At 34.8% G+C, this 72089-nt stretch overlaps 2 protein-coding genes and 1 long non-coding RNA gene across 3 annotated transcripts; 1 reads left to right on the top strand and 2 right to left on the bottom strand.

Annotated features, from left to right (window-relative positions):
• Nucleotides 1–18053: 18053 nt before the first annotated feature.
• Nucleotides 18054–21636, bottom strand: LOC145036497 (uncharacterized). The gene is made up of 2 exons (XR_013678450.1): nt 21155–21636; nt 18054–21088 (listed from the first exon to the last, which is right to left on the bottom strand). It is a non-coding gene; the product is annotated as an uncharacterized LOC145036497 (long non-coding RNA).
• A 21007-nt stretch (nt 21637–42643) lies between these two features.
• Nucleotides 42644–44225, top strand: FRU (FER-like regulator of iron uptake). Its single transcript, XM_078984949.1, has 4 exons — nt 42644–43195; nt 43396–43578; nt 43662–43835; nt 43926–44225. The coding sequence occupies exons 1-4, from the start codon at nt 42680–42682 to the stop codon at nt 44028–44030; spliced, it is 978 nt and encodes a 325-aa protein (XP_078841075.1). The 5' UTR covers nt 42644–42679; the 3' UTR covers nt 44031–44225.
• Nucleotides 44226–57781: 13556 nt separating this feature from the next.
• Nucleotides 57782–58909, bottom strand: LOC145036477 (aquaporin TIP1-1-like). The gene is made up of 2 exons (XM_078984938.1): nt 58450–58909; nt 57782–58324 (listed from the first exon to the last, which is right to left on the bottom strand). The coding sequence occupies exons 1-2, from the start codon at nt 58840–58842 to the stop codon at nt 57953–57955; spliced, it is 765 nt and encodes a 254-aa protein (XP_078841064.1). The 5' UTR covers nt 58843–58909; the 3' UTR covers nt 57782–57952.
• Between the last annotated feature and the right edge of the window lie 13180 nt (nt 58910–72089).

The following is a 72089-nucleotide window of genomic DNA, read 5'->3' as shown; positions in this document are numbered from 1 at the left end:
TAAAACCGAAAGAAACCGAACCGAATTTCATATATTATATGTATTCTGTGAGTTATATATGTATATATATGTAGTTCTTGGGTTATAAACACAAACTGAAGCATTGCCCCACTGGTTAACACGTTGGGCGATTATTTGAAACGGCACAAGTTCAAATCTTTCCAACGTCATTTTTCTCAATTTATTTTGGCAATGAGTTAACATCACCCCATTACTAAACTCAGCCAATATTCTCTTCTATATAAGCTCGTCACCCTTTTTCTTTTTATTATCTCTAACTTTGATTGAGTCCCACATCGCTTGGGATATCTAAATATCTCTTGACCTCTCCATTATATAGTTGATGGTTGAGGTGGGATTAAGAAATAAGTTTAAGATCTGGTTTGAATTATAAAACCGAAACCAAACTGTGAAATGAAGTTTAAAACCGATAAACCGAACCCATTGGTTTGGGTTTCAATTTTCAGAAACCGATCATTTTCAGTTTAGGTTCAGTTTTAGATCAAAACTGATCCAAACTGATCCATGTACAACCCTACTAAGAGTCTAAGACCCTTGTTAGCACAAGCCAAACACCGCTCTCTATGTCTTGCTAAGGGCTTAACAAGAGGAGAGATGAGAGAGAAAATGGTGAGGGTGAGTTATAATTGACTGTCTATTTTATTTATTTATTTACTTTTCAAAATAAAACATATTTAAAACCACGCACTACTACTCTTGCATTTTTTCAATATAAATATGCTAAACTTAGAGCATCTCAAATGGTAAACCTATATCATAGGTCAAAAATATTGTCACTTAATTATTTTATTTTTATTGACTTCTAATTAAATCGTTTCTCCAATAGTTAAACTTTTTTATGATTTTTTTTTAATTTAACTATTTTATCCTTATCGATTTAAAATGGTATATAAAATCCTCTGATTTAACTAATTGTTTTTTAAACATATAATATTTTAATATAAACATTTATTCACGGTTTACGTATTACTATAACTTATATTTATATATTATATATTTGTTTATCAGTAAATTTCAGATAAACAATAAATACTTAAAAATATATTAAAGGGGATAAAATGAAATATTATTAAAAAAAAAGTTGATTGTTCAAACTATTAAATTATATTGACCATTCAATATATATTGAGTGACCACTCAATATATATTGAATGATCAATAAAAATAAACAAAAAAATCATACATTCTAATGATGTTTAGTTATCTTGATCATTTAACCAAATAATAATAAACCATAAAAAAAAATTGCCATATGCTAAGAGCGTTACACTTTCTTCGGTCTAATCGATATAAAAATTCAAGTCCAAGTTGTGAAATTAGACCCTTGATGCAGCCAAGATGATGGACTACCTAATTTTGGTGCTCTCCACATTTTCCTATAGTGGCTTTATCTCAATTTGAAAATATGTGTGTGGCTTATTGTGTGCTTATTGTGGCTTATTGTGTGCTTCGTTTCTGTTTTATGTTTTAGTTGTTTGTATTTTGTCAGTTTGCTGATGATTTTATTGAATTTATTTATATGTATATATCTGTGCTATTAAAAAATTTAAAATAAAACGCAAACATAAAAACTTAACAATTTTAAATTTGTACAGAGCGCGTGGGTATGGTTGAGAAGGGGAGATATTGATTGCAAGTGGGGCTTGAATTCCCGTTGGATGTATTTAGCGTCCACAGTTTCGATAAGCCAATCGTCGTGGCACCACATCATCAGTTTCTAAAAACTAAAAAGCTAGTCGAACATATCTTTTTGAACTTAAATATAGAGTAAATTACATAAACAGCCCCCGTGATATAATAAAATAGATAACTTTAGTCCAAACTATTTTTTTCGTTACAAGGCTAGTTTTCGTGGTGTCATTTTCATGCGAATTTGGTCCATATGTTGTTAAATCCAATTGTCTGTTTGTGATCTTTACTTCTGCTCCGACAACTCTAGATTTAGCTATTTGCTGGTAAGTGCATCAATTTCGAGTAGGAAAACAATTGATCCAAGGAAACCAAAATAAAAAAAAATAAAAAAATCTCAATTATACAAATGTGATTTCTCATTAAATCCTAAACCCTCACAAAAATTCATTTTTTTACCTTTCTCATTTTAATTTTATGTTTACCGGGATGGTAGTTTTGATGTTTATCTTTTGCAAATGGAAATTTTCAAGTTCTTGTGATTTTACAAAACCTAACATTGCAATTCGAATGATTCAAAGGCTTTAAAGGATTTCAAGAATGAATTGGAATCTTCCATTTACGGATGGTGGCCTACGAATTTAATATCATGGGCCTTGTTCAGTTGTTGTAACTGGATATGAATCAAGTGTGTTGTAATTCTCGATAAGATAGAAACTTGAAGTGCAACTTCATTCTTCAATATCTTAACATATTTGCACAGAGGATGAAAATGAGGTAGAACCATGGTCACACCCATCAATTATTAATCATGAATTGAGTCAGTATATGAGGCTATATGTTAATGTATTGAAACAAAGGGTTCATTTATTGTCATTCATTTTATCCTTGAGAATCCATTGATTTAGGTTAACACTTCTTTCACCGACAATTGATTTGAGAGCAATCAATCAGAATACTCAACTGGAAACCCTCAACATCTGCTATAGTGATAGTGGTTGCGGAGTGGATGACAATGGTCATAGAAGTGGTGGATAGTGGTGGATGTACCATGATAAAAAACAATTTAAATGTAAAACCGTAAGAGTAATTTGAAAAGACTTAACTCCATATTCCTAATGATGTTAACCAAAAGGAAACCACATGGACCATCGTTCTAACTACAAGTAAACTTGGACAAAAACTACCTATTTTGTTCTACTATATAGTTTGTTTGTATAATTACACTAAAAAATATTTACTACATAATTAACTAACTAACTGTTAAAATCGAAAAAATATAATCACACATATAAAATTCTAACAAACATGGCTAGTAGAAGTTCAATAAATGGAAAATAGCGACTAAAATCAAAATAAAGATCTACTGTAAACTATAGTGTAACCAAAGAGTTTTTAGTCTAGTGGTACTAAAGAGTTGGAAATATGCCTCTCATTTAAGGGGTTATAACATTACACGTTTAGTTATCGTGTTTTGTAATGAATAATATTATGAAATATTATATAAAATTTGAAAATTGAGTTCTAACAGATAGTTTTTACTAGAAATAAAGTAAATTGTGTTTAGAATCACTCAGAAAATATTAGAAGTCTTACGAGATTCCAATCAAATGTCAAATATTGAAAGTTCACGAAAATATAAAATTTGAAATAAGTAAAAGTTTATTATTGAAAGTTTTAAAGAATTTTGTTAGAAACATTTAGGTAAAAACCTAATCAAAATTCGAGTTATAACGAAAAAATTATGACCAAACGAAGATCTGCGACAAAACCGACAAACAATATTTAGCGTAAAAAATGAGTTTTTGAAAAACTACTTTTTAGCCTTAGTGATCTAAATAAAAGTCGTAGTACTCGTTAAACCGAGAATTTTCATAAAAAGAACGTCCAAATCTGACTTCGTATGAGAAAGTTATGATTTTTCTAAGTTTCGGAATAGCAGTAGACAGCTAAAAACTCGAAATAAAGATCGAGTGATTTTTAGCCAACTCAACCTAAACGAGAATCGAAGGTTTCATCAATAGTATTACAACTGTAAAAATACAGACAAAAACGGTCATCGGATGAAGAAGTTATGAATTTTTAACGGATTTTTCTGTCCTGGTTTGTTAAAAATAATAATATCAATAATAAATTCGAAATTAGCCGATGGAGTCTAAACGAAAGTTGAAGAGTATAATATCATCTACGCGTGCATATAAAGAATGTCGAAAACGGAGCTTTTATGCGAAAGTTATGGATTTTTGAAGTTCGGGACACAAAATTCGAGAAAATCACTAAAACCGAGGAATTTCGCATGGCCAGGGTTCGGCCACGTCACCCTTGCATGCAGGTTCCCCGTGTCCGACCCGTGTTGCACCCTCCTTGCACCGAAGTCTCGGTCCAATAAAAATCCGACGTGTGCACCTGTCTCGGTCTCGGTCTCGCCGTGTGTCCCTTCCTCGCATCCGCCACCTACCTTCACTGCTGTCACGTGCTTCTCCCCCCTTCGGCCGAAGATCCGAGCCTCACCCTTATAAATAGTAAGGTGCAAGATCTCCCGGTTTTGGTTGGAACTTCTCACATTTTTCACTCATAAACCCTCTTTTAAGCTACTTAACATCCCCCGAAGCCCCAGGATCATAATCACCACCCGAAATATGTTTCGAAGTGCCTGAAGATATCGAGAAATTTATCTTTTTGGTTTGAAGCTCAACCCTCGCAAGGCCCGGTTTTCATCAAAGAAAGCTAATTATAGTAATGAAGTGCTGCCCAAATTACTATTTTAACCTCCAGTTAATTCACGGCAAGATCAATATATAGGAACAATTGTATGTTATATGTGCTATGTGATTTTCCATGTTATTATTTCATGCTATTATGGTAGCAAAGCTATACCTCTGACCAGGTGATCAGTGAAAAGACTTAGATTCTCGATGGTATTGGTATATAGCCTTTGGCCGTGTAGAGCATGTCTCGTAAAAGAATGACTTCTACCCCTATGGCATTGATAGAAGGTTAGATAAGGCCAAAAGCCTGAAATCTACCAAAATGTTTAATCAGAAAGTGCATGTCTTCTATGCCATTTGGGCTAAAGCTTTATTGATGTAATCAAGTATTGAAATTGTTATGTCTCATTGATTGTATATCTTTGAATCAAATCATTGATTGATATGGAAAGCTTGTCACATGATTCACATATGCCTTTATTGTTCCTTATTCCTGTTTGCTTCTGCCATATTAAAGTATATATATGGCAAAACGTTATATTGTATCTATTATTGAACTCACTAAGCGTCACCGCTTATCCCTCTCATTGTTTAACTGTTGCAGGTAATAAGGATCAAGTATAGTCATATACTGTTAGAAGAGTTAGAATAGTTTATATTATTACTTTTGTATTTAGTGATTGTGTATGTATAAAATTATAATATACTGGGTAGTTTTGTAATATATAAAAACTTAGTCGGTTTGTATCAAGTCTTTTATAATCAAATTATCAATGTAAAATATTATTTATGAATATGCATGTAGTATGTTTTGAAGTAATATGATGTAATTTTAAAATTTAATGAAAACGGTTCTCTCAATCATATGAAAGTGTGGGTCTTTCAGGGGTTGGAGGTTCAAGTTTCATTATGGATAATGAAGTAATTTAGGAACACAATTTAATGGATACGTGTTAGCAATTCAAAATATATATATATATATATATATATATATATATATATATATATATATATATATATATATATATATATATATATATATATATATAATGTAATTCCATAAATTGGTTATATCAAGGTTATTAAGATCGAGATCTTATAGGATCGTTCTCTACCTTGCAAGATCGTGATTGTAATATCGAATCGGGTCGTAAGATCCTACCAATAATATTTTAAAACAAAAAAAATACATATTCATCCGGTTAACCATCCAGTTAATAATAAATATCTTAAAACATAAAAAACACATTTCTAATATATCATTTAACGATAAACAATTTAAAAAGGGTATTCTACATAGTTATTCCAAAAAAAAATATTTGAATTTTTTTAAAAATATATATTAACAATCCTACGATCTTACGATCCGATCATATGAATCTACTGCGACCCTACCAAAAACGATCCAACTAAGACCGGGATCGATTTACCTAGGTGAGATCGTATGATCGTACGATCCTACGATCAGTATCATGATTTTAACAACAATCATTTGTATGGTTTGGGACAGTTTGTATGTTTAGTTTGTTACCTTTTTTTATCAATTATACTAGGTGTGAAACCCATGTATTACATTGGTTTAATTAAAAAAAAAAGAAATATAAAATTTTAACAGTTTGAAAATTTTGAATTTATAAGAAAGATGAGAAAAATTTGAATTATTAAAATTAATGAGACTTTAATGTATTAAATACATTACATATACAAACTTTTTCTAATAAATACTTTACATATATATTACCTTACACATTAAATGTGCAATTTTAATTTACTAAAATGAAAAATACAATAAAATGACAAGTGGAAAATAGAAAATTTAAAAAATCTAGAAAATGACATGTGTCCAAATGAATAAGAAGAGGACAAGTGGCAAAAAAACCTTCATTTATTAAGGAGGATATGGTAAGGTGCATATGGTTTGGGTTTGTTTCGACTTTGGTCCAACATGTTATCCTTATTTATTATATTTTATGGGAAATTTTATTTACTATATTTTATGGGGAATTGGGGTACTCTAACCATATAAATGAAGTCTTTAAAAATAACCACTTTGTCCGGATTACGTTCTAGAGTGATTTTCGGAATACACCAGAGTAGGATTCCGGACAAGCGTTCCAGAATAGTCTTTTTTTCTATAATATGTGTTGGTGTTATTATTTTTTCTTTTTTGTGTTTTTGTTTATGTATATTATTAGTTTTTATAAAATATATATTGCAAAATGAATACTGCATGGAATCTTAAAATCTACAAAAAAAAGTAATAAATACATAAACTTAAATATGTTTTACATAATAGTACAATGTTCAAATGGACTTTGTCCTTGTACCCGAAAAAAATTCCACCAATCGTTTACGATATGACATGGTCCATGTATTGCTTTCACCCTCAATCAAATACCATTTTCTTGTGATCAACATCTACAGGAACCAACACAAAAATACCCCATCGTCCCCTCTACTGGCAATCTGTTGTGGTACGTATGGAGCATTTTCACAAGTCATTTGACACTCTCAACAAGGATTGCATCAGTTGGTTTGGTACCCCAGTAGTTGATACCCAATAACACTTGATGGATGTGAGCTCGCATAACTATAAACAAAGACTTATCTTATGAGCAATAACCGCTCACCAAATAACTATCGTATATAGTCATTTTGAATGTCTTCAAATCAAAAACACCCAAAAACTAGTGAGCACGTTGTATATTGATAGGGATGTAAAGCTACACGATAGGTTTGAAAGCTGACGGTACAACTGCCCACTGAGCATCATCTCGTCTACGTTCTATCAACAATGAGATCCTCGTCATGATGTATTGCCAATCAAAAACTTTATAATAAAGTAAGTATTGTTATCAGAAGTGTAGTACATAATGATCACATAATTATATAACTTACATCACATTACAACCAGCTCGCATGAGTATCCACATATAAGTGTGTCCAAAACTCAATTGTCGGTATAACGGTGATAAAACGACAATAAAACAGAAACAAAACATCTCGTTCTTTATATAGAGTGTGTATGGTAGGTTCTGAAAGATTGTCTAACGATGATGGTTGTTGGCGTGCAACACCTTTCCTTTTCATTTGTATCCATATGGATGTATACCATATGGACATAGCTTTTCGGCATAAAGAACTGATGGGTTTTAGGTAAAACAAATAAACTAGAAAAACAATTCCTAAGTTCACATGCTACTTTGGATCTATGTTTTAACTATTGAACATATAACTTTGAATTGAAAAACAAGAACCCTCAGGAGAGAGGCTATTTTCGAAATTAACCAATTAGGGTTTAAGAGTTACACACCTTTCAATTGTTATAGCAAACAATTGGTAATCCTTTTGATCTTGATCTTCTTGGAAGCTGAGCACCACAAATGTAATGCCTCTAATGGAGTCACACCCAAAAGCTAGCAATAAGGAAACTTGAAGGAGAGAGGCTAGGGTATGAAAAAAATCAGCCCTAGGGTTTCTTCAAGGAAGGAGTAACCGATTTTAGGTGCCAAAAGGTGTTGGATTAGTGTCTAAGTCCATAACTGTTTTGGTATGTACTTGACCCGATTATGAGCATGGTCCTTTTGGGTTGCCTTCACTATAGCAATATGTAGGATGATTTAAGAAGAGAAAGGTTTAAATATGATTTATTAATATATTATGAGAATAATATATTAAAGGAGAAATCATATTGTTTAATTAATATTGGTCAAGAATTAATTAAGAATTAATTTTGTGGCTAAAAGAGATTAATTAAACTTAGGGGACTGAAGTTGTAATTATAAGATAATTATAATTGGGCTATGGATCACCTAATAATATATAGGTTGAACGAATTCCATGGGAAGCCCATTAGAAATCGTCCAAGGGATATGTTTAAGGAGTCCATGGGCTGCTTAGGGCCTAAGCAGTCAGATTAGGGTTTCCTAGTTGTAAACCCTAATAGCCTACATGTATAAAAGGGACCCTTAAGCCCCAAAAACGTGGAAAACACTTCCATTAGGGTTTCCAGCCGTTTTTGGTGCCTCTTTTTCTTCTACTCTTCATCCAAGTTGCATATGGTGTTTGTGACTCCATTAGAGGTACTACATTTGTGGTGCTTGCTTTCAAGAGCTAAGGAAATTCAAGGAACTAGTTGTTATTGCTATATAACAACAAAAGGTATGTATTCTAGCTTTATATATGAATTTCGAAAATTATAGTAGCATGCCAGAATTAATTTTGTGTTCATAAAGTTGTATAACTAATAGTGAAAACATAGATCCAATACTAGGGTTGCATGCACACATAGGATTGTTTGTATAAGACCCAACAGTGGTATCAGAGCCATTGGTTTTAGTTTTCAATTAGCTTTTATTCAAATTTATGAACTTGACATATTAGGGTTTATGGCTAATGAACCCTAAAGGCTAGGTAATTTTCGCAATTAGGGTTGCAAAACCCTAGATGGCGAATTTTGCTAGGGTTTCCCAAATCCTTTCCTTAGCCTCCAAGATTTTGAAATCTAGGGTTATCCAACCCTTGGATTTCGAAATTACCTCCTTCCCTAAGGTTAGATCCTAAATTTTAGGGATTTGGATAATCCCATATCTTGTAATTATCTTTTAATTGTTAAATATGGTAATTAAAGATCTTGAATTATCCCATCCCTTATTTTCGAGATTTAGAGAGGGATTCAAGGGATTAGGATATCTTAGATGTATAATTGTTAATTATCTTCATGATCTAGATAATCCCTTGTGATTTAATAATTTAAATTAATTGTTTAATTTATGGTAATTATTAAATCAAGAGTTTTAATATTTAAAATTTTAATTTAAATGTCTTAAATTCGAAAATTTTAAGTGTGATTAAAACCTAATTGTTTTGAAGAGTTTCAAAACTTGCCCTCAAGTTTTGGAATTTAAATTGTTGATTAAAAGTTAATTTTGAAAGTCTAAATTCCAAAACCCTGATTTTGAAAAGTTCAAATTAAACCCTTATGGTTTTATTAAATTAATTAAGTGTATAATTAAAAGAGATTTAATAAATCCATAATGATTTTGGTTAATTAAAAGTATAATTTAAACCACCTAGTATTTTAAAAGTGTAAAATACACCCTTATACTATATATAACATTAAAAGTTTAATATTATATATGTATAACTAAAAATTCAGTCTTACCGTTAGTAGGCCTCATTCACGAAGCTAGTCTATAAGGGGTGTTTAAGGAAATTGCCTATAAAATGGCGATTGAATGGGTATCCACTCTTACCCACCGCACTCTTGACTAGTGGAGGGTCGTTAGCCGAACGGGTAGGATAGGACAGAAACCTTCCATTATAAGTATAATGAAGTACAAAGTAACTAAATGCTTTTTCAAATTCCCAAATCATAGTTACTTTAGGCAAAATGTGAAATTGTATGCTAACCCATGGAATTACACTTCGTACCCTTGTCAAACGTTAGTGGAGCGTGTGTGGTTAACCGGCACACTAATTTGGGGATGACATTGGTGGCAAAGGGTGGCTCGATGCTTATCATAGATCAATGGAGCGTGTGTGGCTAACCGGCACATTGATTAGGTGATAGTAGCATTGGGTGCACCACGTGATTCATATGGTTATTCACACCTTGTTTGTGATCCTCGGCATCCCAGTCACGAATAGTAGGGCATAATCGAGATTAAACATGCCATTGAAGAGTTCAATGAGTCTCAAAAGATCTAGGAGTTTCAATTCATTTAAAACTTAAACTTCTTTTTCGTTTTTCATGGTGGAAATTGGTAAATCGTCATTTACCTACCTTCAAATATTCTGCAACTAGATTACGACATCCCTCTTCTAGGTTGTAGAGTATTGTGTTGGATCCTAGCTTGATGTTTCATTTGGGTGTTGCATCAATAATTCTAATCAACTTAACTTGAATTTTCTCCCGTTTTGTAGATGTCTGAATCTTACAATGGTCTTCCCAAATCCTTTGGAACAAGCTTTCCAAATGAAGATGACGTTCTGAGATACGATCAAGGAAATGAGAGTCATGCTTCACTTCCTCCACCTCCTCCAATTATTCTCCCTGACCCACAAGTTCAAAGGCTTGAAAAGTTCAAGCTCACTCAAGCCCTTTTGGCAAGTAAACACGAAGATGGGAAACCTGTGTGTGCGCACGTCTTAGAGATGAAGTCATACATTGATAGGTTAAACATGTTGGGTGTCGAGATTTCAAGTGAGTTGGCTGTTGATTGGGTTCTTCAGTCACTTCCTAAATCATATAGTGAGTTCGTTAGAGAGTACTATATGATGGACCACGACGTGACCCTAATTGATCTCACCTATTTGCTTCTAGCTGCTGAATCAGCAATGATTTGGCGTGCTGGTCAAGCAAATTTGTCTAGTGAATCAGACTCCCAAACTTTAATGGACACTGGAAACATTGGAAGTCTAGAAAGAACTAAGTTTGTGATTGTCCGATGTGCTGTGCCAAGGAGTCCATTTGCTTTTATTGCCAAGAGAAGGGGCATTGGAGACGAAGCTGCCCTAACTACCTGAAAGATCTAAGAGATGGGAGAGTCAATACGTATGGCTCTACTACAGGTAAAATCCATTATCTAACTCTTTTGAGTTCCTATTCTAGATTCTTAATACATGATGTGATAAGATTACATTTTGATGTTTTGTAGGATCGAAGAAAAGAGAGGAAGCTTGAGAAAAGAAGTGAGCTGAATCTAATCATGAAGAAATGAATTTCGATCGCATTACTTGAAGAATGGATTCTTGAGCTACTACTTGGAGTTAGAATAGATTGTTAAGAAATATGTAATAACATAGTTTTTTCAATTGAATTGCATTGTAAGGACAAAATTTTTTCCGCAATAAAATGAATTTTGATTTTATCTTATTTATTTATCCTTGCAATGGCATGTATGAAAAATTGATGTTTGAAGGTTTCTATTATTAGCAATAATGGATTTGATTCTTAATTATATTATTTGTGGAAATATCAAAAGTTTACCAAATAGGGAGAGTTTCTCATCACCCAAGTTTCAATTGGCAGAAACTTGGAATCATGCAATGTGTATTGTATGATGAATGAAAAACTTTCACGTTTGGGAAACTTAGATTAATTCTTTGACAAAGTGTCAATTGAAGGACTAGGAGATCAAGTACACTAGGTTGTGTGTTGATCAAGTCCACCACAAAAGTGACAAAGATATTCGTCATGATTTACTAAAGCTTAGTAAAACTTCAAGCGACTCGTCGAGTCTGTTCTTCAGGCGAATCGTCGAGTCTGTTCTTCAGGATGGTCTCAAGGACAATCTTCAAGCGACTCGTCGAGTCTGTTCTTCAGACTCGGCGAGTCCATGCCATGCACCAGCTAAAACTGGCTTTTGCGGTCAGATCCGTTCCATAAATACATAGATCTGGCCTTCCCAAGCTTATTTGTCACGTAAAGTCTCAGTCTTGGTTGCCATGCAATGCATACAAGGCTTATTTTGAAGAAACAACCTTTAATATGGCAAGTTTAACTTCTAACTCAAAAGGATGGACATAAAGCTTGTCATAAGGGGTCTCTTGGACCTGCTAAAGTCCAGATCTAGGTCCCATATCCCCATGGGACCTCTCATACTTCTTATTCAAGCCAATAAATGCAAGAAGAAACCCTAGATTTGGCACATCAACACAAAACACGAAGTTTGGCTCTGAAAATTACCTCAAGAAGACTCCCTTGATGAAATAGCAACAGATCTAAGCTCCCCAACACTTCAAGCTTGCTCCTCTCCCTCCTTTCCTTGCAAAATCCCACAAAATGATGAACAAATGGCCTTCAAACACACTCACAAGGGCTTACAGACGTATGGAGGCTCTTAGGGTTCAAGGTGGCCGCAAATGAGGGCCATAAGGTCCTTTAAATAGGGCTTAGGACCGGGAAATTAGGGTTTCATTAAACAGCGCGGACTCGCCGAGTCCATCCCTTGGACTCGCCGAGTCCGGACGCGAACCCCCGCTAAAAACCGCGACCCGACTCGGCGAGTTCGACCACAAACTCGCCGAGTCCCCTCACAGAATGTCAAAATATAAGAAATGAAGATACCTGGGGATCCGGGCTGTTACAGAAATGAGCTAGAGTTTATCATGGTGATGTCTGAGGACACTTCAGGGCGAGCGGACGATTAAGACGCTCGAGGACATGCTTCGGGCATGTGTATTAGATTTAGGAGGGATTTGGGACACGCAATTACTCTTGGATGAGTTTTCCTATACAACAACCATCATTCGAGCATTGGTATGCCACCCTTTGAGCTGTTGTATATGAGGAGGTGTCGGACCCCCATTTGCTTGGAAGAGGTGGTGCATGGACCCGAGAGTCCTTGTGAGCAGATTCAGAACATGTACAATACATGGAGTAGCGTTTATTCTACGAGGGATAGTGTAGAGTGAGGTGTGAGCATGGCACTTGTCTGAAGTGGCAAGGTTGACAAGTAGATTTTCTTGGGTAAGGAAAGAGAAAGGTAGGTAACTCCGGGAGGAGTGTTGGTTCACGGAAGTGAAGGCAGTAGTGAAAATGGATGATTAAGAGTAGGGTGGTTGAACACTGTGTCTGTGCCAGTGGTATGGAAGCACATCCGGGTTGGGTGTCTATTGAGATTGCGGAAGAATCTCCGGTGGTTTAGAACCAAAGGAGTTCGGAAGAAATGCAAGGATAGAGCCTTGGAATTGAGTATGGTGGTGATTAGAAGGTTATGTATGTAGTGGTAATTCATCCTGGGGATGTTTGATGGTATCGTCAGTATGTCGGGTTTTTTTTTCCCAACCCGAGGATGTAGAACAGGCTCAACATGTGTATGCGAATGCAGAGGAGAGCTCAGGAGAGAGTTGTTCAGGAGCTGAAGGATGGGTCATCCTGTCAACATGGAAAGAAAAGAGTTGGATTCGGATTGAAAGCGGGATGAGTCCCGGGAGTGAATTCGATAAAGGTTATGCTAATCAAGGAAAAGGATAGCATTTTGGTACCGGTTCAGGACCCAGTGGTCCGGGGTGATGTCTAGCTGTGTAAGGGTCAAGCGATCGTTGTGTTTTGGAGAAAATGAAGTATCATGGAGTGGTACTCGGTTGATAAGTGTGGGTATCAGAGGATGAGGCGGTGGTCAGGACACCGCAGGGGAAGAGTTAGGTTGTGGGTTTCGGTGGTAGTGTTTTGAGGAACCTGGTTTGGTTAATGCCAGGTGGTGCATTGCGAGAGTAGTTTCTGGAGTTGTGTTGCCGCAGGCTTCGAGGACAAAGCCTAATTTAAGTGGGGGAGAATTGTAACATACTGAGTTCAGGGGTGCAAAGTTCAGGGTTTAAAGTGAAAATGTGAATGATCAACTTGACGAGTCCATGGGTAGACTCGGCGAGTAGGGTCGCGATTCTGGTCGCGTGTCTAGTGGCCAACTCGGCGAGTCGGTGGCTGGACTCGGCGAGTTGGTGCTGTGTGGAGAAAACCCTAATCCCAGGGATTTGGCCCTATATAAAGAACATAATACCCACTCCCTAGCCTCTTTGCTCTCCCTTGAAGTCCAGAAACCCTAATATTCGTTGTGAGAGAATTAGAGAACATTTGGATCTTGAAGGAGTGTTTGTTGAAGAGATCTTTGAAGATTAAGAGGCTTGGAGCAAGGGGCTTTTCAAGGTTTTGACTTATTCTTCTGTTGGAGCCTTCTTTTGAGGTAATGATTCGTTGCTTGAGTTGTTATCCATCTAGATCTATCATTTGTGGGATTTTTGGGTGTATATCTAGTGCTATCTTGAGTTTGGAGGTTAGATCTGAGGTTGCTACCTTAGATCTAGAATAGTCATGATCCAAAAGAGCATAAAGTCCTTGTTCAAGAGCTGTTGATGAAGTCTTTTAGCCCCAAACCTTATCCCAAGAGTGTATTATGCTTAGATCTCCTTGGATTCACGTAAAGTTTGCCACTTTACGTGATGGATGGCTTGTATAAGAGTAGATGTATGGATTGGAGACCCTGCATGGCTTGGAAAGCCTCTGTATGAGTTAAGAGCTAGTGGTACTTGGCGAGTCACATGGGTGTACTTGGCGAGTTGCATGAAGATAGGAAGAAACTCGGCGAGTTGGTTGAAGATAGCCTTGGACTCGACGAGTCTGTTCTTGGACTCGGTGAGTCTGGTCTTGAGGTCCTAACGTTTTCTGGTTAAGCTGAGAATCGGTGAGTCAAGGGATGACTCAGTGAGTTGAGTACGGTTTGACTCGGAGTTGTGGAACTCGGACAGTCTTGGGGCGACTCGGCGAGTTGAGTCGTGTTATGGGAGTTTCAGAGCATGGGGACTCGACGAGTCAGCAGGTTGACTCGGCGAGTAGAGTCAGTCAGGAGGGTTGGCTTTAACTGAGGACTTTGACTTTGACCAAGAGTTGACCAGTTGACTTCCAGGGGTATTTTGGTTGTTATTGGTATTTACTGGTTTCGGTGATTCAGTGGTGGAGTTCGTGACGGTGGTCGGAGCAGCGTGATCTTGTTATTCAGTCGGTAGTAGCAGGTGAGTCTTCTCACTATACTTTACCTAGAGTGGTAATAGAGTTATTGTATGCTATCTATGCTATGTGTGGCACTGCATTATTTCTATGTGATTTATGTTGTGTGTATATCAGAGTTAGGACCGGAAGGTCCACAGAGCTAGGACCAGAGGATCTACAGAGTTAGGTTTAGAGTTATGTGCCAGTGTAATTGTATGCTATTTATTTTCTGACATTTATTGTGATATGTGATATGCATGATTTTGAGTTATCAGAGTTAGGACCTTTGGGTCCATAGAGTTAGGACCAAAGGATCCACAGAGAGTTGGGACTGGAAGGTCCCACTGAAACACACAGACCAGAGGGTCAACAGAGTTATAGCCTTGAGTGGCTAATATGTGTTAGAGTAATATTTTGGGGAACTCACTAAGTTTCGTGCTTACAGTGTTTTGTGTTATGTGTTTCAGGTTTCTCAGGTTCACAGAACGGCACCAGCTCGATTGTACACACCGGGGGAAGCGTTTGTTTGAGGATCCTGGTTTATTAATTGATTGAACAAAAGAGTTATGTATTGTAAATTAAACAAATGAGATTTTTATGAAAAGCGTTTAAGAGATAAAGTATTTTAATTTTCAAAAAAAATGTTGTTACATAAATATTATACATGCATTTATAGAAAAATATTACAAATACATACTTATATATATATATATATATATATATATATATATATATATATATATATATATATTAGAGATGCACACTTTTAATTATAAGTTTTTTTGTAAAATACGTTATTGTTTTTTAAAATTTAAATATGTACTTAAATTTTCATATGAATTTGATGAACAAAAAACAAACTTTATATTTACAATTAATTAATATAATTTAATATATAACAAAATATTATAAGTATAAAATATTATATTTAAATTATAATTAGTAGGTAAAAATGAAGTAGAAATGTATAAATATATAATCAGAGGGACTAAAACCGATAATGCAAGGTTCATCTACATTTTGAGAGAAATGAATAGTATAACATTATATATGGTGTAATACTATTCATATCCCCAAAATTGGGGAATAAATGAAGGAGCGTTGAAGAAGAAGGGGGAAAATAGAGAACGAGAGTGAGTTGAAGATGCTCTAAGGATCATATAATTACTCTAAACCATGGTTCAACGATTAATCGTGGATTAATCGCTAGACGTTCTCCAACCGTCGAGGATTAGGGTATTAATCGAAAATTTAAGATTAATCAGGTTTGGCGGGATTAACCAGTCAACGAAAGTTAAAAAAAGTCAAAAAAAAAATCAAATATTTTTTACTCTGAAATTTTCAAATTTTCAAAATTTCAAATATTATACCAAAATGTTCATATTTTTGTATTTTCAAAATTTCAAATAACAAAATTTCTTATTTTCTGATTATGAAATACTGTTTTTCTTAAGATATATTAATATTTGATTAATTTTAATATTTTATTAATAATCTTTAGTCCCCGATTAATCCGCGATTAAACCCTGTCAAAATCGATTAATCCCTTAACAACAGTCGACCGTCGAACGATTTTTATTATTTTGCTAAAAAAGTAATCCAACCAGAAACTCATGACAAAAGACTTGATAATGAACTTCAATCAACATTAACTTTTAGAAACAATTCTTGTATTTTATAAACAGTTGGTAATATAAACAGCGACATCATATAAGTAAGGTGATTTTTGTTATTTAATAAATAAAATGTTTGCAATTTTTTTTTTATGTGAGTAGAAAGATATGTGGACGAGAAGTTTGAGTGTGCATAATAAAAAGTATTCTTCTTTTTTTAATTTCCATATTATTATTTTATAGGGAAAATGTAAGAAAAAACACTATATTTGTTTAAGCACTATATAATATAGTTTTTTACGAAAAAACCATATATATATATATATATATATATATATATATATATATATATATATATATATATATATATATATATATATATATATATATATATTATCAAAATTGGTTTGGGAGGAGTATCACTATTTATTTCAACTTTTATTTTTATCTGTGGATTATGCTTGGTGTCTTTTTTTTATGTTTATGATGTTGCCACCATTTATATTTTTTTTTTTTTCTATTTTCAAAATCCAAAGTTTACTAAAACCAAATCATGTTATATATTGACAAGAATTTATTATTAAATGTAAAGCAATAGTTTTCTGGAAATAACCATTTAGGTTCTGATCATAAAAGATTTTCATATTTATAATCTTTTCCCTCAATTAATTTTTATTTAATAGTTTTCACCCCTTATAATTTTAAAGTTAAATTATTGGTATTTTATACATTACGATTTAATCTCCTATTATATTTTAAAGTTACACTTTGATCCCTTACATGTTTTTTTAATAATCTTTTTTTTTATCAATTTATTTATGATACAATTTGAAGTTTTATTTTTGTCCACTTCCTCCGTACATAATTATTTGTATCTAAGTTTTATTTTTATATTTTTATACTCCACTTTATATGGTTTAATCGTCTCTGTGATATGTATGGTGTCAAGCTGTAGTTTTGAACATATTGGGACTTCCGCAGCATCGCACGGACGGTTAAACCCTAGTTACCATATAATTATCATATATTTTTTTTCGAGCAAAACCATTAAACTTTATCATTTTTTTTGCTTTAACCACTATTGACATCTTTTAATTTTTTTTTCGTATCGTTATTTTTTGGCCAGATACAACAAAATGGAAACTAAGAAAAAAAATTCAACAAAAAATTGTTTTGAATTTTGTTTTTGTTTTTGTTTTGTTTTTTTTTTGTTTTTGTTTTTGTTTTTTTGTTTTTTTGTTTTTTTTGTTTTTTTTTTTTTTTTTGTAATTTCTAACACATTTTGTAAAAAAATATAATTAACCAAAAAAGGCAAAAAGGTTTATATATTAGTAAAACTCTCTCAAATTTTTTTTGAGTTCGCCGATATATAAACTATTTATTTTTTAATTTATTTGGTTAATTAAAATTTCTTTTTGTTACAAAATGTGTTAGAAATTAGAAAAAACAAAATTCAAAGCACTATTTTTTTGAAGGTTTTTTCTCAAGTTTCCATTTTTGTTGAATTTGACCAAAAAATAACGATATGACCCCAAGTTCAACGAGTCATGCACTATAATGTTTGTAACAGTCGTGTTCCAGGTACTTTACAAATTTGGCTTTAAATATAAAATCTTTGCAAATTCAGTCCTTACAGGGGCATACCTTATGGGTATGTCGTGCGTAACTCATTAAAAGATAACACATATTCTTTTGAGTACGTTGGGCGTACTCTCACAAATCTCAAACCCTGAATTTTAAGGTTTGGACCATATTTAAAGGATATTATGACCTTAAGCCTTTCCTTACCTTCAACTTCCATCCTCTAAACGACCCCTTTGCAAACCCTAGCTTTCCTTGGTGGGATTTTGAGTTTTCTTGAGTGCTGTGTGTGTCCATTCTTAAAGGAAGGAGATCTTTGGAGTACACTGGGAAGCTTCAAACAATTGTAGATCTCCAAAAGGTATAAACTTCTAGACTTGATGCATGTTTCCTTAGATCTAGTTAGTTATTAAGGTTTATTCATTTTAGTCTCATAGTCTTGGATCTTGAGAGTTTGAGCAACTCCAAACCTGATGAGGAATGTTTCTCTTCATTTTAGAGCTTTGTGATTCATAAAAATGGGATCTTGGTCTTTCCCATTCATCCATGCTAGATTTATTAAGCTTTTGGTTTATTAATAAGACTTAGATTGGATTTTGGACTCCTTGTAGTCATGAAAAGGAATAAAGGTTGCAACTTTATGTTTTTAGACGTTCATTAGGGTTAGATCTTAAGTTTGGATGTTAGGTCTTTGAGCATTAAGACCTTAGTAAAGAGTTTGGACTTCAGGTGATTATGTTGGGTGTAGCCCTTGAGTACGCTGAGTGTAGTGGGTTGTTACCTCATAATCATTTTGAGATCAAGCAGTAAGATGTGCGTAATAGAGATTGCGTATGACATACTCGCAGAAACCCATTGGGCTATTTTTGGGCCTTGGGTCATTAGGGGTTTTGGGCCTTGATTAGTTGGGTCATGTATAGAATGGCAAAATGGTCTTTTGCCCTTAGTAAGATAAACGATGAATTAGACCTTCGATTATGGGTTAAAATCCTGATTATTAATTAGGGTTGACTTTAGTGTATGCGACTATGCATCTATTACTGATATGATTATATGTTATATGCATGGAGGTAATCTGGGCTCGGAGTCATTATGGGATCGGGGTTGATACAAACTCGTGGGTTGATACAGACCTGACACACCTACTTGCTGTTACATAGGCTTGATATGGACCCGAAACAGTTGTGTGTTGTTATATTTATGTGTTTGTTGTATGTGGTATTTGGGAAAATTCATTAAGTTTTATGCTTACAGTTATGTTTATGTGTGTAGGTATTTCCGATACAAAAGGCAAGGACTCAACGTGATGATACAACATTCTTCCCCTTATGTTTCCGCAATTATGACTTCTTTTACTTTGATGTTTTGGATAGTTTGTATCATGGTTGTTTTTGAGGCATATGATGTATGGGATTAATGATTTTGAAAAATGAAAATGTTATCACTAATTTTGTGTTGTCACAATGTTATTATGACCCCAAAGTTCTAGGGATGTGAATTTAGGGTTGTAAACGAACCAAACGAACACGAACAAGGTCTTGTTCATGTTCGTTCGTTTAATTTATCCGAACAACAAATGAATACGAACGGATAAACGAACGAGATTTTCTTGTTCATGTTCGTTCGTTTAAGAAATTACTTTGTTCATGTTCGTTCATTTATGTTCGTGAACATGCTAAACGAATATAAACGAACAAAGAAAAAAAAACATAATTGAACATATATGAACATAAACGAACATATAATATAGCAATATAATAAAAAATAATTGAATATAGATGAATATAAATAAACTTAAACGAGCGAATATAAACGAACGTAAATGAACATCATAAACGAACGTTCACGAACATAAATGAACGAACGAGACCATTGTTCATGTTCGTTCATTTAACTAAACGAATGATAACTTTTGTTCATGTTCGTTCATTTATTAAATAAACGAACATAAACGAACTTCCCACCGAACAGTTCACGAACGGTTCGCCGAACGTTTAGTTCGTTTACAGCCCTAGATGTGATGTTTAAAAGAATTATTTTCAACATCTAGAAAGGAGTAGCAACGTAGCTTTTTATTCGTTTACCCGCTACATTATTGTAAAGCTAAAATTTATTAACGCTATGACAAAAAATAATGTTTTTTTTTTTTTTTAAATATCTATAGTAGATCAAATCAGAAAAAACGATAAAGTTTAGTGATTTTATTGAATTTTTTTGACATTTATATGGTAACCTGCATTAAGAGGTCACTATGGTCACATTAAAACTTTTTTTTCAAAGAATGTGGTTTTTTTTGTAAAAAACTAAAATATGATGCTTAAACTAATTTGTTGTCAAAATATAGTGTTTTTTTTTCTGATATTCCCCGTTTTATATAATGTAGACAAAATTGCAAAAATAGTCTATTGTGGTTGTAAAAAAACCATGGTTTTGGTCCAAAAAGCTCAATGGTGCATCAGTAATCAAATTTTCCAAAAAACTCAATAATGATGCATCATTGATCAAATTTTGAACACCTTAAGTGGTTTTGGTTTTTATGGTTATTATTTTTTTTTTTGTAGTTTTGGTTGTGATTTTGGTCTTTATGGTTGTCATTTTATTTTATTTATTTATTTTTTTTTTTGAGTTTTGGTTGTGATTTTGGTCTTTATGGTTGTCATTTTATTTTATTTATTTATTTATTTTTTTTAGTTTTGGTCCGTCCTTAATCTAAAATGATGAATATACCTTTAAGTAATTTTTTTAATTATTTTCTTATTATTTTAATTAAAAAAAAGTAAAAAAAATTCTACCCACCAACCTCTTACGAACTCATCCAACCCTCTCTCTCTCTGTACTGGCGCCGGAAACAACCACCAACTATGCCACCACCTGTCAGACGTCCACCGCCATGAAGCCACCACCACTGCCAGTCTGCTTGTGTTTAGCTGAAAACCTCACCCACCCACACCCCTCTTCCTAGACTCTATCTTTTATTTTCTCCATATCTTTCGTTCTTTCTTTCTTTCTCTATGTCTCTCTTTCCACTGCTTCATCAGAAACCACCACTGCAGGCATCACCCTTTGTTAGTGGTTCAGATCTACAAAATTTAATGAAAGGTTTTTAGATTTACATCGTCGGACGACAATGACGTAAAGTGAAGGTCCTAGCTCTGGCGCAACTTTGATGTGGACTTGACGCTCAACTGGAAGGGTGAGCTGAGTTTTAATAAAGTGCAGGTATAGTGCTTTCCGTTTCCGGCAAAGGTAACAAAGGAGGCATATGTAGAATGTCGGAGAAGTTGAAGCCAAGGCGTCGATCAGGAGGTTTCTACTTTCTAGTAGAGTTAAGTTTCGATTGGGGCCTGGTTTCGGCTAATCTTAACGGTGATGTCAGTTTTCCGGTTAAGCATTCGGTGATGACAATCGGGTGGCGGTTCTTTGGTTGTGGTGACTGATGGGTAGTGGGTGCCAAGTGATGGTTGTTGCTGAGGATTTTGATATAAGAGAGTAATAGAGAAGAGATATTAAGTATGAGAGATGAAGATACGTAGGGGATAGAGAGATGGGGTTAATGGGTGTGATAGATTGAGATTTTCGGGAATGTTTTCATCTATTTAACACAAAAAGGGTACAAGGTTCTTTCTACACAAATTACAACCTATAATAGAAACTAACTAACAAAAGTAAAAGTTAACATAAAACCATATGCCATGTAGGCATTTTTTTAATTAATTAAAACATTAATACAAATATACAAAGATTTAAAAACAAATATAAAGGACATAATAGTCTTTTGAAGCTGATAGGGAATAAAATCCCACAAAACATCTAAAATCGGACCACTAACGTACGACCAAATATTTTTGGACCAAAACCTCATGCATCATTTTTGCAATTTTGTTTATGCTGTATGTTATATTCAAATATGTAGAATATGGATTTACTTGGACATATATAATTTTGGTATATACATATTTTTGTACTCTTATTTGCGCATGTTATATTATTCCCTAATCGATTTTATTTATATTTCACATACTATATTTACATATTTACATTGGCAGATCTACATAAGAGCTCGGGGTAGCCCGAGATGTCTCTCAAATTTTATCCGGTAGTATAATTTTTTTTGTAAAACATTGTTTTATGTTGCGGTGATACGTCGGAAAAAAATTCGAGCCGCCCTAAAAAATTTAGGTCATTTCTAAATTATAAATCCAAATACAAAATAGCCCAATATTACACGCATCATACCATTCTCTCCAAAATTATTCTTCTAATAAAAGTGGTAAATGATTCAGTGTATAGAACCATACACTGATGGCACCTCACAAAACTCATGTATTGCTATAACACAACAGTGTGATACACCAAACTCATTTCACCATTCTGTTATACCGATGGTCATTCTTTTCACTTTACTCCTATAGAGTGCTCTTTCTGTTGATCAATTAACTGCTAAGGGGGAATTTTGTGATGATGCCAAAAAGAAGGAGAAATGCAAGAATTACATAACACTCTAAAGGGGAGAAATGAAAGCCGAAGATGTTAATGACTTCTATTGTTGTTATGAAGATGAAGACTTTGGGTTTTGACATCATCAGATTGGGGAAGATTGTAAGTTCAAGCCTTTGAATCTGATGATGTAAAACAGTCGCGGTGACTTAATCAACACCAACATCTCAAGCATCAACGAGAAGTTATGCTATGTCAGCATGATATGTATATCTTATGTAATCTCTTGTAACTATAGTAAATACATAGTTATTTAGCAGATCAGATATCTTAGTGATATCATATATACTCTATTATTATAGTTGATTAGGTGATATCCCTGATTTGTAGGGATTCATATCGTATTTACTTTTCTTTATATATTAGGGTTTTGATCGTTGGTTGATTATCGAACCCTAGAGCTTTGTGCCTGTTCGCTTGGTGATAAAATATTCTTAGTGAATACCTTTGTGTTAGTTCTTCTGTACTCTTTGTTTATTGTTAATTGATATCGATCAAGTAAGCTACAACAATAAACTCTACAGCTGAGGTTATGGGTTTATTTATACCATCAAGATTAAATTACACGGAAGGTCCAAGTGGTTTGGAGTAATTTACGCGCTTAGTCCATGACTTGATTTTTTAACTCGGACCGTCCCTACTATGTGTTTTTGTTGTGTCAATGGTTCCTACTATACATAAAAAGACAATTTCACCCTTAAAGATTTATTTTCATATTTAATATTAGTATTGTTATTTAGGAAAACTATTTATTAAAAATTCCATGTGGGTCCCACCACCCAAAACCCACTCTCTTACTTCCATCTTCCGTTGCACTTTCTCTATCTTGACCGTCATCACCTACTTCCCTTCCCTGAAACTCCAATCCGGTCGGTGTTAACCATCCTCTCTGATGCCACTGTCTTCCGTCACCCTCTCTACCGCCACCGACGTTCGGAAGTCACCCCTTGCCCTAGTCGACATCGATTTTCAAAATCAAGCACAATTGTTTCTTCCCCCCTCATCTCTTTTCTACATCGTTCGATTCTATTTACCCCCATCACCACCTTTTTTGGAACACCGTTAAACCAAATCGAGCACCTATGTGATTAAAAACCCTCATACTTCCTCCGAAATTGGTGTTTCCCTCAAACCACCTCCGATCCCGAACCACTTCTTATACCTGCTCCGTCTCAGATTTTGTTTAGATTTACAGGCATTTCACTATTGTAAGCCTTATAATAGGTTTGTTTACACGTTTATTATTCTATCCATGTGTATTTTTTCTCACATTAACGAGTCTTCTCTCATGGAGCAGTTATCGTTGGGGAAATTGATTAGACATGGTCAATATCCTTCACAAGAGAAGGTTAAGAGCAAAGAAGAATGGTGGTGGGAAGGATGGGTCTTTTTTGATATTGAAAAGATTACGATGGTTGATTGGAAAAATGGCAATTAGGGCTGGCAATTCTCGACACGACCCGCGACACGACCCGCAACACGACACGAAATTAATGGGTTTGGGTTGAGTTTTTCAACCCACCAACCCGCTAACCCGCCAACCCGCCAACCTGTTTATTAAACGGGTCATATATAGGTTTCTCAAAAAATAAACTGGTTGACCCGCCAACCCGTTTATATTCTCAATAAAAAAATTATTTTATTTTTAAATGTATTTATATATCAAGTATTAATATTTAATAAGTATTACATAATATATACCATTGATTCATAGACCATTTGACTATTTTGACATTTTGACTTGTGGTGGATGGTCTAAGGTCGTAAGTCGTAACCTCTAAGGCTAAGTTTGTAACATGTTTCTGTAAATGTTTTTAATTTTCATTTGGATGTTTAAGACTTAAATATCTAAAATTTGGACCCACGAACCCAAATCTGACCCACGAAGCCGCCAACCTGTGAACCCGTATAAATAAATGGGTTGGCGGGTCATATATGGGTTTATGTTCTAAACCCGCCAACCCGTGACCCGCTAATCCGTGACCTGTATATTTAAATGGGTCGTGTTTGGGTTGACATATTTTGACCCGCCAACCCGCGACACGCCAACCCGAACATGACACCATTGCCAGGCCTAATGGCAATGAGACATGTGATCTTAATCTTCTGAATTTTATTGTTTGGTCTGTACCTAGATCCCTATTTACGCTTTAAGTGAAGAGGTCAAGAAGGCACCTTTTTTTTTTTCTCACAGGACTTAGAAAGAAAGGGGTTGTGTATGAATAAGGAATCAGAACCACGATGGAGGTACAATTAATGTTGCAAAACTCAGTCTACTTGGCCGAGTACTCGGAATCGGCCCTCCACCAAGGCGAGTTATGTGAACTTGGCAAAAAAACTCGGATTAAGTCAAACTCGGTCAAAAATCGATCAACATCTCTCTAACTCGGGTCTAGTCGGTATTACTCGGTTTTATTCGGCCTACTCGGTCAACAAAGTCAAACTCGGTCAAATGGTCAAAATTATCTTAAAAAGAGAAAAAAAATCAATAATTTCAAGATTAATATGTATAATACACTTAATGATTTATTATTTAACATATACATGTGATTATTACTAAATACATATATCATAAATTTTCAGTAATTATTCACTACGTGAGAAAGTTGTGTGTATTTTAGTTTTTATGTATTCATATGTATATAATTTTGTTATATATTTCAATCAAATTATGATTTAAACTTATGATTTTGATATATATATATATATATATATATATATATATATATATATATATATATATATATATATATATATAATTTTCATAAAAATATTTCTACACAAATTATCGAATCCAAGTACTCTCTACTTGACAGTTGACCGTCGACCGAGCAAGTACCCAGTAGCAAGTTCTACAACCATGGGTATAGGTGTTTATGAATAAGGAATCAGAACCACAATGGAATCAGTGAGTGAAGAGATAATGTCCAGATCAATGGTATTACATTAAAATAAACCGTGGATTCTTATTGATTGTTCATAGGGCACCACAGAGAGAGAGAGAGAGAGAGAGAGAGAGAGAGAGAGAGGTGGTTGCATCTGGTTCGATTTTCTAATTTTTATGGCTTGATTCTTTCTTTAGCTCGTCGGAGAAGAAAAAGGGGACGGTAAGGGATGAGCAGGTACTGGTCGAAGATGCAGAAGGGGGGATGGGGAGGAGATCATGGGTTTTACTGACTGTACTTTAATTAATTATTAATTATTTTCTGTTTAAATTATTAACAAACTAAAAGATAAATAAAAAATTAATTAAAAAAGAAATTTTTAGGGGTAAAATAGTTTTTTACTTATGACAGAGACCAAACACATAACAAAAATTTATAATAGGTACTGTCCGAGTTAAAAAATCAAGTTAAAGACTAAACGTACAAATTACCCCAAACCACAAGGTCCATCTATGTAATTTACTCTACCATCAATTGTTTCCGCATTGAAAATTTCCATGTTATTGAGAAATATTTGACAGTGGGTCTTACATGTTTATTAAATATAGAAACAGTCACTAATATGCTTATTATACAAACAGTTACTTGTTTTGTCCCAAGATCAAAGAATCCATTTCATATTAGTAACCTATTGGTTCATCTTGTTCCGCTAGGACACTTTCATGTGAGACACCAGCATTTGCCAAAGTTTAATTAGGGACAACTAGGACTTATTCTTCTTCCATGGTGATAGGACCAATAAAAGGTGCGACCAAATCAATTACCATAGTGTGGGGCCATTTTTTTTAATAGATTCCTTAGTTTTGTCACTAGAAACAACCCATAGCAATGAGTATGGATGTGGGTCATTGAGGTCAAAATCCAACTTCTTACTACATGATCCATTATCTTTCCTCTTTTTGATACTTTTATCTAACTCATGTGAATGGGTCTCCTCGATCTTTTCAATGACCACTTTTGTAGGAGACATGAAATAGGCATCCAAGGTACCAAGGCCGGAAGGAGAGGTGCCATGGAAACCACACTTCCTCCCCCGCCACATAAGCACCACATCATTTTTTACCATACAAATGTGGTTCCATGCCACACCAAGGGAGTGAGATTATGGTAGAGAGAGAGAAAAAGAAAAAAAAGAAAAAAATGTGATTGGTTAAAAGTGAAGAGAAAGAATAAATAAAAGATGAGAGAGAGTGTGAAAGTGCAGCAAGGGAGTACAGCACTGCGATCTTAACCGCACCAAATCGCAGTCAGGGGGCGGTGTTCCCCAACCTATGTGGCAAAAAGTGCGGTAAAAACCGCACCCACACCCCATAGCCTAAGGTAGTTAACCCATGCTTTGAGTAAACATGAATCTCTTTATCCCTTAAAGTATATGATTGACAACCTAATGACATCTTGGTTATTTCCTAATGTTAGGAGTGTGCAATACAACCACTAGGAATGTAAAAATGGTAGTACATGGATTCCCATAGTTGACATTACTAAACATGTATCTTCTACCAAGAGATTTGAGAAGATTTTTCCATGGTGAACATGCATTGTGAAAAAATATGGCAAACCTTCTGCATCACCAAAAGTAAACATTTGATTAAAAATGTAAAATACAAAAGAATAATCTTAATTTAAATTTTACAAAAGATCAACCATTACTATACACTTTGTTGACGTTGTGTGAGAATTACTTCCACAGATACTCCACAAAATTGGACCTAGTTAGAAGTTACACTTCACTTCGGTAGATGGAAACGTAATGAAGAATATGATGAACATAGTAATATAATAGGGTTTCTTGGGATGGATTGTAAGCGTTTAGAAATGAAAGATGTAATGAATTGACAAAAATGCCCCTCCTGTGAAGGGGGGCTATTTAAACAAACAAGAAATATTCTTTTTGATGGATTTAAACGAATAACATCCTGTGGCCAGAAATAGACAATGTAAGTGTTTAAACGATACAGATGCATCCTATACAGTTCTCAAAAATTGGACCAAAAATACAAATTTAAACAAACAAGAGGAATCAATAGTGTAATTTACTCAAATTATAACAAGTAAACCTCTTCTAGTTGGCATAGGGGAATATTCTTTTTATTTGCTTCCTAAAATATCGGAAGAGCATGAATCATACAGCTGTCGAGACACGGTTTTATCTACAAAGATCTTTTTGGTGGATTTGAATCGATCAGCTAATCTTTGATATAATTAAGTAAACCATAAAATGACACGCTACGCCGCAAATGTAGTAAATAAAACAATCAAATTTAGAACAACTTATTAAAATTTTGTAAGCCATCTACTAAAAATATGTGGATTTAAAAAGTCAAGACATTACCTAACAATTAGTTTTCTGTGTTTATATTTATATACGAAGGAATAGCTTTTATTATTAATCAATTTTAAACTATTGGCTGATAATTTGGTTAATGGTTATAACAAGACATGAGCCGTAAGCCATGATGTCACGTGTAACAGAATATATTAGTTTTGGGATGAGTCATCAAATGAATTATATATATATATATATATATATATATATATATATATATATATATATATATATATATTATATATTATATATATATATATATATATATATAGAGAGAGAGAGAGAGAGAGAGAGAGAGAGAGAGTGTGTGAGTGAGTGTTTAGGAACTCAAAATTTTAGTTTTTCTCTCAAGATTTATTTACATGAATGTTTACATGTTAAATTTTACATATTTTATTTAGAATTAAAATCATGCATTAATGGTTAAAACTTATGTTTTTCATTCAAGTAATTTGATCTATGTAAACAATCATGTATTAGCAATAGGGCTGTAAACGAACCGAACGAATACGAATGAGGCTTGTTCATGTTCGTTTGTTTAAGTTGGCCGAACAAATGAACGAACACGAATGGATAAACGAACAAGTTTTCTTGTTCATGTTCGTTCGTTTAATAAATTACATTGTTCATGTTCGTTCGTTTATGTTCGTGAACATTCTAAACGAACATAAACAAACAAAAATTAAAAAAAAAAAAAAAAAACATAATTGAAGATATATGAACATGAATGAACATATAATACACTAATGTAATCAAACACAATTAATCATATGTGAACATAAAATGAACTTATATGAATAAACATAAACGAACGTAAACGAACAACATAAATGAACGTTCACGAACATAATTGAACGAACGAGATAAGTGTTCATGTTCGTTCGTTTAACTAAACGAACAATAATTTGTGTTCATGTTCGTTCGTTTATTAAATAAACGAACATAAACGAACCTCCCGCCGAACGGTTCACGAACAGTTCGTTGAACGTTTAGTTTATTTACAGCCCTAATTAGCAACTTAAAACTTATAAAAAAAACTCATGCATTCACAACTTAAAAACTTATTTATTTACTGAAACAATCGGTTTGTATAAAAATCATGTGTTCACAACTTAAAACATATAAAAAAAATGTATGTTCACAGCTTAAAACTTGTAAAAAAGATCATGTATCACAATTTTATACATATATTTTCTTATTAATAACAGTTAAAACTAACATTAACGCAACTAAACAATAAATGAAACATTATAACCTTACGATTCATAATTTAAAAAACCTAAATTAACATTATTTGAGAAACTACTAATATAAAAAAATTTAAAATTTAAAAAGAAACCATGTATTCACAACATTCACTGTTTAAAATTTATGTTTTTCATTGAAGCGATCATATATGTATAAAAAACCATGCATTCTCAACTTAAGACTTATAAAAAACCATCATTCAAAGCTTAAACTTATATCTTTTATTGAAAGAATCGTATCTATATAAAAAAAATGTATTCATAGTTTAAAACTTATAAAAATAATCATTTGAAATTAAAAACTTATAAAGATTCATACATGCACAAATTAAAACTTATAAAGATTTATACATTCCCAGCTTAATATTAATAACAATGAAAACTAGCATTAACATAACTAAATAATAACCGGAACATTAAAACATCCCAATCACAACATAAAAAACCTAAATTAACATTTAAAAAAAATACTAACATAATAACACAACTCAATTCATAATAAAAAATCGTAAAGCATAAGTTTTGAATACATACTTTAGGTATATATTATAACAAATAGGAAAATAAAGTTTGATTCACAACTAAATAGCAATGGATTCATAACTTAATATTTTATGCAAATATTTTAACAAATAAGAAAGCAAACTTGGATTCACAACTCAATTCATATTTTATAATACTTAATTTTTTTTATCTCTTTTGGTATACTACAATTTCCTATGGTACACATACAACCCTAAAAGCTTTGGATCTATGTTTTCTCTAATTGTACATGCAATATTGTTTCCAAAGCTTTAAGCCTACAACTAACATACAATTGATATATACAACATAGAATTGAGTTATAGAGTTGTCTCTTTGTTGTAGCTTGTAGTTTTGGCCTTTAAGAACTTAGCGCCCCAAATGTTGCACCCCAAACAGTTCACAACACACCTAGGATAAATGAGAACTTGAGAGAGGAAATACTAGCACCTAAAATCGGCTCTATGATCTCCATGATCACTTGTGCAAAACTTTTGCAACAAGTTCAACTATTTTAGGCTAAGGGGTTACATATTTATAGTGTACGAATCCAAGAGTCATGTGTAACCCTAATTCCTACACTTGAGCTTGTAATGGATTAACACCTTATGGAACTTACATAAGCTTAGCCCACCGCTAATAATCCACCATGGATTATTAGCCCAACTTATATGTATCATTGATTTACACAATCATCCCCTTTATATTTAATTAGTCTTTTTTTATCATTGAATTGATTCCAAACTAATTCTTGATCAATACTAATTAAATAATATGATTTCATATTTATATATTAGAACTTATAATATATTAATAAATCATAAATAACCTTTGACTCAAGTATCCATCCTATCAAATTGTCCTGGTGATATGCAACTCGAATGGACCATGCTATTCTCGGGTAAAGTACATACCAATTATACTTATGGGCTTAGACACCTAATCCGACAGTCTGCCACTTGGATAAGTCTAATAACTATTATTACAAGTACGACTCCAAAATCCTGACTAGCAATCGTAGTTCTTAAAAGTCATTGTCTAACTTTAACCTAGTCAATGATGCATCCATTAGATAAGGGATCATATATTCCTCCATTCTAGATATCATATGGACATGAGACATGGATTATAATCATTCTCTTTGTCCATTTGTTGTTTCCCAATTTTCGATTTATGACGACTGACTAATTGAACAAATCAAATCAGTTCAGGCTTGGCCAAGCACTTAGGGTTGTCATCACTAAATCACCGAGGGGCCCCACAAATATCACTTTTGTCCCTCTAAGGGTAAAAGGAATGGATAAACTTCGACTCAGATGCTTGCTTGTACTTACTTATCAAATCACACATAATAATATGTTTTATAACACCAAGTTATTGGTGCGTTTACACATGCCAATGTGTAACCGACTTGTAAACTACAACTCACATGTCTTGGTTTCAAGAATATAAGATATTATCGTCTCATAATCACTCGTGATAAAATCCATGAAGTGGTTGAGATGAGAATGGGTTGAATCCAATACTCGAATCTTATTCCACGAGCACTCATGAACACTACAACAAACTTGTGCTATGTCTAAAACATCTAGACAAACTACAGACCCATTCATGACAGTCTTTCCTCAATACCCACTTCTAAAGTATAATCGACTGTGGATGGTTTGAATAACCTAGTTATCTGGGAAGTCAAAATATGCAAAGTTAAACAAAAGAAAATACTAATCATATATAGCCCCAAAACTTTTGAGTGCCATATTAATTACTCATTATTCATTGTATAATGTTTCGAATAATCAACATAATACTTGAATTAAAACAATAGTTGTCCCACGCTCCAAGCATGCACACTATGTTTATCTATGATCCTTACTTTGTGAAATAGATCAATTGACAGCATTTCAATGATGCTCATTTCACAATTCCAAATCCTTACCGTAAATGTAAGAATATCAAATTCTTGACATTTATTGTAATCTGTTAGATTCTAAACTTATATGCAATGAACATCTTGTAATAACTATACATAAAAGTCACAGAGACTTAGCAACAGACATTACAAAGCATTCTAACGGATAACAATTCCATGGAAACGAAGTCTCAAATTCAAAGTACATTCCTTTGAACATCCTTCTTACATTATGTTTTCTAATCTTACATAGATTTAAAGAATAGCTTCCTCTTATGGAAACATTTCTATATTTCCATTTTAACTATCACTTCTAAACAAGAGTTGCCTCTTTTCATAATATCTCAATATGGTCCATCCATTTTTATACTTCCAACTACAAGCGACCAATCCTTGGAGAACCTTAGATTGTCCTTAAAAGTTGTTAACCACTTTAGTCATATCCTGTTGTTGTCCTTTTTCCCTCTTAATTCCCTAGGCATTTGGAAAATTTAGAACGAATAAATATTATAGCACATGTAATCGATCCTATACCCGAAGCATATTGGACACGATTCATAAAGACATGATACTTGACCAGTCTTTTGCTACAATTTTTCTATTTGCCACGTTCTCATAGTTCGAATTATAAAGAGGGATGTCGTAATCATAATCAAATTTTGAGAACGCAATTAAAATTTCCATATATAGAATTTCCTTATGTTAAACCATTCCAACATAACATCCATTACTGGCCAATCACAAGTAATCACACACTTCTAAGAACTAGCTGAACACTTCCTGGATCCTGGCGATACCGACAATCCCTAATACTTGAATGATCCCCCACTCAGATCCTGAAGTCCAAAAGGTAGATGCTCCAACTAACATCTCAGCAACGAGTTACTTCTTTTGGCGCATCCCCGCCAGTCAATAATGGTTACTAAAACCACTGAATCCTGACAATGTTGGATAACCATCTTGTAGGACCCTGTCCGCAGACCTCCCATATAATACCCTTCTTCCGAAAGTCCTCCAACAAATCTCCCGCTCTCGACTCTAGAATCATATCATTCAGGGTCTCGCACCCTGACTCACTCACCAGCTCTATCATCCACAGTTGAACTGCAGTCGTTGAAACAACCCCTACCCTAAAACGGGTTATAGTTACTCCCAAGACAGAGTCTACAATCCCATAAGTGCAATAGATCGTACAATCAATCCTTACCGCCCAATTCAATAGATCCAAGGCGAACCGAACCTCGCATAATACTTCTGCCATATTGACCTACCTACACTCACCAACGCTGAACTATTGTTGCCAATCCCGATGACTAACTGACCTCGAGTCGGAATACAACCTGATCCTAGGGTCACAATCCTACTCAATGATTTAAGCTCGTAAACTGAAAAGGCACAATCCTTGCCCTAGAAAACGACAACCGTCTCGGCAATGGTTGCATAGCGCTCGTCGAAATACTCAATCAAGGCAGTCTTAATACACCGAAACATCTCTGGTAACTATCCTCGGACGATCTCGATCACCTCCTCCCGAATAATCTCACTAATACGATCCTCTGACAATACTAGCCTATCCTGGCTGCTAGTTCCCAATCCTGACCCGGATCCGGTCTAAAGACATCTCGCAATCAACATTCTAATAACACACCAGAAAGATCTCTAATAGCCCATATAATGACAGGGAACCAACTCTCAACTAAACCTTAGGGGTTGTGGCTTCCTTGATACGCGTATGGGTCATGTGCTTTCAGTAGTACGGGCCCATACTACCTTCCACACCTACCCATATTTGTCTCAAGTATCACCACAACACCCTAACAATATACATAAACATGGCGAGTGCTCCATCCTCACTCCTAGAGAAAGGCTAATTGTCTTACAACTGACCTATCAGTCTCGCACAACCCACCCATCTATGAAACTTCCACCAACCCTACAACTCTAGTGTATGCAAGCCATACATAACGCTGGACCCCATAGACTTTCGAATATCCAATCGTACCCTAAGCTCCCAATCAAGCAAGAACAGAACATAAGGCCAAATCAAACATTCTCAGGTTATAAGATCTTAATTATGTATAACTATGATGCATACACTAAGCAACTACAGTAATGGTGTCAATCTCATGTAAAGGAAACCCTAGGCTAGCATGTGTAACGCCCGTAGATTAGAGCTAGTCAATTTAGAGACGATAAGCGTCAAAAAAACTTTTTGATAGACGATTATTTAGAATGAATAATCTTAACTAAGTTTTAGTATATGTCACAAGGTTTCCGTGCATATAAAGAACGCCGAAATCCGAGTTATAACGAAGAAGTTATGAACTATCGAAGTTTTGTGACAGAACCGACACGACGCTGAATGACGTAAAAAGTGAATTTACGTTAGATTGATATTTAGCCTTAGTGATCTAAACAAAATTCATGGAGTTCTGTAACATCCCAAAAATACGAGCCAAAAATTTCATTTTTTTAAAACACATAATTAGCAAAACATTAGAAATAAAACATTCACCGATCATATCATTTCATAAAAGATGTACGCGTCTGGAAACCAGTTTATAAAACATAACAATGTCAGAGTACAAATCCCCAGAAAGATCTCATAGTGCGGAACACAAAGCGTGTGTGTGATGTGCTGCTACCGCGCCAACTCCTTCCCCTTCGGAGAAGAGGTACCTGAAACCAAAACTGAAAACTGTAAGCACGAAGCTTAGCGAGTTCCCCCATCATACGACATACCATACAATAACAACACCTAAATAGGGATACCGTTCACATGGAACGATCCTAACGCATATACACAGAGCACATATAAATAACATAACAACATGAAAATGAAATAGAGGGAAAGAATCATACCCGTCACCACATCGGGTGCGGCGCGTGCCTCCTCGGTAGTCAGCTGAAATGCCCGGCTCCTCACCACTGGAGCCTATTCCTTGCCCTACCGGCCATCAGTGATCTGCAGGGTCGCTGGAGCTGGCGTCTTCACTGGCGCGGGTGCTGTCAACTGAGGGCAGATTGGCCTTCTTGTGGCCCCTCTGGTTGCAGTGGAAACACAGCAACTCAGACGTCTGTATCAAAGGTGCAGGGGCGGTACAATCCCTGCTGAAATGCCCCGACTTGTCGCACTTATAGCAGCCCGACGATCCCAGTCTACATGCCCCCTCATGAGGTCTGCCACATTTCCTGCAGCGGCTCGGTCCTGACTGGCCTTTTGGCCTACCATCTGATCCCTTGGGCTTCTTCCCTGAAGCCCCTCTTGTCTGTCCTTCCTCTGTATTCCTCTTCCAGTTGTGCTCCAGATCTATCTCTCTCTCCCTCGCCCTGGCAATCATAGAGTCCAAGGTAGGGTAAGCTAAAAAGCTGACATGCTCTTGAATATCAGCTCGGAGAATGTCATGGTAGCGGGTCCTCCTCATGTCCTCATCACCCGCATACTGGGGCACCAACAATGCCCTCTCCCGGAACTTGGCGGTGATCTCCGCCACAATCTCCGCCATTTGCCTCATATCCAAGAACTCCCTGGCCAGCTGCTGAAGCTCGACAGCCGGCGTAAACTCTATCCTGAACTTGGTCGCGAAGTCCGACCAGGTCATAGCCTCAACAGCCGAGGCTCCCAACGAGTCACTCACGGACTCCCACCAATCCCTAGCTCGATCTCGTAAACACCCTGCCGCAAACCTCACATTCGACCCCTCAGGGCAGAAGCTAATCATCTGTGCAGACTCAATGTCTACAATCCATCGCCTGGAAGCTATGGGGTCCTTCACCTCGTGAAAATCCGGCGCACCACTACCCCTGAAGTCCTTAAAGGACAGTATGCGGGATCTCGACTGGTCATATGCCATGTCGCTCCTGAATGCTCGGAGGCAATCGTCCATCAACTCAACTATCCCTTCCTTGATCGACCCGAAGATAATGGGGGTCGACTCAAGGATGCTCCTGGTGATCTCTGACGCGATGAAATCGCGTAGCCCCTTATCCACCAGCTCAGAACCTGATCCCGAACCCGATCCCTCTCCTGAACTTCCAACTGCTGGTCTAGGGCGCAATACCACCATTCTGAAACACAACATAAAAACGTCAGGAACACTAATATATCTCGAGGGATCACTACTACCACAAGTTTCCTGGTCTCATCTCAGCCTTCCTTGATTCGAGTACGGATCCTCTGCTTCCAGTAGTACGGGCCCATACTACCTTCCACATCTATTCGTACTTTCCTCAAGTACTGCCTTGACTCCACCAAGTCATTATTACTGCTAATAATTTCTGCTACTCCCATCCTAGGCTTGCCCTAGGGAGTCCTCTGACTATACCCGATCCAGTCCCCAGTTGCTGAAAGCCTCCTTGTGATGCCAATCAGCCATCACCTGAATACCATCACATGCAGCGAGGCTCAGATAATCCTTCAAGTAAAAGACTCGTCCGTACAATGGTTAGAATCAGACAAGAGCTGTGCAATAGGGCCAAGTCTAGCACTCTGAGATTATTCAACCCTGTTCGCATGTGACGAGACGCATTCACCTAATGGCTAACTCCCATCACTTAGAGTCCCACAAAGCAAAAAGCAAGCAACATTCAGACATAGGAGACTACTCAAGCAATTCCATCCTCATAATGGGAAACTGACTAGCATACAATGCTAAGCTCATGCTATCATGCATAACCTAAACAGGCTATCCTACTACTGTCTACTCAATCCTAGCATGCAATTTTTCATATACTGAAGCACATAAAGCAGGCACATAAGGCATCATTCCTAGATCCTTAGTCCTATTCTAGCATGATGTTCTACTGGAACTGATAAACATATATAAACTTGTATGGGTACATTGGGGAATACTTACTTGAGCTCGACCAGTCGCACACATCACACACTTCGTTCCTTCTTAAAAAGAACTCTTAGAAAACATTTTCTTTTTCAAATTATTTTAATCCCTCGATTTGAGTCCCAACACCCCCGAAGGTGTGTCCGAATCCCTCAAACCAAGGATCTGATACCAACTTGTAACATCCCAAAAATACGAGCCAAAAATTTCATTTTTTTAAAACACATACTTAGCAAAACATTAGAAATAAAACATTCATCGATCATATCATTTCATAAAAGATGTGCTTCTCTGGAAACCAGTTTATAAAACATAACAATGTCAGAGTATAAATCCCCAGGAAGATCTCATAGTGCGGAATACAAAGCGTGTGTGTGAAGTGCTGCTACCGCGCCAGCTCCTTCCCCTTTGGAGAAGAGGTACCTGAAACCAAAACTGAAAATTGTAAGCACGAAGCTTAGTGAGTTCCCCCATCATACCACATACCATACAATCACATATCATACATATTGTCGGGCAATTCTGGGGTGCCCGACTTACCCAGTACGGCGATTCTGGGGTGCCGACCTTCCCGTGTCAAGCCGTTCTGGGGTGCTGACTACCCATGTCAATCCATTCTGGGGTGCTGACTACCCATCGGCCCTAACGACTGATCATCGGGGACTATTTCACCCCCTATTGTTACTATCACATATATCATAACATAACATAATATCAAACATATCTGGGGTGCCTAAACTACCCTTCGGTCCTAACAACCGAACTTGGGGACTGCTCCCCTCCTACTACCTCTAACTCATATAACAGGTCATGCTAGCATATAAACATAACATCGCATACTTTCAGACGTATCTGGGGTGTCTGACTACCCTCCGGTCCTAATGACCAAACTCTTACTACTATCACATATATGCTAGCATATAACATATCAGGTAGTAGCAAACCTAGATGATATCATAGAGACAATCATCTATCATACGTCTCCTACTGGTGGGCCGACATTGTGGCCTTAGACCCACCGCTAATAGAAGGTAACTCACCTCGAAAGTAGCTGATGAAGTCTGCTTGTCGGGCGTCTGACTGCTGGATCGCAAATCGTCCGACTATAAACCAAAAACATAGGTTAGACACCCATAAATACCCTTAGGTCAAAAGACTGACCCTCCCTTGGCCCAAGGTCAATTCCTTGGTCAAAGTCAATGTCCCTTTGACTGGACTCGCCGAGTCATGGCATGGACTCGTCGAGTCCTTTTCCTACTAACCCGGTCCTACTCAACCAGTCCTTCTTCCCACTCACTGAATCACCCCCAACTCATGACTTGGGACGATTGAACCAACTCGTGACCCAACTCGCCGAGTTTGAAGATCAACTCGCCAAGTTCCAGGAAATCTTCATAGGACTCGCCGAGTTGTTCATCCAACTCGCCGAGTCTAAGGTCATCTACATGGAACTCGCCGAGTTCCTCCTTGGGACTCGTCGAGTCCCTATGACCCATTTCCCATACAGACCAATTCTGAAACATGCAACGCTTCCAAACCATAGATCCATGTTCCTTGAGCATGCTTATCACGTAAAGTTGCAAACTTTACGTGCATGCATGGCCCTATAAGCTCAAAAGGCCAAAACCAAACTCTTCAAGAGGTCATAGACTCAATGGGGACCTCAATCACTTCAACCACAGGAACTTTATGCTACTAATTCATCCAATAAGTCCAGATCTGAAGTCCTTTCGTATCATTAAGCACCACACATGGAGTTTGGTGTTTTAGGGCTTGAAAACCACCAATTTGGGACAAAAATGGTAACTAATGATCTAAAGATCAAGGTAGAGACTTTTCTACCTGAATAGAAGCTTCTCTCTGAGTAGAGTTCGAATCTACTCCTTTCCTTGCACTCTTCAACCACCTCTTTCTTCTTCTAAGCTCTAACCTCCTTCACAAAGCCAAAAACACTCTTAAGAACAATATTGGGGGCTAGGGTCTCGCTCTACTGCTCTCTGGAAGTGTTAGGGATAAAGGAGGCCAAGATAGAGTGTTTAAATAGGGTGCAAACACCCAGATTAGGGTTTTTGCCCAACCAGGGCCTACTCGCCGAGTACGGGGACCGACTCGCCGAGTCCAAAGTCCAACTCCTGTACCTTGTCCCACTCCTACTCGACGAGTTGGCGCATCAACTCGCCGAGTCCAAGGAAAAATACAATATTTTAAGAAAGTAAATAGCAAGGAGTACGTACTGGGAACCAGGTGCTACAATTTTGGGTTCAGTATTCCGGGGGTACGCGATATATCTTGATGGGGGAGGCATATAATTCGAACTTTTCTATTTATCCGGGAGTGACGAAGATGGATAGAGACTTCCGAATTGATTATTGGTGGCTCTGCATGAATCGGGATATGGCCTGATATGTGGAGAAGTGCTTGACATGCAGTAAAGTCAAGGTCGAGCATCAGTGACCTCACAGCAAGATGGCATCGTTAGGTGTTATCGTTTGGAAATAGGAAGAAACTACGATGGATTTCATCATGAAGCTATCATGGACTACGCGAGGGGTAGTTTCTATCTGGGTCATAATAGATCATAGGCCAAGATTGCACATTTCTTCCCCATTCAGGAGAGTATCTCTGTGGAGTAGTTGGCGGGTGTCTACATCCGGGAGGTTGAGGCACGATATGGGGCCCCAGTCTCAGTAGTTTCTGATCAGGATGTTCATTTCACTTCCAGATTCTGGAAGAGATTTCATGAGAATTTGGGTACGTGACTGCACTTTAACACGACTTTTCATCCATAAAGTGATGGTCAGAGTGAATAGACTATCCGGACCTTGGAGGATATGCTTAAGTCATGTGTGCTAGATTTTGGTGGTAGCTGGAAAACATATCTCCCATTGGCTTAGTTTTCTTACAACAATACATACCACACCAGTATTGATTGACCTCCTTTTAAGATGCCTTACATGAGAAAGTTTCAGACCCCGATTTGTTGGGGTAGGATTCGTCGGTGAGTTATGGGTAGCACGGAGGTGGTGCTCCGGACTACCGAGTTGATCTAGTATGTGCACGGGAGATTGCAGACCGCGCAGAGCCGGTAGAAGAGTTATATTGATAGACGCCATTCAAACTTGGAGTTTGTGGTTGGGGATATGGTACTCCTGAAGGTGTCACCTTGTAAAGGTGTCATCCGGTTCAGAAAGCAGGGCAAGTTGGGCCAAGATATATACCATGTGGGAAGGGTTTTGTATCATTTGGAGCTAACCGAGGAGCTCAGTCAGATCCACAACACTTTTCATATCTCTCAGTTGAGGAAGTGATCGGTCAATGATTCCGTAGTGGTGTTATTGGAGGACATTCAAGTGGACGAGCAACTAAACTACGTAGAGAGACTGATTGCGATTCTAGACAAGAAGATGAAAACCTTGCAGAACAAGGTTATAGGTGTAGTGAAGGTGAAGTGTTTGCACCGTAAAGGTTCTGAGTGGACATGGGAGCCCAAGGAGATCAAGTCTGATTCAAGTGGGGGAGAATTGTAACACCAATGTTCCAAGTATTTTCAAATTTAGCATGATTCATTAAAAAGTTTGCAAAGTCGTTCCCTATGATGGGTGTACATGATAGGTAAGTTGGGCGTAGGTAATTAAAAAAGGATCGTGGGTTTCCTCATGTACGCTGGGTATACTCATGCAGAGTGCAAAACCCTAATGTTCCCTTCACCCCAAAGTTGTTATTCAAAACCCTAGTCCCTATTGTGCAAAACCCTAATGTACGATGGGCGTACTCATGCAGATTTCAAAACCATAATGTGCAAAAAAGGATTGTAGGTTTCCTCATGTTCCCTTCACCCCAAAGCTGTTATTCGAAACCCTAGTCCCTATTAGTGAAAGTTTGTGACCATTAAGTGTTTTTGTGGGTTTTTGGTACTCTTAAAAGAAGAAGAAATCTACCGTTGAAGCTTGGAGAAGCTAAAGCCCCTAAATCCAAAACTTTCATCATAGTTTTAAGCTTCTGAAGGTATAAAGCTTATACCTTTATGTTTTTTTTTTGATATAAAATAGGTCCATGTTATGTTATGCTTTTGGTCCCAGGATTTTTGAGGAATGGGTTACTCTACATGTCATGAGTGTCATTTCTGGTCATTTTTTAGTTGATAAAGTCATAAAAATGGGAGCTTGGACACTCCCATCCATCAATGCATGATATTTTGGACATTAGAGTGTACTTTGGACTTAGGGTTTGGATTTGTACCTTACTGAGCCATGAAAAGGCATCAACGTGTCGACTTTATCAGTTAAGATGTTCCTTAGGTTAAGATCTCTGAGTTGGACAAAAATTATTTAATCATTAATAGCTTAATGGCATGAAATGGACTTCTGATGAGTATGTTAGGCATACCCACGTAGTACATACGGCGTAATGGGCTGAGGCCATGTCCCCATTCGGTGAAGGTCCAATACGTTGGGCATACGTAGGGTGTACACACGACGTACTCACCTAAAACGATTTTGGGCCATTTTGGGCCTTAGGCCAGGGTTAGTTGAACCCATAGTAGGAAGGGTAAAAGGGTATTTCACCCTTTGTAGGAGGGTTTATGATTTGGGCTTTTCTTTGTAGGTTATTACCCTAAATAGTGATTAGGGTTGGTTTGAATGTGTTCAGTGTGAGAGCCATTGTAGCTGCAACTTGTGTGTGATTGCATATCATCGGACTGAGGTGAGTTTTCTAGTAGTGTTTGGTGGGTCGAATGCACCAATATCGGCTCATTAATTTATGTTTATAGGATGCTAGTTGTCTTTATGACTCTTGCATATATTGTATGTGTTTTTATGTATAATGGGTGCGGCCTGATGCCAGGAGGGGTCTGATGAATGTGTTGGGTGGGGCCCATCGCATGTTATTGAGACATCTATATCGGGCGGGGCCCAATGGATGTCGGGCGGGACCTATTGTATGTAGTGTATGTTGTATTTTGAGGAACTCACTAAGCTTTGTGCATATGGTTTAAGTTTATATTTCAGGTACCTACGGTTCGAAGGGAAATAGTCCGGCCTGGTCATAGCGCATCCATGCATATCCAATATTTTATGATTTTAGGATTGTACTCTGATAAATGTTTCCATATTGCATACTTAAGATGTTTTAACATGAATATTTATGGTTTTGGTTGAATTAAAACAAAATTTTTACTTATGAATTTTTGGGATGTTACAGTTGTTAACAACGGTCCAATGATTCACTCCCAGATTTCCTTGATATTGACTCACCATGTTCAAAGCATATGTCACATCAAGACGAGTACATGTCATAGTGTACATTATCGATCTTATAGTCGAAGCATATGAGACTCGACTCATCTTTTCCGTAACATTTCGCAGGTATGAAAAATTGTTGATGTTGTGAAATTGGAATTATTAATAGCATAAACTCATTTTCCGATGAGGCTGTGAGTGAGTTTTAGGTAAATAAAACTTTAAGCACTTACTCATGGGCATACTCACGAACCCGATGAGTATTTAATAAGAGGGTTCCCGACGAGAAGGTAGTGAGTTTGAGATATGATTTTATAATTAAATATTACAATGAGATCACCTATACTCGTCCTATTGCCATTCTTAGAGTAATTTCAAAAAGCCTAGCAAATGCTTTTTATAGAGAGAGCTAAATACGACAGATTTCGCAAAATTCCTGAAAATTAAAACCTACATTAAGTTCTTTTGATTAAGCTCGTAAATGAACTTGAAAAGAAAAACCTAAATCATGACAATCAAATATTCTATTATTAGAACATATTAAAATACAAATGGAAATAAGCCAAATGTAAAGGAAACTTAAAATTGAAGGTCTAAATGAAGGATTTTGGAAACATGTTGGCGAACTCTCTTTAGTCATTTGTCAGGAGCTTCGGCCCATTGAGAATTTTCTAACGATATAAAATGAACATCCAAACTATGGATTAAATGCTCCTTATCCTTTCATCTAATACATGTGCTAAATATTCAATATGCTACTCTAATAAGTGACAATGTATTTGTTAATAATTTATGTACATACAGAACTGGTGCACATGAAGCTAGCGTCCTATATTCCCTATTATCTTCATCTAATGAGACGTCCATTTCAACGCAATACCTCTTAATTTCTTAATAACAACCTAATTTCGGATGCTTTCTCGATGATTCCGTTCAGACTTCAGACAACCAAACTACATTTTATATATATATATATATATATATATATATATATATATATATATATATATATATATATATATATATATATATATATATATATATATATATATATATATATATATATAGCAGTATGGGACTGTAGATTCATCTTCATCATATCAGGCAGACAAAAATGGACGAGAGAGCAGACTCGTCGGAGAACCCAATGAGTAATTTCAATGGCGGCAGCTTCAACATGTTCCCAGTGGATTTCACGCAAGAAACAGAATTCGAAAAGTTCATATCTGGATTTCGAGGGGAGATTGCTGATCCCATCGAGAAATTCTGTTTAGACTACGAATGTAATCACCTTACCGAGTCCTGCACGGATCTTCAGCTGCTGCCGCTGCCGTATGAAGCCGTCGTTACTGGTGGTGTTGGTAGTGGCATTGGTGGTTATGATGCGATGGGTCTGCATTCAAACCTGATTTGGAATCAGGAAGGACAAGACTTGAAGGATTCTGTGGTTTTTGGAGATGATAATTCGTCTGAAACTGCAACAACCGGTAATCCTGATACACCGACAAGGAGGAGTAGCGGTGGCGCAAAAGGAGATCGGTCAAGGACTTTGATTTCAGAGCGGAAGAGGAGAAGCGGGATGAAGGAGAAGCTCTACGCCTTGCGTTCGTTGGTACCCAATATCACTAAGGTTCGCTCTTTGTCTATAATCGTCGGTAAAAACAACATAATATGCACACGTGGCGCGTTGTAAAGTCCTCCTGTTGACGTCTAATATAAGTAATTTCAGCTACCAATAATGGTTGTTATTGGTATAATTATAAACTACAATAATCGAAGTTTATATAATAGTTGTAATCTTTTCTTAGAAGAACATGTATTATTATGCAGATGGATAAAGCTTCGATAGTTGGAGATGCTGCAAGATACATTCAAGAACTTCAAACACAAGCTAGGAATTTAAAGGCGGAGATCGAAACAATCGAAGCACTTGAAAACCAAAGAACGCCACTTCAAAATTCGAAGAAGATTCATGCTACAAACACGTTTCCAATACTGAAAAAGATATCCAAGGTTTTGTGAAAAAGAATGTTATTGTATAAAAACATCTTCAATCTATATATATTATTCACTAATTTTACTTTTCTTTTTTTAAGATGGACGTGTTTCAAGTAGAGGAAAAAGGATACTACGTGAGACTGGTTTGCAATAAAGGACGAGGTGTTGGAGTCTCGCTCCATAAAGCACTCGAGTCAATTACGAGCTTTCATGTCCAAAACTCTAATTTGGCAACAGATGGTGACACTTTTGTGTTGACATTTAACTTAAACGTAAGTTTAGCTTTGTATTTTGTTGTAGAATATAAATATTATCGACTTAAATATGTATAATAATAAGTGTTTATATGTTTAAATCTATAGGTTGCAGTGTGTGAGTTTGATATCAACTTGCCAAATTTGAAGCTATGGCTTGCCGGGGCTTTTCTTAACCAAGGGTTCGAATTCATCTCATTTCCATCGACCTAATGTTGAGGTGTTTTTATGTGCGAGTATTTTTTAACACTGGCACAAATAGCACGATTGGAATAAAAATGTATTGTGTTTTCTTGATAAAGAGAAGTAATGTTTTGTTGACAAGTGATGGTTTAATGGATGTTGTAAGGGTCCTTCCATATAAAACTTTTGATGTCTCTTAATATATAATTGTAGTGTTTGCATAAACAGTTCTTACCATCTTTAAAGATTAAGTTGAGTATTTTAATTGATTAATAACACGTTGGACGAAAGAAAATGAATATTCTGTAAGATGAATAATAATATGTGACTTGTCTTTGGGGTAAGTGCATACAAAATATATTGAAATAATTTTAACGGTTGTCACATGATAATTATGAAACTATATAAAAAAATACATACAATGCATTAATTTTACGAAATCTAATAAAAATATTTATAAAATCTAATTTATGGCATATTTAATATTTAAAAGATTTTTTTTATTGAAAAATTTAATGACTATTAAACTTCATATTAATTAAATACCAATGATATATATAATGATAAAATTTAATCTGTTGAATGCCAATTAAACATGTCATTTAACTCTCTTATTAAACTATATTGATATTGTTTAGAGATCAACATAACCCACAATACATTCAAAAGAGAAATTAATTATCCTCTACTTTTTATGTTTAATATCCTCCTATCTATTTTAGATGATGATAAATGTCTAATATCCTCCTACATATTTCACTCTTTAGACAATTTATTATTCTTTTTAATAATAAATTAAACTCTACAAAAATTCAATAAACATATTTTCAAAATTAAAGAAGTTTCTTTATACAATTGAAGGGCATTGAATTCTATATTCATTATATTGTGACATCTCTCTAGTTTAGTTTAATCAAGTGGATGCCAAATAAGACATTTATTCTCATTCAACAATTCTATTGAAGGTTGCATTGTGAATGGTTTCCGTAATCATGAGTAGCTGTTTACGGCTCGAGGTAAAATGTCAAAATGAATATTTGATTAGACATGTGTAAATTTTTAAATAAAAAAATGGATTAATTAACTATTAATAGTTTTGAATATTAATTAAACTAACCATTCAAAATGAGGTTTTTAAAAAATACCAAGTTTTTATGTTTTATGAAATTGACCACTTTGTTCGGAGTGGGTCATTCCGGACTAACGTCATTTTTTCTCATTTAAACAAAAAAAAATCTATATATTTTCTTTATTCATGTCCAAAATGATAATTTTGAAATGTTTAATATCATAAGTTTTCAATCAAATGATACATTTTAAATCATTTTATAATATCTACTTATCATTAACCATGTTTTTTTTAATTTGCTCTATTTGATTAAAAATTAAGTATTTTCTTAAAATTATGGAATTTTAATGAGATTTTGGATTTTTCTGAAATAATTTTTTTCCTCTCCAGAATGTACTTTTCCGTCATAAAATCTACTAGAATGTGGCATAAAGTTAATCCTAAATTTCCCTTTCCAGACAAAATGGTAATTTCCCAAAACATAAAAAACTTTTTTATTTTTGCTAACAACATTGTTCCTAATGATTAGTTTCGTTATACCAAAGGGCCGAACAAGAAATTTTAAACAAGGGAAGCACACATTTTTTACAATAATTTATAGTAAGAAAAATAGAATTAAATATTACGATGTCATTAGATATGATTCTAGGTGTAGCTAAAATTGACACAATCATTAGATATGATTGTATGTGTAGCTAAAATTGACACAACATCATGAAAATACAATAAACAAAAAATCATTGAAACGAAATGGAAATTTGAATTCATGTTTGTGTCTTCATGTATAAAAAAATCAATATCGTACTGTGTTGTATTTGTGTTCAAATTTCGTCACTATACGATACGACATGGAAATAAAACTTAATAAACACGACATATAATGACTTATACACGATGTATACTCAATTAAATATTGCCCATAAAATATATAAATTAAAGTAAAATTATTTATTTCACTTGACACAAACCATTACACTTCTTCGGATTTCTGTATAATTCCAATGCCAAACACAAAAATAACTTCGATTAACATGTATTTATATTTCTTATAGTTCTAATAAATAAGGGTTTGCAACTTATACCAAATAGGCATATGCTTACTCAAACCATTGCATTTGATTGGACCTACATATTTCATAGACATTTGATGGACGTAATTGGGCATTTAGCCTCTTTGGATTTTAAAAGGGATAATGACTTGAGAGGGTAACGAACTTTCAACTTTGTTCACATTTAGTCACTAAACTTTTTTTCGTTATCTATTTGTCATTAAACTATTGAAATTGTTCACATTTTACCCTTATGACCGGCTATTACCGGTCATAAGGGTAAAATGTGAACAATTTCAATAGTTTAGTGGCAAATAGATAACGTAAAAAAGTTTAGTGACTAAATGTGAAAAAAATCGAAAGTTCGTTTCCCTCTAAAAAATTCAATGGCTAAATGTGAACAAACTTTCTATTGTATTATGTTTTAGCAAATTATTTATTTTTGTTTAATTGTAGCAACATTTGTTGATGAAGAAATCTATGAAATTAAAAAAAAAAAAAAAAAAACAAAAAAAAAAACAAAAAAAAACAAAAACAAAATGTAACATCCGGATTTCCAGGTATCATAATTTAAGTATTTTTCTTTTGAGTTAAGAAGAGAGACTCGACGAGTTGAGTCGAGTAAGGTCGCGACTAATGACTCAGATTAATGAATGGACTCGACGAGTCGGTGAGGCGACTCGACGAGTCCGCGCTGTTGGCAGAAACCTTAAATCTTTGGGCCCAAGCCATATTTAAAGGCACTTATGGCCTTCAATTGCGACTACCTTTCCTACAAGTGAGAACCCTAGCGGGCTTGAGTGTGTAGAGTGAGATGAAGAGTTATCTTGAGCTTTTTGGTGTGATTTTGCAAGAAAGGAGAAGAGTTCCAGCAAGAGGGACCAAGGAAGGTTATTGTTCTGAGTTATTCAAGCAAGGAGCTTCATTATGAGGTACAAAAATGAACCCATTTCCTTCCCTATTGTGTAGATTCCATTTTGGGGTTAGGGTTTGAATCACTTTATCTTTGGGGTTTTGAATGCCTCAAACCCCTCTTGCAAGTTTGTGTTATAGATCTGGATCCTTCTAGGTCCAGAGAGCCGAGAATATGAAGCTTTAGTAGAGTAAACCTTGGGGTTTGAAGTTAGAAATCTGGACCCTTCTAGGTCCAGAGAGCCGAGAATATGAAGCCTTAGTAGAGTAAACATTGGGGTTTGAAGTTAGGAATCATTTATGGGATTTTTATGGTATATATAGTTACTTTCATCTTACACATAGATATGAAGTATTTTATATAAATTACATGTTATGTGTGCATATTATTTGAATACTTGTTGTCTATGTTGGATGAACGATTTTATACATGTTTTAAAAGATTTAAACGGTATATTTATTTTATATCTACAAATATGTTGCGGATGAAACATGGGTAGATGAAATAGTTGGTGTGTGATGAAATAAAATGATGAGAGATAGGTAATGATAGAAAGGTGATGATAATTAGGTAAATAGATGATGATGAATATGTGATGTAGGATGAAAGGAGATACCATAACCTTAACCGGCAATGTGGCGATGTAGTCATCTACCAGAGTATAGATGGCGACCACGAACTATTCTAGACAATCCAGTGGAAACTCCAGCAGGCCCATAACCTGTAGGTGATGAATTACGAGTTCAAGCGATGTTATAACTACGTATTCATGCGATGATACTCTAACCCCTTACTATGAATTACAAGTTCAGATGATATTGTAACTACGTATTCATGGGATGTCACAAATTCCGCATGCTAAACCAATTGTCATAATTCACATCAGCGAGAATTGTTCATTTTTTTGTAAAACCAAAATCAGATTGGGAATTTTGATTTTTTATTTTAGAAAATGTCAAACCATTGGTTTTTTATTTCGGTTTCGGTTTTTTGTTTTCTTTTTTAAATTTATTTTCAAGGTTTTGTTTTGTTTTGTTTTTTCATAGATTTCTTCATCAACAAATGTTGCTAGAATTTAACAAAAATAAATAATTTGTTAAACCATAATACAAGAGAAAGTTTGTTCACATTTAGTCATTGAACTTTTAAAGGGAAACGAACTTTCGATTTTGTTCATATTGAGTCACTAAACTTTATTTCGTTATCTATTTGCCACTAAACTATTGAAATTGTTCACATTTTACCCTTATGACCGGTAACAGCCGGTCATAAGGGTAAAATGTGAACAATTTCAATAGTTTAATGGCAAATAGATAACGAAAAAAAGTTTAGTGACTAAATGTGAAAAAAGTCGAAAGTTCGTTACCCTTTCAAGTCATTATCCCATTTTAAAATTAATCTAAATAGAACACTTTTATTAAAAGTCAACCTATAATAAACTATTTATAACTTATTTTTTCGAAAAACAATTCAAATTCAACCAACAAAAATATCTTAAAAATCATATAAAATGTCTATATGAAAAAATGGAATGTTTATTTAGCCAACGTTGAATTTACCTCATCAAAATTTCCTATTTATCCACAAAAATTGAGGAAGTGTTTTTAAATCTAGGGTCTTCCAACAATTTTTGTTGTGTTTCTTGTATCATTGAAACCTATGGTTTTTGTCATTATGTGCTTAAGCCGTTTAAATGCTTATATGGTATTCCAAAATGGTTAGCAAACTTTTATATGTATACGGTTTCTTGCATGCTATATACAACACAAACTAGGAATGGATTTCCGAGCTCTATGTTTCTTCACCCATTTGTATATTATCCTTTTATCATTGGTGAACTCTCATCAAACACCGGAGATCAAACACTAGAGGAAAAAAGCATGCATCATATTGAGAACTGAGAACAATTTATATCACCGGAGATCAAACACTAGAGGAAAAAAGCATGCATCATATTGAGAATTGAGAACAATTTATATCAATTGTTCTTCCTATTGACCGATACAAGTGTGTTATCTAGAATTTGTCCACTAGGAAAAAGGTATCACACTACAACATAAGTATATCTACCAATGCATTTTAGATCTTGGGTAGGTACTATGTACCATATAGCTCTAGATAGATATTTAAATGAATCGAAGTATCGAACATCAAATTGTTTGGATGGAAGTTTCCCAAACATTAACTTGATTTTTTTGTGGGTTTGCTTGAACGAAAAAACAAAATTAATGGTCTTGTTAATTTAATTATGTTCAGTTATATTCATTTGTTTATCTTGATTTGTTTACGTTAATTTATGGTTGTAAAAATTTTAATGGTTGCTTATTCATTTAGATTTATTTATGTTCATTTATTTATATTCATTTATATTAATTTAAACAAGAAAAAGAAAGTAATTTTTTTAAACTCTAATACTTGTTCTCTACAATAATTATTTTTTGTTTGTTGTCGAAAGATGATTATATAATATAAGTTGGTATTCGGTAAGGTTTTAGAAATATAGTTCACTTATATTTAACAATATTCGATCCTTTATTTGATATTTATGTCTATATGTATATATTTATGTGTGTTGAGTATATTAACGAATATAAAATAGCAAAGATGAATAAAATTATTTTTTAAATGTATATTAAGCTTTTAAATGGACATTAGTCATTTTGTCTCACATGCCATGTAGGCTCCTAGAAATCACCTCCACTAGAAAAAAACAGGACCTATTAAACTCATCTAAATTGTTTATAGTTTTTATGTTGTCACTCTTTCGATGTTATGCCCTCTAATATTTTATCTCTTTCATGTATAAATTTTATTTGGTCACTCTTTCCATGTATAGCAACGGAATTAAATATCGTTCTATCTTCTAAAACCTTACAATATGTTATATGGTCATAAACTTCTTTTAGTTCGTTACAAGAATCGTTTATTTTTCTTGAGGCTACAGGCGACGAAAAACTATTTTCCTGTTGGTATAACCACAAAATAATGTTCTCTTTATCACGTGTGTGTATATATATATATATATATATATATATATATATATATATATATATATATATATATATATATATATATATATATATATATATATATATATATATATATATATATATATATATATATATATATATATATATATATATATATATATATATATATATATATATATATATATATATAGGGTTAGGTTCATTTGAGACCACCTATATTTTGTGAGACCGTGAGACGCATTTTTTTATTTTTTTTAGTTAATTCATATTCCGAAAATAATATTTAAAAAAAGAAATTTTTGATTTTTCTATTTATTTTGCATTTTAAAATTATTTTTAGAATATGTACAGTGTAATATTCTATTTAGAATATTTCACGTATTTTAAAAAAAAATAGAATTTTTTTTATTTTTTTTAGTTAATTCAAGTTCCGAAAATAATATTTAAAAAAAGAATTTTTAGATTTTTCCATTTATTTTGCATTTTAAAATTATTTTTTAGAATATATCAGTGTAATATTCTATTTAGAATATTTCACGTATTTTTCAAAAAAAAAAAAAGGAATTTTTTTTATTTTTTTTATTTTTTATTTTATTTTATTTTATTTTTTTTAGTTAATTCAAGTTCCGAAAATAATATTTAAAAAAAGAATTTTTGGATTTTTCCCTTTATTTTGCACTTTAAAATTATTTTTAGATTTGGTCTCACGGTCTCACAAAATTAGAATGGTCTCAAATGAACCTGAACATATATATATATATATATATATATATATATATATATATATATATATATATATATATATATATATATATATATATATATATATATATATATATATATATATATATATATATATATATATATATAAGTATGTAACTGTAATTAAAATCAACTCATCTTTTAGGAACATTCTTTTATTGGTCCTTTGTTAAAGCGATGCTGACTGATAACGTCAAGCAAATAATAATTTTATCACAACACAACTACGTTTTCATTGATTTATTTCAAATCTAATGTAACATTTTAACATATCTAAATAGTGTCGTTGAAAATAGCATTAATTTTAGAATCGCATTAATTCTTACAAACAAGAAATATGTACTACAAAATAGTTGTTATGGTCCTACTAATTGGATCCCAGATTTTCTTAGAGGACCCCTCATTAATGATTTTTTAAACATAACTTTCGGTGCATTTATAATATCAATAGCTTTTATGATTACTAAAAGTTAATTTTTTTTTAAACTCTTACTTATCATTTAATTCGTATAAACTTTTTATTTATTATATATTTTATTTTTTATAATCAAATAATAATACAAACATGTCAAGTTTTCTATATATTTTAATATTTTCTATATTTTAATATTTATATAAACCAAAAAATAAAAATAAAATGATATGAAATATTTAAATGAAAACTAAGTATTATTATTATATCGTATTTGAAGTCACTTATTATTATGCTTTCATATAAAAATGATTTTAATAAATTATACTAAAAACCGAAAATAAATTAAATTTTTTTGTTTAAAATATTTTATTTTATATATTTGAAAAAAAATATTTTTTTATTTTAATACTTTTTTATAAAAATAATATTTTTTTTCTATAAACAAATCTTTATATTGAACCATTTTATTATGTAATGATTAGTTTTATTTAAAGTAAAATATAAAATAATCATGAGGGTCTAATATTATGTAATGATAATTATTAAAAAGATAATTATTTGGTAATGATTAGCTTATTTTATGAAAAAAGTTAAAGTAATTATTAAGGGGTCTTTTAAAAACATAAAAAAAAAATCCAAATAGCTGAACCCTAAAAGGCTGAATCGGAAATAACAAAAAATGTTACTAATGAGTTTTTGAGAGCATTCTAAGGTACATTTTATTTAGGGAAAAATGATTTATTGATGTAATTAGTTTTTCGGTGTATTTATATCTAGGTAACTATTTTTTATTTTTTTTTGTACATATCTAGGTAACAAACTTGTTGGAAGTGTTTACATATAACCATTATAACTTGCTATAACAAGTTAAATCCTAAATGTGAACATTTTCAACCAGTTTGTTACCTAAATGTGTACAAAAAAGTAATTACCCAAATATAAACAAAACGAAAAGTAAAAATAAATTACACAAATGCTCCTTATGGTTTGGGAGAATTTGTGTTTTTGGCATCTAACTTGTTTTTTTAACACGGATGGTCTTAATGTTTATTTTTGTTAAGCGTTTGGTCTCTGTCTTACCTAAAAAGACTATTGTGCCCTTATTAATTTTTTTAAATTAATTTTCTTATTTATATATTTACTTTTTATATATTTAAAAAAATTAATAGACCCCACATTTATGTATCTACTCACCATAAACGTCAAAACACATTTTAGAAATTTAATTCGGATGATCCCTACTATTTACTTTTGTTGCGCATTTGGTATCTGTATTACCTAAAAAGACTATTGTGCTCTTATTAATTTATTTTTTAATTAATTTTCTTATTTATGTATTTATTTTTTATATATTTAAAATTTTGATTGACTCCACATATCTGTATCTCTTCACTGTAAACCTGAAACCACATTTGAAAATTTTAATTTGGGTCTTACCGATCACCATCCCATATCTCATCCTCCCAAACTTCTATTTCTTTTACATTTTTAGTAACATCGACGTCTTCACCATCCTACTTTTTTGGTACTTCAACTCTAATAAACCAACACCACAACCTACTGTCTCTTCTTCTTTAATGGGTTGCGGTGTTGATTTGGCGGAGTTGAATGACCGAAAAAAAAGGGATGATGAAGAGGTCGATATCACTAAAGATGGAAAATAAATAGAAGTTGAGGAGGATGAGAGATGAGATGGTGAGGAGATACAAATATGTGGGGTCTACTAATTTTTCTTAAATATATAAAGAATAAATACATAAATAAAAAATTAATTAAAAAAATAATTAATAAAGGCATAATAGATTTCTTAGATAAGACAAAGACCAAGCTCGTAACAAAATTAAACTGTAGGGATCATCCGAGTTAAAAAGATAATCAAAAAAACAGTATGGATCATCCGAGGAGATACAAATATGTGGGGTCTATTAATATTTTTTAATATGTAAAAAACATAAATACATAAATTAGAAAATTAATTGAAAAATAAATTAATAATGACACAATAGTCTTTTTAGGTAAGACATATACCAAACGCTCAACAAAAATAAACAGTAGAGACCATCCAAGTTAAAAAAATAAGTTAGAGACCAAAAACACAAATTCCCCCAAAGCATAGGGATCATTCGTGTAATTTACTTTTACTTTTACTTTTGTTCTATTTTTTTTTACATGTCTAGGTGACGAAATTGTTGAAAGCATTAACATCTAGGATTTAACCTGCTATAACAAATTATAATTATCATATGTGAACACTTCCAACAAGTTTGTTATCTAGATGTGTAAAAAAATATTACCCAAATATGAACACATCAAAAAGTTAATTACCTTAATAAATCCTGCCACTAGTTATCTAAGAAACCTTTATTGATTTTCTTTTTTGGTTTTTAGTAGTGTCTTTTTTTTATCACAATGTTATTTTATTTGTAGTATTAGGAAACGGATAAAAATATATAAATCTTTATATATACATATAAAAAGGAGAGTATTTAGAAGTTGGACCCACACATGTAAAATACTTCAAGGAATCTTACTATGACCAGTTGAAATGGTCTTGAAATACCAATCTTGAAGCTCTAAGTACGAATTTAGCCCATTGTATAATGAGACAAGTTGACAGATCTCTATTAAACTCATTATCATATAGTATTTATTTAGATAACTTATTATAAGAAAAAGGCTATATTATTTAATAGATATTACAAATAGTTTAAGAATTACATGTCTAAACTACATGCATAGTTCATACCACCATGGAGTAATGTCAACTATTAAGTAGCAATGATAAGGATTTATATAATATTACTCTAATAATAATGTAGAACATTAACTCATAACGTTGAAAAACAACTATTGCGTTACAAATCATGTAATGATTGCTTTAACATATATATATATATATATATATATATATATATATATATATATATATATATATATATATATATATATATATATATATATATATATATTCGATGTAAGGTTAATGTTCTAAATTTATTTTTGCTTCTTGCGTGATATCAGGAATTGTTAATTATGCAAAGATTACTATAATACATTTAAATGGTTTGCTTAATGATTTATTTTTTCTTAAATTCTTATTGGTGCATTCATGCACACAATAGTTGCTAGAACATTTGAACCTAGCTCTCTCTCTGTCTCTCTCTCTCTCTCTCTCTCTCTCTCTCTCTATATATATATATATATATATATATATATATATATATATATATATATATATATATATATATACATTAGCCGTTTACCCGCGCAAAGCGGCGGACGACAAATAGTTTGTTTCGACAATTAATTTCTTTTCGATGGAGAATCATTATTTTCAATTCAATCATTAGTTTGTTTTAAGAAACATGTTATATTAAAAATAAAGAAAATTCATGAAATGACCAAATTATAAGGTGTTCAGTATTTATTTAGATGAAAAAAGATCTAGTCAAAACCTTGGAAGAGAAGATTTATAGGAGTTTGTTTAAATTTTAATATTATTTTATTAGTGATTAGTTGTACAATTAACTTAATGATTTGGACATCTTAAAAAAATATTATTATTTTATTTAATTTATTTTTAAAAATAGTAGGATTTGTTTTATAAGATAGTATATATATATATATATATATATATATATATATATATATATATATATATATATATATATATATATATATATTTATAACTTGACTATGATTTGAATTTACTTAATATGTTTTGAATTGATTAAATTTAGATAAATTCATAACTAAGAATAATAAGGAGATGAGTAGAGTTGATAAAGACCAAAAAAATATAAAGCCTAAAACCAACAAATGTAACGCGTCTAGAAAGTAGTACACATCGGAGTTAAATACTTCTATAACAATGCGGATGCTAAAGAGAATGCAACACATCCCAAAATCCTACGCAATGTATTTACACCTCATTGGAAGTAATTTGTAGATATATTGCATTAATCCAACTTTAGTTTTCGGGTGTTTAGTTCAACCGAAAACCGGTCCCAGATCTGGTTCTTAAATGCTAAAAAAACTGGTATTCATGTGAACTGGTAAAAACCGAAAAAAAACCGGTCCGGTTGAACCAATAAAACCCAGAATTTTAAAAATATTTTTTTTGGTATTTTTTTTTATATATTTATAGTTAATAATAATATAATTATGATATCATCCGGTTTTTCCGATTTTTGAGACCGGTTGGATCAGTTGAAGCATCGAACCAGTAAGACGATTGGTTCAGTCTCCGGTCCGGTTTTCAAAACCTTGGTTGAAACCGTTTTATAAATTAATTTTTGTTTTAGTATATAAAATCACACATCATGGTGTATGTTCTCATGAGAGAGAGAGAGAGAGAGAGAGAGAGAGAGAGAGAGAGAGAGAGAGAGAGAGATGGTCTCATAGAAGATGAAGGTTTAGATGATATGTTGGGTAGTAGTAGTAGTAGTAGTGGAATAATAGGAATAATAAAATGACGTGGAGATGAAGAGGGTATGAAACTAGGAAAATGATTCTCATTACAAAAAAAAAAAAAAAATGACTACTTGACTAGAGAGATAAGCCTCCGCGTTAGAGAAACAAAACATATATACCCTAGATGGTAGGAAGCATATCCAAGAAAAAGGAAAAACGGTGGATTTGGGAGATATTATATATATATAAGGGGAATATGACCAAGAAAAGTACATCATAGACAACCAAAAGTACACAACAAAGAGTAATCATGTGCAACATAAAATTGTTTTCCATATATGATCAAGATTGTAATGACAAATGGTTACTTAAGAAGGATGTCATAGCATAAATGTCATACCAAAACTGATAAGGAAGATGTGTATGAGACTATGAGATAATAACAAGCGGGCGATATCATTTTTATTGAGGTATGTATAATCAAGAAAAGTGATAGCTTATATCATAATCAGGTAAGATAGTTCCCATTTGTCCTTGTGTAAGCTCATGGGCTCCACAGTGAAAACAATTAGGATACACTGGGAAAATAGTTTTTTAGTGTGTACTTTTGTAACTCTAAAATTATGACAAACTTCTACCTTATTAATTTTGCTAAGACAAAAAATTGTACTCTACACGTATTCTCTTGTATACTTTTAGCATCCTTGGTTAGTGAATGATGAAAAATCATATGGACTATGGCAACTAATATCCATCCATTTGACAAATATTACGTTAACGAAAATAGCCCATATGTCGTGATTGTCGTCCACTGTGATTTTGGTTAGACAGACTTAGACATGAGCCATGAGCCCAATGATAAATAGGCCCATGTTGACGTCAGCGTGGGTCAAATGGCCCATAAGGAGAACAACCTAAAATACATGGTTAAGATAGTTTTGTTAGGTTTATATTCTTTATTCGCTTATTTGACTCTTTATAGCATACTTTTATTAAGATAATTATGATTCAATGGACTAAAGGGAATAAATATATTTTGGTGGTGTTTATTTTGTAGGACCTAACAAAAATGCTCGAGCCATCATTAAATTGGTTGTAACAACATGATTCCAAAACCAAATTAAACAAAAGCATGTGAAATACAAAAATTGAGCACATGTCTTTCGCTTTCATCTTTGTAGCGCATGGGTCGGGCTAAGGGGCCCACATCATGGTTTAGTCTTTGGTCACTTTCTTAGAGGATATGGTCGGTGTGGGTCGTATCTTGATTAATTGGAACCACTTCACCATCTTCTTATTTCTACAAATGCCTACAAAATCTCTATCATATCAACACCATAGCTGCCGTTGCAGCCGCAAAAATTATTGATTTTGTTATGATACGATATTTGACTAGATATGAATACATCAATGTTTTGACAAGGCTATTTTAATGAACGAGTTTGTTTGATATATATTTTAGGGTTGTTTTGAATATTTAAAACGATATTGATCGATATAGGTTTCAGTTTCAGTTTGATCTTAAACCAAGGATTAAATGTACATATTTTACTTAAGTATTTTATGGGTAGTGTTGAGTACAAAAATGGTAAACCACACATATCTAACACTATCCCAAGGCCCCATCTCGTTGTGGTAAATCGTAGTGGCCCGGTTTGAACCATGGACTTTCAATATTGAATGTTACATATCAACCATTATAGTGGTGACTATATCAATAGATTGTGATGGTTAGGAATTAGGATTATATGGTAATCAATAGCTTTGATATCTTGTTGGATCTTGTTAACGTTTTCATAAGTTATTTTGGATCCTATGAATTTTTGGTATTACGAAATTAACATCGGGATAATCCAAGAATAACACTTCAAGTTTAGGAACAAACTTTGAAGCAAAGCACTAGAAATCATGTATAAGTTTGTTCCTAGTTCTTATAGGTCAAAAATGCTAACAACAATCAAGTATTTATAATAAAACTTTCCCTCCAAAAAAAAAAGCAAATGATGATCAATGGTAGTTAAAACCGACTTTTGACACCAAATTTACCTAAAAACTCAATTGATAACACAAAGTTTCTTTCTCTTTTGGATTAAATAAACTTAACCTTATCAATGATTGTTGATAAATGATCATTTGTTGGAGCACCATACCAAATATAACGATGGCGATATTTGAAAAACTCTTGATCTTTTTATGATGATTCATACAAAATCAAGCGTACAACAACACAAACCTCAAAAAGAGAAAAAAAAAAAAAAAAAAAAAAAGACAGAAACAACAAATAAATTACATGCCAATTGCCAAACAGAAACTCAAGACCCATCACTAGCAATGACTCGAACTAATACTCAGAAGCGGGAATTGGCTCGTGAGAACGGCCGATGAACAGAAGCTCATAAACAAGACCAGCAAGACCACCGCCGATGATGGGTCCTGCCCAGTAAACCCAGTGGTTGGTCCAGTCCCAGCTGACGACGGCCGGACCAAATGCAACGGCGGGGTTCATGGAAGCTCCGGTGAACGCACCACCGGCAAGAATATTAGCCCCAACAATGAAACCGATAGCAATTGGTGCTACTGTGCCGATGTCTCCCTTCTTAGGGTCCACTGCGGTGGCGTACACCGTGTAAACTAGCCCGAAAGTCATCACAATCTCGAACACGAATCCGTTCCATACTGATACTTCAGCCCCCAATGCAAATCCAGCAGTTGTCTGTATTTATATAAAAAATATATTTAGATTTCAATAAAATATATAGTTAATTTGCATGAATTTCGTTCGTATAGTATAATAGTAATAATAGTACGTTCTTGTGTGTTTTAAATCCGGTGACTTACCAAACCGCCGGTGGAGAAGAGGAGGAGCAAGCAAGCGACGGTGGAGCCGAGGAGCTGTGCGATGATGTAAAAGATTCCACGGAGCAAAGTGATGTTACCACCAACGAAAGCACCGAAAGTAACTGCGGGGTTGACGTGGCCACCGGAGATATTAGCTCCGACTGAGACAGCCACAAACAAGCCAAAAGCATGGGCTAGTGCCGCTGCAACTAGTCCAGCCGGAGTGGTTGCAGCACCATCGGTGAGCTTGGTGAAGGCCATTCCAGAGCCTTGTCCGGCGAACACGAAGATGAGGGTGCTTATGAACTCCGCCACAAACGCCTTGATGGCGCTGGGGTGTTGTACCTCATCTTGGTACCGGCCGACGGCTATTCGGTCAACGAGTGTCGGCATTGGGTTCGTCGGAAATTCAAGAAAGTGGGTTAAAACGAGTCACGGCGTGTACATGAGGACATGGGTGACTGGTTGTTTATATCGGGGAGTGATGGCGTTTGCGTTACCGGGTATAGCCGGTTGCCGGTTGTAATTTGGGAAATGGTCGACATTATGATTAAATGACCTCAAAGTTTTAGTTTTGTAGCATTTCAGTCCTTTGAATTTACTCTACAAAAAAAAAATCATTTCGGGGTAAAAATTATAGGATGATTCATGATTCTTTGAATTTACTCTACAAAAAATTTCATTTCGGGGGTAAAAATATAGGATGATTCGTGATTGAACCTTTTTGTTTGTCAAATAGATATATTTGAACTTCTTGTAATTTATACAACTAATTTAATAAAACATAATCACGTAAATTAATATTCATTTTTTGTTATGTAAATAAAATACTATATGTTCTTTGCTTAGATAAAGAATTTTGATTAATAAAACTATGTATGATGGTAAAATTGAATTCAATTTTTTTCTGTATACGATTCGAAATAACTTTCAAGGGAAATTTTTCAAAAAAATCTTAATATTTTGGTAAAAAATTTAATGAAGTCCTAATTTTTTTTTTTGAACAAAAAATCTACTTCTATGAAATTTTAATAGAAAAACCCAAAAAAACGGCTAATTTATTCATTTTATCTTTTTTTAACCTGTTCAGCAGGTCATGGGTGTGACATCTCCATTTTCACGGTCAAAAAATACTGATTTGTTTATGTTTTGTTTGTAAATCAGAATAACATTTTAAATAAAAGTATTGTGAATTTGTTCCTAAAAAAATATGATAAAGATTTATCAAAGCATTTATGAAGAAATATATTCCATTATATTAAAACATCAGGATGTCATGTTCGATACAGATCAAAAGCATAAACAGAACATTATAAGCCTTACAACATTTATTTATATCTACTGGCTTATAATCCATAATCATTCATCAAGTCATTCAACTATGCTCTTGTACCACAACCTGTAATATAATAAACTAAGTTGGTCAGGTTTGGGAGCCTGGTGAGCACATAGGGTTTTCAACCCATAATAAATAGTTTATTAGTTTTATCACATCAATCAACCCAATTACCCGTTCTCATTATCCTCACTTTACGTCCCTAAAATACCTATCATAAGGGACCTAACTTAAGGATCATCATCGGGATGCACACTACTACTAGGGGGTTCCTCAGTAATAAATGTCTGTAAGGCAACCATAAGGGGGATCCGTACACCGGTGAATACATTGTTCACAAACACCTACAGGTTGCAATCCTGCTAGCGTTCCACTGAACTTACTAGAATAGTATGTGGTCGTCATCTATACTCCGCTAGATGACTGGATCATCGTAAACATCGAGGTTGTCACACCCCAAAACCGGAACAGCGGAAACGTTCAGGGGTGGAGGACGTCATGTTTAGTATCACAAGACATGCATCATATTAAGCAAAGTAATGAACACCATTTCATTAGAACGAAAGTGTTTACAATGTGTGTGTTCACAAAACATAGAGTACATAAGCAAATAACAAAACAAGACTTAGAGCTATACTGCTCCATCTTCTGAATTCCCAGCGCGAGTACATGTCTACTAGTTTCCTGATAATACAAGTTATTTGAAAGAGTTTATCAGGAATTAAGATGGTGAGTTCATAAGATTTTAGTGATCTAAGTAGGTTATAAGAATTTGTTGTAAAATGTTGTTGGGAAATGTAGTAAGTTGTAAGTTATATAAAACTCAGAGTAAACAAGCAATCAATTGTGTGTATATGCCCTAAGCCCACAACCAAACAAGGAACAGGGAATGAGGCGGATGACACACATGCCATTGGTTGTTAGATCCTTATTGTATATAACCCTGATGTATTCCCTTGGTCGAAATTTTGCAACAGAACCAGCACGACACAGCGCGGCGTAAATAGTGAATTTACGTTAGAGTGATATTTAACCTTAGCGATCTAAATGAAATTCGTAGAGTTCATTGAACCGTCAGCGTGCATAAAAAGAACGTCCAAATCTGACTTCGTATGAGGAAGTTATGATTTTTCTAAGTTTCGACTTAGCAGTATGTAGCCCGAATACTCGATCTGAGATCGAGCGGTTTTTAGCCTAAACAATCTAAACGAGAATCGAAGATATCGTTAATTGTAGTGAAACGATAAAAAGATAGGCGAAAACGGACGTCGGATGAAGAAGTTATGAATTTATAACGGAGTTTTCCTATCCTGGCCTACTAAAATAATATAATAAAAATAAAGTCAAAAATAGCCGACAAAGTCTAAATGAAAGTTGTAGAGCGTAGTCTCACCTACGCGGGGATATAAATAACATCGAAAACGGAGTTCGTATGAGGAAGATATGAAATTTTTGAAGTTTATTAAATAATTTTGATATTTAATTTAATTATAAATTTCGATATTATCCGAAGAGGGGGGGGGGGGGGGGTCAGCGACCCTATCCACATTACGCCCGACGTAATTTGGGTTTCCAACCCCCTATAAAAGGAAGTCGAGTGCAACCGAGTTCTTTGCTCATTTCTTCCCTTTCTCTCGCGGTTTTGCATCGTTTTTCATGCAAGAAATATCCCGAAGCCCCGGTATCATTCCCGAGACCCGAAGCAAGTCCCGAAGCCCCAAAGATCCCGAGAAGTGCGATTCCCGAGCCGAAGCTCTGCCCGCGAGAAGCCGATTTTTGTGAAGATTTTCCAGATCTACCGAAGAATACTACTTCTACAAGCCGTAGTGCTTTCCGATCATCTTCTAATCAAGTGAGTGTGTGGTTACTTTCTTCTAACACATAAATATTAAGTATTTGCTATGAAATACATGCTACGTGTATAAATTTTTGTTGTTTATTTGAGATGATTGTGGAATGGATGAATTATATAAGTTTTAATGAGATAAACTATATATGTATTTTGTATCTAAAAATTTGTTGGGTAGAACATGAGTAGACGAGGTTGTTGGTAGGTGATAAAAGGTGGGTTGGACCATGAGATAAAAGGATAAAGAGATAAACTTGTTTTAGATCCAAGAGTATGGATTAGAGCAGGAGGTTAGTTTTAGATCCAAGGTATGGATCAGATCAAGAGGTTAGTTTTAGATCCGGGAATATGGATTAGGTAATGAGGCAAATTTAAGATCCGGGAGTGCGGATTATGTATTTTGGAACTGCGTATTCATTCAATAAGGTATCATGTGTATAGTCCCTTTTAGGAACGAGATTTTAATATGAGTATTGATTATAATATGAAATATACATATGTATGTGAAGTATTTGTCATTGTCCGAAATATGTGATAGATATATTTGATAATATACAATGTGAGAATCATATATGGTTCAATATGACTTAAGATGTGAATATATGATACTATTACTTAAAACCTTGTGTTAAGTATACACTAGTTAGCGTTTCCTAAACGGAGATAGTATCAAAAATTGATTATAAACATTGTAGGTTTGCCTAGTGATGGGTTAAGGCTTAAATTGGATGTTAGTTCAATTAAGATTGGAATTTGGGTAGTCTCTTATTAAGAGTACGTGTGGGGTGAGATTGTTGATCGGTGGAGTACGTCCTACGTACAGAAGTACATTTTATGTACGAAGTATTTTTCAAAGCTCTGTGTCTTGGGTGCTGCTTGTGCCAGGGTACTATTATTGTCTCGGGTACGATTCTTTCGCATACCAGAGTACTATAATGTGCTAGAAGTACTATCATGTACAAAGTCTTTTTGACAATTTTGTGTGTTGGTTACGGGAGCATACGGGAGTACTCTAGTAGTATTTCCCCGTACTTTTATTTTGAGAGAGCTTTGGAGTCAACGTTTCTTTTATGAGGTGATCGACTGAGCTTCATATGTCAGCGTTTTCTTTCACGAAGTAATTAAGGGAACTTCGTAGACTGTCCAGTAAAGTATGTCGATAATAGACCACTGCTAGGTATGTTTGGTGTTATATTGCTGGATAGGGTGCATCTGGGGGTGAAATACCTCATGTATTCAGGCCACTGCTAGGCAAAGTTCGATGCTGGGATAGGTAGAGTCTGGGGATATAATACCTCATGATAGTCGGATCACGCCTAGGCATTGTTACATAGATAACTACCTCTGACTTAATTGTCTTGTGGTTCTTTCTTTTACGAACGAAGGTTCATGGTGAAACTTATTCCATTCCCCTCATTTGATGTCTTTATTGATCCTCGTTTGCTGCCAGGGAATTTTCGAAGCAGCTTCGTCAGTTTGTGGTTTATATCGATTCCTTAGGCTAGATCTCGTAAGATCATTGTATAGGGTCAGTATGTAGGGATCGACGATATGGGATATATTGTTTTAGAAATATAATTTATATGTGTTTATAACAATAGTGATTTCACAGGATCGAGATATACTTTATTATCACGTTGTTTGAACTAAGAGCTTTCATTCTCTGTGTTCCTTAGGTGATTGGGTTCACCAGGGATATTCGAACTAAGTGTTCATTAGATATTTGAACTTAGTGTTCATCAGGAATATTTGAACTAAGTGTTCATTAAGTGTTTGTGAACTAGTTGTTCATTGGGTAATATTAGAACTAAGTGTTCATTAGGTGTTCTTGAACTAGGTGCTCATTAACTATTGTGAATTGCGTGTTCTCCAGAGGTAATCTAAGAACCTTGGCAGCACTAGACTTTGTGCCGGTTCCTTAGGACAATCCTTAAGAATGAATGGGAGAAGGGTAATCGGTTCTTAGGATAAATCTTTAAGAAATAAATAGAGATAATGGGGGTGGGTAATTGAATTAATTGTTTGATAATTAAATATAATAATTATATTATTGTGGGTTGAAAACCGTATATGCTCACCAGGCTCCCAAGCCTGACCCACTCAGTTTTATTTGTATCACAGGTATCAATACGAAGATATATTTCACGAAGAGATTAAAGGAGATGTAAAATCTTTAGTGTAAATAATGTAAGTTTTGTTTATGCTTATGTGTCTGTATCGGAACATGACATCCCGAGATTTTGTTATATAATGAAAATACATTTCTTTAAAGAAATGCTTTGATAATTTTTTATCATATTTTGTTTTGGGAACAAATTCCGCAACTGTTTTCTTTAAAAGATTACTCTAGTTTTTAAAATAAAGCATAAACAAATTGGTCTTTTCTGACCGTGAAAATGGGGATGTCACAATGTACTAGACCTGATTGTTCTATTTGTCATTTTGAAAAGATGTAAGTTTTTCCCTAGTTTATAACTACCTTGACTCAAAAATAGTTTGCATTAACTTTCAAGTGGAACTGTTACTTTATGAAAGTAATGGGAAAATATAAGTACTCAGTTGTCTTATAAACGACACACTGAACGTACCAGATACCTTATAACATATTGGTTTTATTAAGGTCATAATGTGATGGCTAGTTCCCATACTATACGCTCTCCCTGTCAAAAGGATTATGGGAACCAAAAACAACTTGGCAAATCGGCAGTTGCATCGTGAACATCCACATAAAAGTTATATGATCATGTATACCCAATATTGATGGGTTTTAGCCATAAGAACTTTCCTATGTGCGCATGCAAAACCCTATTGCTCGGATCTAGGCTTTCTAATTAAACATGCTTTGAATCCAAGACTTCTAATAGCTAATTAGGTTAAATAACAATGATGAAACAGATCTAGAATCATACCTTTGAGTTCCTTGTTGATCTTGTTTGTCTTGGAGCTTCTAGAGTCACAAATGTCACTCCTCTAATGGCTTACAAACACCAATAGCAAGCAAGATGATTTAGGAGAGATGAGAGGGGAGGAATTCGGCCAGAGGTTCCTTGCTTTAGGTTGTGTGTCGAATTCCCTCACCCCTAGGGTCTATTTATACTTGTAGACTCCTTAAGGGTTTCAACCTAAACCCTAATTGGATAATCTTCTCTTAAGGCTATCCAAATCCATTCCATAGATAACCCTATGGACGATTTTGGCTTATCCAAGCCCTAGAAATCGTCCATCCTATCTAGGATAAGGATTTACAGTCTAAAGTGTAACTATCAAACAATTGACAGTTTATACCCTCTTATTTAATTAATCTATTTAAGTCACCAAATTAATACCAATTAATTTATGACTTATATTAATCAAATAGCTATATATTATTCCTTATAATATTTACTCTCTCTTAACAAATCATCCTTCAAGTTGCTATGGTGAAGGCAACCCAAAAGGACCATGCACAACCGGATATAGTTATAGCCTTAGACACTATTCCAACAGTCTCCCACTTGGATAAGTCTATTAACTATACAAGTATAATTCGGTTTGCAATCGTAGCTCTCAAAGACGCTGTCAACTCTGATCTAATCAATCTTGTCCTTTAGATAAGGGATCGTACAGTCCTCTGTTAGATATCATGCTGACAATCCTATGGAATGGTTAGTCATGCATTTAAATTTCTCGATCTCCGATTTATTCGACATAGAACTTAATCGAACACATCAATTTAGTTCTGACCGGGCCCGACACATAAGTCAAATCAAATCATCGAGTGGCCAAGATATCTCTTCTATCCTCTTAGGATAAAATTTACAGATAAACTTCGACTTATATGCATTTACTTATTCATTAACCAACAATACACAACAATGCGTTTTATAACATCAAGTTACTGATGCGTTTTCGCATTATCAATGCACAATCAATTAACAAATAATAAACCATATATCTAGGTTTTAAGACTATATGATATTATCGTCTTGCGATCACCTTTTTTATCGTATTCCATAAGGTGATTCCAGCAAGCGCGGGTTTATTCCAATGCTCAAAACCAGTTCATAAGCACTCATGAACGTTGCAGCAACCCTTGCTATGTCTAACACCATTTAGACATTCTACACACCAATTCATGACAATCTTCATTCATATCTACTCCCAACATATGAACGATTGTGGACCATTTGAATAATTCGATTATTCCTAATAAACTCAATTATTCTGGAAGTCAAAACATGCAAAGTGAAACAATAGTTAAACAATTAACATGTGACAGTAACTTTACTCATAAATAAAACTCCTTTATTTAATCATCAAATGTTAATTACATTTATCTATTATACGTTTCTAATATTATCTAATCTATACTAATATCATCCTTCAGCCCAATACTCCTAGCATGCTGCAAGTGCTTAACCCTACTCAGTCCCTTCGTAAGCGGATCTGCTGGGTTATCTTCTGATGATATCCTCTTCACTACGAGTTGTCCTTCTTCTACACGATGTCTAATGAAGTGATATTTTCTGTCGATATGTCGAGATCTACCATGATCCCTCGGTTCCTTGGTCAAGGCAACCGCACCTTCGTTATCACAGAAAATCTCCATGGGCTCCTTTATGGCCGGTACAACTCCAAGATCACCAATGAAGTTCTTTAGCCATATTGCCTCCTTCGACACTTCGCTCGCTGTGATGTACTCTGATTCGGACGTTGAATCAGCTACGGTTTCTTGCTTGGAACTCTTCCAAGTCACTGCTCCTCCATTTAGGGTAAAGACCCAGCCCGACTGCGAACGGTAGTTGTCCCTGTCGGTCTGAAAGCTGGCGTCACTATACCCTCGCACCTTCAAGTCATCACTCCCTCCAAGGACTAAGAACCATTCTTTCGTCCTCCGAAGGTACTTAAGGATGTTCTTCACCGCAATCCAGTGTGCTTTGCCAGGGTTCCCTTGATATCTGCTAACCATGCTCAAAGCGAAGGCTACATCAGGGCGAGTACAAGTCATAGCGTACATGATTGAGCCAACTGCGGAAGCGTATAGTACTCGGCTCATTTCTGCTATCTCAGCTTCGGTACTCGGACTTTGAGTCTTACTCAACTTGGCATTTCCTTGTATCGGTAGTTCTCCCTTCTTTGAGTTTTCCATACTAAAACATTTTAGTACCTTCTCTAAGTAAGTATTCTGACTAAGTCCAATTAGTCTCTTACTTCTTTCTCTTACTATCCTTATTCCCAAAATGTAAGAAGCCTCTCCGAGGTCCTTCATAGCGAAGCACTTCCCGAGCCAGGACTTAACCTCCTGCAGAGTCGGGATGTCGTTTCCTATGAGTAATATGTCATCGACATATAGAACGAGAAAGCTTACTATACTCCCACTGGCTTTGACATATACACAAGATTCGTCTTCGCTTCGTACAAATCCAAACTCTTTGACTTTCTCATCGAAGCAAAGATTCCATCTGCGAGATGCTTGCTTAAGTCCATAAATGGACTTCTCAAGCTTACACACTCTATTCGGATGCTTCGGATCCACAAACCCCTCTGGCTGAGCCATGTAAACATCCTCAGCCAACTTTCCGTTAAGGAAAGCGGTCTTGACATCCATTTGCCAAATCTCATAATCATGAAATGCGGCAATTGCTAGCATCACTCTAATAGATTTAATCTTCGCAACTGGTGAGAAGGTCTCATCATAGTCAACTCCGGGAGTTTGAGTAAAGCCCTTCGCGACCAATCACGCCTTATATGTGTGTACGTTCCCATCCACGTCGGTCTTCTTCTTGAAGATCCACTTGCACCCTACGGTCTTACGTTCGGGCACATAATCAACCAAATTCCAAACTTGGTTATCGTACATGGATTGGATCTCGCTATCCATCGCCTCTTTCCATTTCGCAGACTCCGGGCCTGCCATGGCTTCCTTATAGCTATTAGGTTCATCAAGATTTACTAGTGTACCATCACTAATATACGTGTCCCCTTCGATAGTAATATGAAAACCATAAAACTGGGGATGAACTCTAACTCTATCGGAACGTCTAAGAGGTAAGGATTCGTCAATCGGTTCAACCGGAGTTTCCTCCTCGGGTTGAATGCCAGCGGTAGAGGTTCCTTCATCTATCGATTCTTGAATCTCTTCAAGTTCGATTTGCCTCCCACTGTCTCCTTGGCTTATGATTTCTCGCTCTCGGAAAACTCCTCTCCTCGCAACAAAAACAACATTGTCTTTCGGCCTATAGAAGAGATATCCAAAGGAAGTTTGCGGGTAGCCGATGAAAATACATCGCTCACTTCGAGGTTCAAGCTTGTCGTGAGTATCTCGTCTTACGAAAGCCTCGCAACCCTAAACCTTAATATGTGCCAACGAGGGAGCTTTCCCTGTCCACATCTCGTGAGGTGTTTTGGCAACCTTTTTAGTTGGGACTCGGTTAAGGATATGGGCGGCAGTCTCTAAGGCATACCCCCAAAAGAAGATAGGTAGTGAAGCACGACTCATCATAGAGCGAACCATATCCAATAAGGTTCGATTACGCCTTTCTGCCACACCATTCAACTGCGGTGTCCTAGGAGGCATCAATTGCGAAACTATTCCACACTCCTTGAGATAATCGTGGAATTCAAGACTTAGGTACTCTCCTCCTCGATCGGATCGAAGCATCTTGATTTTCCTGCCCAATTGATTCTCCACTTCATTCTTGAACTCTTTGAACTTTTTAAACGTTTCTGACTTTTGCTTGATTAAGTAGATATATCCATATCTACTATAGTCATCGGTAAAAGTCACATAGAAGTGGTTCCCATCCTTCGTGGTTGATCTAAAGGGTCCACATACATCGGTATGTATTAGGTCCAATAGCCCCTCACCCCTTTCACAAGTACTCGTGAAGGGTGACTTAGTCATCTTTCCAAGTAAACAAGACTCGCATGTGTCATCTTCCCTAAGGTCGAATGACTCCAACACTCCATCCTTTTGGAGTTGGACTATGCGTTTCTTGTTGACATGTCCAAGACGAAAATGCCACAAGGATGCTTTATCCATACTAGTGGAAGAATCAATATTCAAAACATCATTTCCTAAGTTATCAACAATCATAACAATTTCATATATTCCATTACATGGTATAGCTTCAAAGTAAAAGACACCATTTAGATAAGCCAAAATAGAACCATTCTCATTATTAAAAGAAAATCTAAATCCTTGTCTATATAAACCATGAAATGAAATGATGTTTCTAGCCATTTCTGGCGAATAGCAACAATTGTTCAAATCTAAAACTAAACTATTCCTAAGCACTAAAGAATACACTCCAATCTTGGTCACAGGCGACGATCTTCTGTTCCCCATGATTAGATTGATCCTTCCTTGCTCCACATCCCTACTTCTTTTTAGTCCCTACACATTAGAACAAATGTGATAACCGCAACCGGTATCAAGAACCCAAGAAATAGCATGATTAGAATCGTTAGATTTGATTGTGTATATACCTGCGAAAGATGGCTTGATCTTTCCTTCCTTGATGGCTTGCAGGTAATCCGGCAGCTTCTCTTCCAATGTCCTATCTTGTGGCAGTGGTGGCACTCTGCCTCCCTTGGGTTGGAACAGGGCTTAGAGGGATCAACTTTGGTCCCACTAGAAGAGGAACCATCTCGGGCTTTCACCTTTCGATAGTTATTCGATGAAGCTTTCCTCTTCTTTCCCTTCCCTTGACCAATAGCCAAGACAGGAGCAGCGGATGGATTGGGAGTTGGTGCAACAGACTTGTCCTTGAAATTTCTCTCAGCAACCCTCAAGAGACCTTGGAGTTTGCTTAGGGTGACCTCCTCTTTGTTCATGTGGTAGGTCATCCTAAATTGGTTGTACATCGGAGGCAAAGAGTGAAGCACCATGTCGATCGCCAAGTCTTCGCCGAAGTCAACATTTAACTTGCGAAGGCGGTCGACATACCTTTGCATCTTTTGCAGGTGCACGGTAAGAGATTCTCCATGACCCATCTTAGCGGAGATCATGTTAGTGAAAATCTCGTAACGCTCTTGTCTCACGTTTTGGTGATACCTCTCCAACAAGTCTTGATGCATCTCGTATGGATACATGTCCTCGTAGGACTTTTGGAATTCGGAGTTCATGGTGGCGATCATGATGCAATGTACTTTCGTTGCATCTCGCTCATGAGTTTCAAAGGCGGTGATTTCGGCGGGAGTAGCAACTTCGGGGTTGATTTTCTCGAGCTTCTCATCGAGGACATACTCTTTATCCTCATAGCGAGCAATGGTGCGAATGTATCTTATCCATTCGCTAAAGTTCGTTCCATCGAAGGTGACCTTTTGGCAAAGGCTCATCAACGTGAAAGAACTAGCAGTAGCGTTGTTTGCGTTTGACATCTATAGAAAGGACAAAGATAGATTAGAACAAGAATCCCTAATTATCACCCAATAAGAAAATTTTGGTCTAGGATCCAACAATAACATTTACATACTAGAAAAGGGATTCCGTAATCTAATATGCAAATAAATTGAAGGTAAGTGAATGACGATTCACTAATTCTCCATTACAAAACTTAAACTATTAGTCCTAAGTGTTTTTGAGAATTCCTAGGTTCGGATGAGATTCATTGAACTATTCAATGGCATGTTTAAATCTCGATATGCCCCTCTTGTTTGTGACTGGGATGCCGAGGATCACAAAGCGGGTGTGAATTACCATGCAAATTCACATGGTGCCTTCATTGTAACGATCACCTATTCGATGTGCCGGTAAACCACACACGCTCCATCGAACTATGATAAACAATGAATCACCCTTTGCCACCTTCGCTTAGAACCAATTAGTGTGCCGGTAAACCACACACGCTCCACTAACTTCTTAGCAAGGTGCAAAGTGTAATTTCATGGGATTGCATCAATTCACTTTTCCTAAAGTAACTAAGATTGGGAAATTTTTAAAAACGTGTAGTTACTTTGTGTTTCTTATTATACTTTTAATGAGAGGATGAGGTTGCCCTATCCTACCCGTTCGGCTAACGACCCTCCACCAATCAAGCAAGCGGTGGGTGTGAGTGTACACCCATTAAGCGCCATTTTATAGGCCGCAAACTTATACCCACCTTATAGATCGGATTCGTGAATGAGGCCTACTAGCGGTAAGACTAGCATTTAGTTATACATATATATATTATTCTAGTAATATCATATAAGTATAGGGTTGTATTTTAAAACCTTTTAAAATCTAGGGTTTGAAATTTAAGTTGTCTAAATTAAAACTTTTAATCACAAATATAAATTTCAAAACTTTAGGGTAGGTTTTAAACATTTAAAACATGGAGGATCAAATAACAAATAATTCCAATTAACAATTAATATCCTAATTATCTTTCTTTGATTTATCTAAGATTTCTTTCAAGAGAATTATCAAAATAATTAATCATTATCATATAAGGAAATTAAATATTTTATTAGATGATAAATATCTTTAATTAGATCAAGATAATAGTCATATTTATCAAAAAATCGGATTTAGATTGATCTAATATGATTAAGGTAAGTTTCCATAAGATAATTATGAAAAAATCCCGAATCTGGCCATTCCTGACGCCTGGACTCGCCGAGTCACAAGGGGACTCGCCGAGTCAGGCCTACTCACCGAGTCCACTTTGGAACTCGCCGAGTCAGTGACTCATAAACCCAAAAATCGAATTTTGCAGGTTTGTTTCAGTTAATCAAGCAACAATTTAAAGAAAACCAAGCTAGGCTCTGATACCACTGATGGGTTTTAGCCATAAGAACTTTCCTATGTGCGCATGAAAAACTCTATTGCTCGGATCTAGGCTTTCTAATTAAACATGCTTTGAATCCAAGACTTCTAATAGCTAATTAGGTTAAATAACAATGATGAAACAGATCTAGAATCATACCTTTGAGTTCCTTGTTGATCTTGTTTGTCTTGGAGCTTCTAGAGTCACAAATGTCACTCCTCTAATGGCTTACAAACACCAATAGCAAGCAAGATGATTTAGGAGAGAGGAGAGGGGAGGAATTCGGCCAGAGGTTCCTTGCTTTAGGTTGTGTGTCGAATTCCCTCACCACTAGGGTCTATTTATACTTGTAGACTCCTTAAGGGTTTCAACCTAAACCCTAATTGGATAATCTTCTCTTAAGGCTATCCAAATCCATTCCATAGATAATCTTCATGTAACGCCCGTAGATCCGGGCTAGTCAATTTAGAGACGATAAGCATCAAAAATGACTTTTTGATGGAAGATTATTTAGAAGTATTAATCTTAACCAAGTTGTAGTATATGTCACAAGGTTTCCGTGCATATAAAGAACGCCAAAATCCGAGTTATAACAAAGAAGTTATGACCTGTCGAAGTTTCGTGACAGAACCGACACGACCTAGCGTGACCCAGCGCGACGTAAATAGTGAATTTAAGGTAGATAGATATCTATCCTTAGTGATCTAAACGAGAGTTGAAGATT

The sequence above is a fragment of the Lactuca saligna genome, chromosome 1 (genome assembly GCF_052625555.1).
Source record: "Lactuca saligna cultivar CGN05327 chromosome 1, ASM5262555v1, whole genome shotgun sequence".
Classification (NCBI taxonomy): Eukaryota; Viridiplantae; Streptophyta; class Magnoliopsida; order Asterales; family Asteraceae; genus Lactuca; species Lactuca saligna.
The sequence above is the reverse complement of the archived record's forward strand: the minus strand, read 5'-3'. Positions and strand labels throughout refer to the sequence as shown.

Excerpts from the sequence above, each read along its gene's own strand:
- FRU (XM_078984949.1), top strand. The coding sequence starts at position 42,680 with ATGGACGAGAGAGCAGACTCGTCGGAGAACCCAATGAGTAATTTCAAT. Across the intron at positions 43,579-43,661 it reads TACTGAAAAAGATATCCAAG|ATGGACGTGTTTCAAGTAGA; the intron begins GTTTTGTGAAAA and ends TCTTTTTTTAAG. Across the intron at positions 43,836-43,925 it reads TGTTGACATTTAACTTAAAC|GTTGCAGTGTGTGAGTTTGA; the intron begins GTAAGTTTAGCT and ends TTAAATCTATAG.
- LOC145036477 (XM_078984938.1), bottom strand. The coding sequence starts at position 58,842 with ATGCCGACACTCGTTGACCGAATAGCCGTCGGCCGGTACCAAGATGAG. Across the intron at positions 58,325-58,449 it reads TCTTCTCCACCGGCGGTTTG|ACAACTGCTGGATTTGCATT; the intron begins GTAAGTCACCGG and ends ATATAAATACAG.